This window comes from Gossypium hirsutum, chromosome D06 (genome assembly GCF_007990345.1).
Source record: "Gossypium hirsutum isolate 1008001.06 chromosome D06, Gossypium_hirsutum_v2.1, whole genome shotgun sequence".
NCBI classification, from domain to species: Eukaryota; Viridiplantae; Streptophyta; class Magnoliopsida; order Malvales; family Malvaceae; genus Gossypium; species Gossypium hirsutum.
The window spans coordinates 4,123,094-4,194,364 of record NC_053442.1 but is presented as its reverse complement, the minus strand read 5'-3'; the positions used below and the strand labels follow the sequence as shown (position 1 = coordinate 4,194,364).

Here is a 71,271-nt window from a genome sequence, read left to right as displayed (position 1 = left end):
TCGGAATAACATTTTTATGTTTGGATTTTAAATATTACTTTGAGCCCATAATGTAATAAGTAATTTTATATTTCGATAATTATGTTATCAGAGATAGTCTTATTTTCCCTTAACCAAATCACACCCTAAATTTAATATTTAGTAACTTTAAGGGATTTGTCATTTTCTTCTTAATGGAAATAGGATGGTGTGAGTCTATTTGGTCTATATACCCTAGGCAAGTACTTGTTGTTTTAAGTAATGGCATACATGGAAAAGAAAAGAAAAGAAAGAACTCCGGTGATGTTCTCTTGCCATTCAAATTTGTTAGGTTTAGAAAGATATGGTTCAATAATCTTACATTGTCAAAGGTAATGTAAGATTTCTTAATAATATTTTTACATTTAGATTTCAAAGATTACTTTGAGCCCATGATGTAATAAGTAATTTTACATTTCGATAATTCTGTTACCAAATCATACCCTAAAATTAAGATCTAGTAACTTTGAGAGATTTGTTGTTTTCTTTTTAATGAAAATACGGTGGTGTGAGTCTATTTAGTCTGTATGCCCTAGACAAGTGCTTGTTGTTTTAAGGAATGGCAAACATGGAAAAGAAAGAACTATGTCCATGTTTTCTTGCCGTTCAAATTTGTTAGGTTTATAAAAATCTAGTTCAATAATCTCACACTGTTAAAAGTAATGTAAAATTTCGGAATAACATTTACAGATTTAGATTCTAAAGGTTATTTTGAACTCATAATGTGTTGACTAATATCATATTATGATAATTACATTATCGAAGGTAATCTTATTTTCCTCGTATCAAACATCCGCAAATCATAAAATATAATAAATTTAAATCCATTTCCATCGCATTCCAAAGAATATCAGCACTTGTAAGTATAGACATGTCTATTAGTTGAAGGGAGATCTATGATTTTATGAGTGGGGATTGTTTAGCATTCATTTTAGCCATCCAAAACTCTTTTTGAAAACACATTCTGAACCAAACCAAAGCTGGTCTTTATGTGTTTTTTTTTAATGTTCAAAAGTGGTGATAAATAGTAACATGTAATTTCTTTCATTATATATTAGATGTCGTTATTTTTAGAGTTAATGTAATTTTTACCGTCTGAACTTATCAACTAAGTCTACTTTGTTGCTTATTTTTTTAATTTAATTTGATACTTAAATTTAACAACTAAATCTATTTTAATCCCTAAATTTAAAAAAAATATAAAAGTTTGACAATATAAATCGAAATAGATTTAATTTTAAAATACAGATACCAAAGTAAATCAAAAGAATGTAAATATCAAAGTAAATCTAGTTTTCAAGCTCTGAAATTCATGATATTTGTCTATATTACCTTACTAGAGGGTTTGTATCTTGGCTTTTCTTCATAGGGAAACAGCTTCAGCCAGCCATTGTTTGCATTTTGGCGATGCCAGCTTTAAAGACTGGTGCAAAAAATTGACAAGTCAGGGGAGATGGAGGGATATGGTCTGTTTTTTACATTAAAGTCAAAACAATGGGGTGTCCCAAAAAGAAAAAAAGGAAAGCAACTAGAACCAAGAGGGAATGCATCGGGTCTCCAATTTGGAACTTTGCCATTGGATTGGACACCCAGTTTTGTGCCGCTGCCTTCTGAATTTTCGAACATGGCCCTTTGGTTTTTTTAGGTACTTTGAAACCGCCAACACTATTTTTCTCTTTATAATATTATAATAGATAAAAAGTTTAATAAATATATCGGTCGAGTCTTAACTTAATTAGTATTGGAGTTATTGTTAATACAAGAGTACATGAGTCTGAGTGTACTGACAGAGGCAAATCCAGGGGGGCTGGTAGGGGCCCTAAAATAGAAAATTGTTGTTTTGGCCCTTTAAAAAAAATTTAAAATTTAAAATTAGTAAAGGTGAAATTACACTTTGACCCCTCAAAATTATGAAAATTTAATTTAATCCTTTAAAAATTATAAAGATATAGACTATTAAAAATTAAAATTTTATTTCGGCCCCTCTAAAAAAAATTTTAGCTTCATTATTCTCCTATTTAAAAGTTCGAGAGGGGTTATGAGTAATTTTAGACATTGTATCAAAAAGAACTTATATAATAAGAATAAGTCATGTGCATGGCTAAATATTATGAATTGAGCTAGTGTATTACTAACCCATATACTAAAACATATGAAAACAAATTCGTATATTTAGAATTTGAATATTTTTACTTTTATTTTTAAGAATTTAATCCCTGTCTTTTGTTAGATATAAAATGGCAAGTCTAATTGTTAACAACATTAAAATATTTCTTTTAAATTGATGTTAATTACAACTTTTTTTTTGGTTATATAACTATCAAACAAATTTAACAGAAGAATATTAACAGAGTTGATAATTAGACCTGATTTATTTAATTCGAAAAGTAGAAACACTAAATTTTGCGAAATAAAAGTTGAGTGACTAAATTTTAAAGGCATGAAAAATACATGAACTTGGGACACATATTTGAACTTATATTTTTTTAATCTAAATCTGTTAGGTATCTCATAATCACATTAAGCTTCGATTAAATCTAAAGTTGAGTCAGATTAGACCCCTAAATAGGAGAAAAAAACTCTCACAAAAATCAAACTCGAAACCTTATGCGTAACATTCCGCCCAATAATCAGTTTTAATTATGATAATTGAAAAAACAACAACAACAATAGAAGAATAGACCTTAAATATTCCTAAATTACAAAACTTTTAAGGCTATTTTATCCCTTTATGCAGTGTTTTTTTTACTGCCCCGTGAAGTACCATTGAAGAGATGGAGCTTGATCAACTGAGAAGAAACCACAAGATTCCTCTGCACTAAACATGCTTCGTTCTTCCAATTCCACCAACTCTGGCTCATCATACGTATACCCCATATCCATTCTCGACTCAAATGGTTTAAACCACTTATGATTATTTGATGAATCCGACGATGAAGACGAACCATTCATCACATTGCTTTCTTCTTTAACGATCCCATTACAATCATCATCATCATCATTCTCACAGCAACCTTGCTCTTTGTTCCTCACTGAAAAGCTTGGACACTCTTCTTTCAACTTTGATTTCAAGTCCCTCAGCTGCAAAACAATCATATATCAACCCTTAGATTTAATTAATTCAAAAAATGTAACAGTATCATTGAAGCCCCTGTACTAGGAGTTAAATTATAATTTACTTCCTCTACTTAAAAAATAGGTAAATTAGTACATGCCTGTTAAATCAAAGAGCAAATCAATCATTCTGTTAAAATTTTCATACAATTTTACTGTTAAAAATTGATCCCTATCACCCTATACGTTAATATGAAATACAAGTATTTCGTTAACCACTTCAGTTTTAACACTATAAATGAATGAAAATTTTAATATACAAGAACTAATTTGACTAAATTTTAAGTAGGTAGAACAAAATGTAATCCGACTTCTAGTACAAACATTTATATTACTTTTACCTTAAAAAAACTAAAAAATGGGGTTTGAAATATAAACACTAACCTTTGCAATTAGACCCAGTTTTTCTTTTTCAAGATTGTCATGATCAAGCTTAAGAGCATCATAATTAGCTTTAAGCATTGCATAATCTTTCTCCAACACCTTGGTCTTCCAACGAGCACGTCGGTTTTGGAACCAAATAGCCACTTGCCTTGGCTGTAACCCCAATTCTTCAGCTAACTTCACTTTTCTCTCTGGTTCTAACTTGTTTCCCACATCGAAATTCTTCTCCAAAGCCTTAACTTGATGCATAGATAAACGCCTTTTCTTCTCTGTTGCTTGACCACCTTCTTCTAAGCTGTCTTCTTCATCTAAACCATCTAACATAGCCTGGAATTCCTTGCTGTAAATTTGGTGCTTCTTTGAACTCTTCTCCTCTGCACAATCAACTGAATTAAACACATCGAATTTGGGTTAAAGAAACATGAAATAAAGGTGGGAATTTTCATGTGTGTACCTTTAGGCTGAGAGATGGACATGAAAGCATCCAAGGAAGGTGAAGGACTGAGCCTCTTCATGATTTGCAAACCAAAACCAAAGACTCTGAGATGATATATTTTAAGTTGTTGTTTGTGATGGAGAGAGGGGGGTGGGGGGTTTCAAACTTTCAAGCAGGTTTGCTGTTTTGATCTGTTTGGTTTTTTGGGGAGGGCTTAATTGCAAAGAATGCTATATATTGTGACACTCAAAGCTGACTGACAAAAGATTGGTGATTGCAGATCTCATAAAAAAAATAGTGATGTAATCTCTTTTGATTTCATTCTATCGATTCGATTCAAATCAAATAAAATTTTTGAAATAAATATATAAAACGAGATAAAGTGAATTTTTTTAACAACGGATATGAAATAGTTATGGTTATTAATTGTCTTAATTTTATATATAATTATTAAAAAAATAAAAATATTATGATACAATTTGGTCTTTGTATTATATCTATTTTTCTATTTAGGTGCCTAATTTTTTTATTCTGTTTTAGTATTTAAATTATTTAATGGTATTAGAAAAATAGGTGAGACGCGTGGCCAGTGAAATTGCACAATGTGATATTTCTTTACACACATATAATTAAAAATCAAATATATATAAATTAAAATTTTAAAAGCTTTTTTATAATATATAAATTATATAAAATAATAATTTATAAAAACCTTATATAAATATTTCCAAAAAGGAAAATTTTTAAAGATTTAAAATATATAAATCTGAACAAATTTTAAAAAAATTAAAAATTCTAAAATATATGTATAAAATTATAATAAATTAAAGTTTTAAAATATATATTGTTTTTTTAATAAATTAGTTAAAACTCTTAAATTTTCAAAAAATATTATATAAAATTTAGAAGAAATTCTAAAAATTTGAAATATTTATGTTTAAAAAAATTAAATATAATACTTTCTAAAAACTTTAAAAAAACCAAAGCAAATGATTGGTCAATACTTATCAACATTGATCAACACCCGATTAATGATGGGTTAATACATCACCAATGATATGAAAACAAAATAGACACATAGTGCAATCTCATTGGTTGGACTAAAAAATAGGCCATTAACTTTTGGACTAAAATACGTATGGATAGTTTAGGTATGAACATAGAATAAAAAAAAGTTGGGACACCAAAATCCTAACATAAGCTTCGAAAAATTCTATGTTCTTATACTTTTTTCCCTTAATCGTATATTGAATTTTTTTTGAAGGATTATGTTTATATATATTGCTTACCTTTAAAAATACTAAAAATATTAAAAATAACTAACAAAAATTAAATTGAAAATGATCGTATCCGATATTCATAGAAGTTATAGTAGTTTTCATGACTGCACATTTATAGTGAAGCAAGGCGGGTGGTGAGTCAGAGCATGACAACTATGGAGCAGTAATGAATTTAGCAACCTCCGCCTTTACTCAACTTATTGCCATCTCCCCCTAATCAAAAAAGAAAAGAAAAAATTCAATTTAAAAAAGAATTAACAAAATGAATGATCCTTACACTTTAGGTTTAGTTCTAATGGGCCTAAATAGGATTAGTCTCAGGCCGTAAAACAAATAATGACACCTATAGTTTAAAAAAAACCAATTTAATACCTGAAGTTTCATTCTATCAATCAATGCTATACTTGACCCTAACGACTTTAATTTTATTATAATATATCAAATTTACCAACGAAAGGGTAACATGTGTTACCTTAAATTTATTTTCCTTAAATATTGGTAAAAGTGCCATGCATCACAATTCCATTGGTCAAACAATCATGTCATTAAAAAAAATTAAACATTGTTAGAGTTCAGGTATCAAATTATAAACAAAATGACATTTCATGGACTAAATTGGACATTTTAAAAGTAAAGGTATCACGTTAAAACTAAACTAAAATATAGGGGTCATTCGTGTCATTAGTTCATTTAAGGATAATTATTTGATACATTAATGGTGAAGGCTTTTTTAATTCGATGAGTAGATTTAAAAATCATCGCCTATTCTTGATTGGTATTTTAAAATATAAAACCTAAATAAATGAGACATATAATGATTTATTAATCCAATTGTGGAATAAAAAAGTAATTTAATTTATTAAATTAATTTTTTAATAAATTGACCGGCTTATACTTATATTTTAGGTTAAAAAGTAAATTAGTCATATGTGTAATTATTTTGTTAGTATAAATAAAGGAATTTTAAATAATTGAAATTCACGTGATAAAAAATAATTATAAAATAAAAATATTGAAATAAATACGTATTTGTATGTAAAATATGTAATATGAGTATCATTAGAATTATAAAAATATATCAATGTCATTTTAATAATATTAAATATAATAAAATGATATTTCATGATTTAAATTTATTTATTTATGTTTGGTAGCATTATTTTTTCATATATTTTAATACATGAATTAGCAATAAATTAATTACAATTAGTAATTTTTAACCACTCATATGATTTGTTTATGGTAAAAAGAAAGAACTTTTTTACTTATTTTGGAGAGTTTTTTTTTACAAGAGTTTTACCAACCTTCTAATTTCAAGTTTAAATTTATATTAATTATTCCTTATTTTATGTCTAATTATTTTTACACATATACATTATTTTTTTCTTCTTCTTGTTATTAAACTAATAACAAAATTAGGAGTGAGCAAAACTCGATTCAATTAGAAAAAATCAAATTTCGAGTCAACTCGAATAAGTAATTCGAATTCTGAGTTCGAGTCGGGTTGAATTTTATAATTCGAATAACTCGAATAATTCAAATAATTTGAATAACATATTTGTGTAAATACCCCTTAGGTTCCTGACAATTTTGAAAATGAGCAAATTGGTCACTCTCTCAACAAAAATTACAAAAATAAAATTCAAATAATTTTAAAAAATTCAAAAATAATTTTAAAAATTAAAATATTTATAAAATTCCAAAATGTATATATTTTTAAGAATATATAAAGAAATTTAAAATTTTAAAGAATTTATAAAATAATAATTTTGAGACCCAAGTTAATTAATGATTCAAGTTTATCATACTAAAGTATGTTTCCTTTTCTTATTTTGCTTTGAAAAAGTTTTCAAATATATATAGTTTCAAATTTACTTGTCTAACATGGAATTAGGTATACTAGAACAAGATTTTAATTTGACATGTTTAAAATTTTAATTTAACTTAAACAATTTCACTCGACTCAATTCGAAAAAATTTCAGATGGAGTTAGGATGATAAAATAGGACTCATCAACTAGATTAACTAAAAAATTCTTTACTCGATTCAATCGAACGCCCACCCCTAATAATTTTAATAATTTTATTATTAAACTAATCTAGCATTTGACCAAAAAATTTTGACCCACCTTAAATTGTGTAATGAAAGTGTGTTGGTAGGGTAAGATATCCAAAGAGATTTGCATAATTGTGGTTTTGAAGTTACAAGTAAACTTATTAAAGTCCACATATGTATAAACAAAATAAATCAAAATCAATAATTAAAATAAAACTTAATCTAAAATCAATTCTAGACTAAAAATGTAGGCATGATTTTTAAGAAGATCAAATTTTTCTCAAAATATTGAAGAATAAGACCTGTGTTTAATGCCATTTAATGCATGTGATGTGATATTACAATCATAATAACATCAAATTTCAACAGATGGACAACATATACACGTCTACAAGAAGGAGGGTAAAAGTACTATAGAGGTCCTTTTATTTAAAGTTAAATTGTATTTTATTCTTTCTATTCAAAAAATAGATAAATTAGTCTCTATATGTTAGATCAAAAAGTAAATTGCTCTTTTTTGTTAAAAATTTCATCCCTTTCTATTGTTAAAAATTGGCATGACTGACTGAATAATCAGATATTGATGCTAATGTATAGAGATCAATTTTTAATGGTAGAATTAGATGAAAATTTTAACAGAAAAGACCACTTTGCTCTTTGATCTAATGCACAGAGACTGATTTATCAATTTTTTGAGTAGAGGGGTCAAAAGGCAATCCAACTTTTACTATAGGCAGGTATGATGCCAGAAAATTTTTTTAGGGAGGCTGAAATTAAATTTTAATTTTCAATAACCTATATCTTTATAATTTTTAAAAGATTAAATCAAATTTTTATCATTTTTAGGGGAGCCAAAATGCAATTTTATTTTTACTAATTTAAAATTTTTAAATAGCCTAAATGTACAATTTTCTATTTTAAGGGAGGTCGGAGCCCTGCCAATTCCCTTAGATACACAATTTACTATAGGGGTCTCTATGATACTTTTACCAGAGAAGAAAGAGAAATCCCCCTTTTTGCGTTAGTTTGTTTTCAATTTTGTCCTATGTTGCTTCAAATTTTTTTTCAAAAATATTTACATTAGACATATATATTTTTATATGAAAATAAAAATGCAATTTATTTGTTTATTTATTTGATTAGAGTTATCTATCGTCCCTCCTTGACCCATGAATAGACATATCTATAGATATATAATACACTTCAGCACACTCGAACCCACATCCTTTTATATTGACAACAATATCCATACTGATCGAGTTAGACCTCGATAGACATGAAAACAAATACTCATATTTAACATTTGCATGATTTTCTTTCCTTAAATGGGCTCCTACCATTAGTGGTTGTTTCAAAGAATGCGGCTTCATTAAATGCCAATGTTGAATTTTGTTTTGCACATTTCCTACACTGTTTTTCAAAACATGTTTTCAATCAGATTTTCACCATTGCTGTCTTCTTCCCTTTGTTAAAGAAAAAAAAAAGTTTCTTCTTTTTCAAAAATGGGTTTACTTTAATTGGGAGGTCTTGGTTTTGTCATTTTTATTTAGCTTGCAAGAAACAAACTTTCCATTGTTGAGCATTCGTGTCCTACTACAACTCATTCCTATTTAGTAATTTGTTATCCTCTTCTTTACCACCTTACAAACAATTTTCAACTTTATAATTAATTTCTATAATTCAAAGGGTAAATTGTATCAAAGGTTATTGAACTATTACTAAGTTTAAATTTTAATCACTCGATTTCAAAATTTTACAAAATAATAACTAAACTATTACAAAACTGTAAATTGGGTAGCTAAGTAGGTTAAAGTGGAGATGAGTTTGGAGGGTTGGATTCACCACCCACCATCTTCCTTGGTGTTTATCTTGGACAAGGATGGCCTGTCAGTTTCGCCTATCGCCTAATTTCGAGCTCGGCCTGACACTGGTAGAGTTGATTTTATGTCTGCTCTTTTAATTTTGTTAGGCTCTTATTTTCCTATATTGTTCACAGATGTTTTCCTTTGTTGCTGATATTGTGGTGCTTTGTTTAATCAATCAATACTTGGAAGTATTTTTCTAATCCAAAAAAAAAAACTATTCAAAAGCTTTCATTTTAGAATTTTTAATGAGCGACTGATGTAGCTACAGAATTTTCACATGATTTTAAGAAAACATTTTGAATTTCTTTTTTTTAATCTTTAATAAGTTAACTTAACCTAAATTATTATATTTTAAGTTTTTCTACTAGTGTCCTTGAGTTCAATTTAGTACTTTTAGATAAAATGGATTAGGTTTAATTCGTTAAAGGAAAAAAGAAAAACACCCAAAATGCTTTTTTTAAAACGTGACTATTATATTAAAGATTTAATATGTCAGTGATTTAAATTAAAATTTTCAAACACTTATAATTTTTCATAATCGAGTGATCAAAATATAAATTTATTAATAGTTTAATAATTTTAAGTATAATTTACCCTACTTTAAAATACGTTCATTTATATAATCGATTATTTTGTATTCGAGTTTAAAGTTTTGATTTTTGAAATGGGCCGTTATTGGTCTAAATTATTTTGAATTTTAATTACTTCAAGTTGATATAATTTTAAATTAATCATTGGCTTTAATAATTATTTACGAAATAGCTTCCTTATAGCACCAAAAGAAACCAAAAAACTAATAAGCAGGTGTTAAATTGAAACAATTCAAAGATGGAAGGAAAGAAACTGATGTTGGCAATATACTTTTAGCACCGACTTCATTGTAGCAGTAAATGACAACTATTTAGAAATTGACATCTGTCAACTATAAAGCAAGTCGGTCCAAAATGACACAGAGTTCAATAATTTTAAGGGATATGATTAAAATTTAATTTTTTTTCTCATAAAATATAATATACTTTATGATTAATCATTTATTTTTTTAAAAATATTTATAATAAATTAATTAACCATTGTTATCAACAATGAATAAATTTATTAATTTAATATATTTACTTTTTGTCCATCATATATTATATCATATGAAAACAGCTAATCAAAATTTTAAGTTAATAAATTTTAATGAAAAATACTTCGATTTTAATTACTGAAATTTTTAAATCAATAAAATAGAAAGACTTAATTTTTTAACTTAAAAATACAGGGAAAACTCCAATCCTAAGTACATGGACTAATATTATATTTTTAACCATTTTAAAATTAGTTTAGGGTAAAGTTTCATTATATTAGTAATTATAAGTCATTAAAGTTAGTATTTTTTTATTTACATTGTGATATGTTGTGTAAAAAAAATTATAATAAATATTATCTAATTACATAATTTCTTAATATCTATATAATATATTTTATAAAAGAACAATTTTCAAGGTTTTTTTGTTATTAAAAATATTATCTAAAGATAGTATTTATTACATATATTGTAATCTATTGTGGAAAGTAAATTAGAATATACTACCCGATTACACAATTTCTTATTGGCTACATAATATATTATAATAGCAAAAGTCCTAATAAGATTTTACAATGATTACAAAAACATTATCATATTACAATATTTATTACATATCGTGTAATTGTGCACATGAATTACAATAGGTACCATTCGATTACACAGTTTCTTACAATCTAGATAATATATTGTATGTGTTGACAATGATATTGTAGAGGGAGTTCCATTATATGGGGTAGTATATATAGATAATCATATAGAAATTAGAGAAAATTGGAGAATTAATTGGTTTTCATGTGGGAGATAAAGTGCTTTTTGTTCTTTGTTAGAGTCTTGGGAATTGATCTAATTACCATATCAATCTTTTGTTGTTGTTATACTGAGGAAGTTGAATCAAAAGATTCATACGACTTTAAATCTCAATCAAATTTGAAATCATATATGAACGGTAGGACGACAAATGTAGTTGAATTTATTGAGGTTTTGTGCCCTTAGTGTAGTTACTTCATCATTTTGTGCCCAAGGAGCCCAATAGCAATAGGGGGGTGCCACACTGGGTATCCCAACACATAAGAGTTCTAGGGGAACTTTGGTTTTCTGTTAAACTAATATTTTCTCTTTCTTTTTGTTCTAGTAGAACTCTTGTGATTTTTTTCTATTAATAGGGACTACAATATAGCCAAATTGACATATCAGTCATGCATGGATACTCTGTTGAAATTTAGGAAAATTTATTTAGCTATAAAATAAATTCTATTTTTTGTGAGTACTCGTGATAGTAATTTCGATTTTGGTTACCATAGAGAAAGTGAAATTTTCTTATTAGAGAGTTGCAATTTTCATTCTATGTTTGGTTTGTGATAAAAGCCCCACTTTTTTAGCAATCGAGGGTTCGAGGATAGTGGAGAAGACCGTTCGGTTAAAAGCTAGAAATCTTGTTATGGATAACACAACAAAGGTTCAAGTTTTATTAAAATTATTAAAAATTTGTTGTGCAACAAAGTCGTTTTCATAAATAATTTTTCCAACAGAATTGTCTAGAGAAGCTAATGAAGAAGAATGTGGCTTTCATTTGGTGCATGATAACCAAGATAAAAGAGAAAGATGTAGATGTTTTTAATAGTTAGCTTGAAACAAATTGTGAAGTTAATGGTGCGCCTAGAGACAACATTATAAGTGATGTGGCAACCACACAAAGTTTGATGCAGGGCTACTAGGGTACCTTTAATGAAATTTTGGTTATTGAAAATGAAGCTGGTAACATGATGGATGATAGAAAAGAGGGAAGGAGATTAGTGGTATTAAATAAAAAGGGTTGAACATTGGTGATGATCAATGATTTACAAAACTTAAAGACTTTGCTAAAAGGAAAGGGAAAAACTCAGAAAGAAGAAGATGTTGAAAAGAAATGCGAAGGCAAAGGGTTTATTAGGGAACAAAGTGTTCAAGGTTGTTGATAAATCTATTTCAACAGGGAATGTTATAAATACAAGAAAAAGTGAGGAGGTTGACACTATTACATATTGGAAGAGAGACATTGTCAAAGAGGCTGAAGAAGCTTGACTTTTGAGCAAACAATTAACTCTTGATGTAGTTGGAATGGGAGAATAGGTAGTTATGGAAATAACAAATATTGAATTGCGAAGAAAAGCTACAAATATTTGTACTAGCATTTTTCAAAGGTGAGTAAATGATGATATGGGAAACTGTTCAATGAATAATTTTGAGATTAATCTTACATTTGTAAGCTTATGTCTCAAGAAGATTTTTGTAACAGTCTGTTTTCAGTGAAATCGAAACAGTGGTTTCGGGACCACAAATTCGAGTCTGAAAGAAAATTTATTTTAATATTATTTTATGATCTGTATTATGATAAGAATATTGTATGAAAATTTCGTCAAGAAAATTTTATTGATATCATGATTAATTGAGAAAAGGACCAAATTGCATAAAATGCAAAAGTTGAATTCTAGTAGCTAAAAGGATCAAATAGCTATGAAATTCAAAATTTGAGCATATTGTTATATGATCGGTTGTGATCCTACATGTATTGCGGACACAAACGTAGCTCTTTGTGAACGTCCTGATATGACTCGCTTGAACTTCTCGATATATGGCTATCCGGAGCTCCTGATTAAAGGCTCTTCGTGAGCTTCCTAATTAAAAGTTCTTTGTGAACCTCCTAATTATGGCTCTTATGAGTTTCCTGTTATATAGCTCGGATAAGCTTCCTGATAGGCTCTTTGTGCGCTTATTGATTAATGGCTCTTTGTGAGCTTCCTGTTATATAGCTTGAGAGAGGATTTTCCGATTATGTGCTTTAAAGAGCACTCTTGCATATGAATTGAAGGATTATAATTTTATACACTTTGAGTGTACTACATGTGTATCCATCGATATTTTAAATAAATTCAACAGGTAAAGTTTTGACATGGTTAAACTAAACTTAACATGATTTGTCATGGAAATGCACATGTTAAATGGAAATATGTAATGAAAAGCATTTGTATATGAAATTTTTTACATGATGAGCTCATCCTTAATTCTTAATGTTTACATGTAATACATGACTAACAAGTTTCTTGAGATTATATGTGTTTGGGCAAATTACCAAATTTCTTTGGATGAATTTTGTAAGCTTATCTTAAATGTAAAGGAGTGGTAAGTAAATTTTTTGTTATTCGAACTTACTAAGCATAATATACTTACCATGTGTTACTTCCTCTGTTTTATAGTGCTCAGAAGCTCGTGAAGGTTAGAACTTGGTCGGAGACACACCACACTATCCCTTAGACTTCTCGGTATATAAAGCAAGCTAACTTTTGGTATAATGGAATGTATAAGCTATGTTAAGCATAATGAGGAGATATTTTGGTTATAACTAGCCATTGGAATGACTAGTGTTAAGCATATTTTGATGGTGTTATATGAGGCCTTATCATGCTTGATGTGTGTATTGAAATGGTTGAATGATTGAAGTTACATAAATATATTAATGGTTGCATGAATGGGTAAAATATACTCATGTTTATATGGCCAATTAGGTAATATCAAATACTTGGATAAATGGGATGTTATGACATGTATTGAATTTGAAATTGGCTTGAATTGAATGTTCTATTGTGACTTGTAATGGTACAAAAAAATTGGTTGGATATGTTGATGCTAGGATCAGTGAGAAATAAGGCTTGGAAATGGCTTTATTTTTTTTCCACATGGGCAGAGACACGGGTGTGTGGTTTGGCCGTGTGTCCCCTTCATATTAAAATTTGATAAATAGAATGCTTAGAATTGCTCACACGGACAGAGACACGGGCGTGTGTCTCAGCCGTGTGTGTTACATGGCCTAGCACATGGGCGTATGACTTGGCCGTGTGACCCCTGTACCTAATTTTTGAAAATTAAATTTTCCAAACGACTTGGCACACGAACGTATGGCTGGCCGTGTAACCCAAGTTAGAGAGTTACATGGCCTGAGACACGACCGTGTGCCTTACATCGAATGCCTACACGGCCTCAGACACACACGAACGTATGGCTAGCTGTGTAACCCAAGTTAGAGAGTTACACGGGCTGAGACACGACCGTGTGCCTTACATCGAATGCCCACACGGCCTCAGACACGGACGTGTGTCCCCTACACCTAAGAAAAATTTTGAGATTTTGCGAAAAATTCTCTGAGTTCCCGATTTAGTCCCGACTTGTTTATAAAGCATAAATTGGGTCTCGATGGCCCATTCAAGGGACATTATGATTAAATATGATTGGTTTCTAATATGAATAGTAATCGACATGAATTAATTGAAATTGTTCTGTAAACTTCAATAATGCTCCTTAATCTTGTTCCGGCGACAAATATGGGTTAGGGGTGTTACATTTATTGGTATTAAAGCTATGGTTTAGCCGATTCTCAGACTAACGTAGCAAGTACGAGCTTAGCTATCTATGCGATTATATAATTTGTGATAGTGTGATATCCCCAGACAATTTTAAACATGTTTTTCATATAGTAATGTCATCCGACCGAGCTGAATTTGAGGAAGCTGAGAACAATGCTCAAGCTTTAGTTTAAAGAGCTATTTCCAGTAGTATAAGGCTCGTATCTGAGGGCCGAGGTGAGGAGGCTAAAAAAGCCTTCTTTCAAATGATGAATGAATGGTTCACTGAATACTTGAGAACAAATCCTGCTGTACAACAACCTCCCCCTCATGTTTCTTTACTAGTTCCTGATATACCACAAGGTACTGAACTTGTTAGAACTGGTAAGCCTCCGCTAGATAAAGTTTAGAAATATGGGGTGGAAGAATTTAGGGTCATTGTTGAAGATGATCTAGAAAGGGCTTAATTTTGGCTAGAAAACACCATTAGGGTTTTGAATGAATTATCTTGTACACCTGCTGAATGTTTGAAATGTGTAGTGTCTTTGTTAAAAGATTTGGCTTTTCAGTGGTGGAATACTCTAGTTTCTATTGTACCGAAGGAAAATGTTACATGAGAATTTTTCCAAACAAAATTCAAAAAGAAGTATATTAGTCAGAGATTTTTGGATTAGAAAAGAAAAGAATTTCTAGAGCTTAAACAGGGAAATATGACAGTATCTGAGTACAAACAAGAATTTGTCAAATTAAGCAAGTATGCCACAAAGTGTGTTCTGACTGAAGTTGCCATGTGTAAATGTTTTGAAGAAGGATTAAATGAAAACATTAAGTTATTGGTTGGAATTCTGTAATTAAAAGAATCTGTGGTGTCAGTTGACTGGGCACATAAAGCTGAGGAGCTAAGCAAAGAAAAAAGGCTAGCAAAGATAGAAGCCCGAACTCCGAGTAAAAGATTTATGGGAAAGTCACAATCGTCGGCTTCAAAGAAATCAAAGAAATATCATGATTGCTCTACCACATTTTTGGGGTATTCTGAGAGAGACTGAGGCTCTCAATGCTTTAATTCAAGATCTCCAGCTCCATTCGCAACAAGTGTAGGAAGTGTTGGTCTTTTTTGTTAAAAATTTCATCCCTTTCTATTGTTAAAAACTGGCATGACTGACAGAATAATCAGATATTGATGCTAATGTATAGAGATCAATTTTTAGACCGTTCGACTTGACTAATGCACCTGCGGTATTCATGGATTTAATGAATAGAATTTTTAAACCGTATCTGGATAGATTTGTTGTAGTGTTTATTGATGATATTCTGGTATACTCCCAAGATGAAAGTGAACATGCTGATCATTTGAGAATTGTGTTGCAAACTCTGCGTGAGAAAAAAACTGTATGCCAAATTTAGTAAATGTGAAGATTGGCTTTAGGAAGTTGGTTTCCTTGGACATATAGTATCTACTGAAGGCATCAGAGTGGACTCGAATAAAATTTTAGCAATTATTAACTGGAAAGCTCCGAAAAATGTGTCTGAAGTCAGAAGTTTTCTGGGATTAGCTGGTTACTGTCAAAGATTTGTAAAAGGGTTCTTGATGATAGCTTCTCCGATGACATGATTTTTACAGAAAGATATGAAGTTTGAATGGACTAATAAATGTCAGCAGAGTTTTGAAAGATTGAAAACCTTGTTGACTGAAGCACCAGTGTTAGTTCAGCTTGAATCGGGTAAGGAATTTGTGATTTATAGTGATGCATCGTTGAATGGTTTGAGTTTTTTTTATGCAATAAGGTAAAGTAATAGCCTATGCTTCTAGAAAGTTAAAACCACATGAAAAAATTATCCAATACATGATTTAGAATTGGCAGCCATTGTTTTTGCACTGAAAATTTGGCGGCACTATCTGTTTGGTGAAAAATGCCATATATTCACTGATAATAAAAGTTTAAAGTATCTGATGTCGCAAAAAGACTTGAACTTAAGACAGCGCAAATGGTTTGAATTATTGAAAGAGTATGATCTGGTTAGTGATTATCATCCGGGAAAAGCCAATGTGGTTGCAGATGCTCTGAGTAGAAATCTTTGTTTGCTTTGCGATCAATAAATACCCGGTTGTTGTTATCTGATGATGGTTCAATCATAGCTGAGTTAAAAGCTAAACCGACATTTCTACAGCAGATTTGTGAAGCTAAGAAAAATAATGATGAATTACGAGCTAAATGGATACAATGTGAGTCAAATTTCGATTCAAAATTTCAGATTGGGTCTGATGGTTGTCTGTTATTCAGAGGTAGAATATGTGTATCGAAGAATTCAAAACTTATACAGAAGATTTTGCACGAAGCTCATAATGGTACTATGTCTATTCATTATGGGAGTAACAAAATGTACAACGATTTGAAAATATATACTAGTGGCCGGGAATGAAACATTATATTTTTTAATTTGTATCTAAATGTTTGATATGTCTGCAAGTTAAAGCTGAACATCAGGTGCCTTCGGGATTATTGCATCCAGTTATAATACCGGAGTAGAAATGAGAAAGAGTTACTATGGATTTTGTATCAGGATTATCCCTATCTCTAAAAAAGAAAGATGCCAATTGGGTATTCGTTGATCGTTTAACGAAATCCGCACACTTTATTCCGGTACGTATGAATTTCTCCCTGGATAGATTTGTAGACTTATATGTTTTTGAGATTGTCCGACTACATGAAATGCCGGTCTTCATTATTTCAGACAAGGATCCTCGGTTTACATTTCGATTCTGGAATAAGTTGCAAGAAGCTCTAGGTACACAGTTACATTTCAGCACCATTTTTCATACTTAGACTGATGGACAATCCGAACGTGTGATATAGATTTTAGAAGATATACTCTGAAATGGTGTTTTGGAATTCGAAGGTAATTGGGAAAAGTATCTGTCTTTAGTTGAATTTGCATACAATAATAGTTATTAGTCCCGTATTAAAATGGCACAATATGAGGCTTTGTTTGGTCACAAATGTAGAACTCCGTTGTATTGGACTGAGCTTAGTGAGAAAAAAGATACACGGAGTTGATTTAATCCGAGAAACTGAAGAAATGGTAAAGGTAATTTGGGATAGTTTGAAAGCAACCTCTGACCGTCAAAAGTCTTATGCTGATATTAAACGAAAAGAGATAGAATTTCAAGTTGGTGATAAGGTATTTTTGAAGGTATCGCCTTGGAAGAAAGTTCTTCGGTTTGGCCTTAAAGGCAAATTGAGTCCTCAATTTATTGGGTTGTATGAGGTTATTGAAAGAATTGAACCCGTTGCATACTGATTGGCACTACCGCCAGAACTTGACAAGATTCATAATATTTTTTACGTGTCAGATCTTTTACATGTTATCTCACCGACAAAGGTCAAGATCTAGCCTAACATGACTTATAGTGAGGAACTGATCAAAATTCTGGCACGTGAGATGAAAGGATTGAGAAAAAAAGGTAGCTTTAATAAAAGTCCTTTGGCAACGACACGAAATAGAAGAAGCTACTTGGGAACCGGAGGAAACTATGAGAAAGCAATATCCAAACCTCTTTCTAGTAAGATTTTCGAGGATGAAAATTCTTAAAGGGGGAGAGTTATAACAGTCTGTTTTTAGTGAAATCAGAACAGTGGTTTTGGACCGCAAATTTGAGTACGAGTGCATGTCTCAGCCGTGTGTGACACATTGTCATGCGCACGGGCGTGTGGTTTGGCCGTGTGTCCCCTGCATCTTAAAATTTGAGAAATAAAATACTTAGAATTGCTCACACAGGCAAAGAAACGGGCGTGTGTCTCAACTGTGTGTGTCACATGACCTATCATATGGGCTTATGGCTTGGTCGTGTGACCCCTGCACCTAATTTTCAAAAATTAAATTTTCCACACGGCCTGACACATAACCGTGTAGTTGGTTGTGTAACCCAAGTCAGAGAGTTACACAGGCATGGACACGGGCTGGGACACGGCCGTGTGCCTCACATCGAATGCCCACACGGCCTGGGACACGGGCGTGTGTCCCCTGCACTTAAGAAATATTTTGAGATTTTGTGAAAAATTCTCTAAGTTCTTGATTTAGTCCCGACTGTTTTCTAAAGCATCAATTGGGTCTCGAGGGCTCATTCAATAGACATTATGATTAAATATGGTTGGTTCCTGATATGAATAGTAATTGACATGAATTAATTGAAATTATTCTATTAACTCCGGTAATGCTCCTTAATCCTGTTCCGGCGACGGATTTGGGTTAGGGGTGTTACAATTTTTTTATATCTGTTAAATGGTAGCATTTGACTTATATGACAGTGTTTGGAGTTTGTCGTGAAGATTCATAGCTCCTAATGTTTTGTGATGCTAAAGACTGTCCTTGATTTCAAATTTTTGTTTTTACTTTCTTACTAAGCTTGGTTGCGTTTGTAGAGTATTCTTGTTATAATGTTTTGTCACTTTCAAGGGTTTTTAGGTTTTTTGTATTGAGATGTGATCTTGCATTTTTCTTTCTTGTTTAGGGGAGTGTTCTTTGGATTGAGGTGTATAGATGATTTTTTGATAAAGAGAGGAAGTGTTGCAAACAAATGAACATGATGTACCAATAGAAGGCAGAGAGGAAGGTTGGAGTAGATCCGGTAACACTAAACAGTGTTAGAAAAAATAGGTTTGAGAAACAATTTTAGTTGCAGAACAGAATTTTAAAATTTTTCATGACTTTGGTTGTGATATATATGGTAATAAATTTCACCAAATTTATTATATGTGCTTTCAAGCTAGAAAGATTTGTTGAATCTTAACTCTAGTGTTTAAATCCATTTAGCTTTCAACCAAGTGATCTTATCCACTATTCTTGAACTCTAATATACTCGGAGAGTGGGCTCTATTTAAGAACCAATCATAGGATGAAAATCAAGACTTTCTAGCGAAAATCTAAAACTAAAAAATTCAAACTCACAAATTTGAATTAAAATTGCCAATGTGTATGAAATTATAATCTTACAAAGTTATACTACAAATACTCACGAAAGATGGAATTTATTTGAGTTCAAATAAAGAATCCAAAGAAAATTTTCTCTAAAATTCGGTAGAGTATAATAGTGTATTTCCTTATGATTTTCAGCAACCCCTTGTTCTTATATATAGGAAAAAAATCACAAGAGTTCTACTAGAATAGGAAGATTAGAAAATAATATTTTAATAGAAAATTGGACTTCTAGTAGAACTCCAATAGAGGTAGGAGGCAAGCATAGGGAGACCCGCCTTTAGAGTGTCACCTACTTGTCCATTAACTGAGCTCCTTGAGCCTTTCGTGTATTGAGTAAAATGATGTATAGTCTAGTTTTAAATTAATAAATTAAAACAAACCCATATAATTATCCTACTTAATAGCTAGTATCTATTCCCAAAATATAAATTTAATTAATTAATCTAATTAAATTATTTGGTTAACTCAATTCTAATTTTGTCAAAGTCACCAAAATTTTACTGTATTAGAATCTATGAGTAAATAATTATAATTGTCCTATTTAGTAAAACTGTGATGACTAATTAATTTAATAAAATTAAGAAAAAATAGATAAACTAAATACCAAAATCTCGAAGGGTTTACAGATTGAGTGCATATCCAATAACTAACTTAATAGGTTTCAGGTCACCAGCACAAAGTCCTAATTTTTTGCAAAGCTTGATCAAATGGCTATAGTCTTTTCATTTTTATCTTTTAACCATATCCATTGATTTAAAAACAGAATCACACTATAATAAGATTTCAACTTAGATGTTACCCTAATGCACATAAAAATGGATTAAGAGGGATAAGTAGATTAATTAAATAGTAATAAAAATGATAAATAAGGTTAAAGATAAGAGAAAGAGAGAGAGAGATAAGGGTTTGAGCATCCTAGTACTTCATGCTTTATATGTTATTTTCTTAGAAAAGGTAAGGTGAGGGAAAAGGAAGTGGAACTAATCTTACTTGACTTTGGACTCACTGATCTAATCACATGATATAATAGAAGATATGTTTTGGGGATTGGGACATAGATTTGCTCAAATGTTTCAAAATGATGTGCATAAATGTATTTCCTTAAGATATTTTTTTTCTCCTTTCTAGTGCTAGCTTATCAACAATCAACATTTCATTTCAAGACAAAAAGGATAATGAGGTTCACCCTCAACATATTTTTTTGCCGTCACTATTCCTACACAAATAAGTTCATTTTTGGCAAAGCAAACTATTCAATTTAGGACAAATGAGGTTCATAAAAGTGTATTTCTTTTGGGATTTAGATTGAAAATTCAAAGTAAACTTTATATAGCTTCACATGAACCGATTGTTGCTTTAATTCCAAATCAAGAAAGCCATTAAAATGACCACAATTTCCAACTCTAATTCGTACGGCCTATATTGGAAAAAGAATATATATTAAAGAATGTGAGTTGAGAAACTCACTCACGCCACTCATCTTAGAGTTCGTAAGTCTAAAGTAGTTTTGTAGGCAAGGAAGCACCCATATGAAGTAATGAACCTAAAAAAGAAGCACAAAAGCAAATTGAGTTTCAACTCGATTAGTATAAGCATTGTTGTTAATATAGAAGGTTATGGATTCGAGTGTGTTTAAACGCATTATCCTTTTATTTATGAGTTGGGGAGGGACTATGGATAGTTCCAATGGCGGAGCCAGAAAATTATTTTTGGGGGGCCGAAATTAAACTGTATATTTTTACGACAGTAAAAATACAATTTCATCATTTTAATAGTATATATCCTTATAATTTTTAAAAGGTTAAATCAAATTTTGATCATTTTTAGAGGGCTAAAGTTTAATCTTACCATTACTAATTTAAAATTTTATAAATTATAAAGGGTTTAAATTGAAAATCTACCATTTTGGGGCGCCATGACCCCCCTGGGTCTCTTAGTGGCTCTGCCATTGGATAGTTTTAAGCATTGTGTCAAAAAGAGCAGATATGATTAGAACCTATAATAAAATTGTAAAAAAAAAGAAAAGAAAAAAGATAATAAAAAAGGAAGATATGAGATTAAAACCACAACAACAACTTAAGCCAAGCTTTCTAGATTTACTTTGGTCATTAAGTAATAAACCCCATTATTGACCTATTCGTTAGGGTGCTCAGTATACAACCCACGTCATGGATTTGAATCGCAAAGATTGTCTACTTGTGTTGTGTATGCGTATAGTGACAATGATTTACTTTTACGAGTAGTGTGTGAATTATATAAAATTATCATGGTCTTAATTTGTATTCTTCAATAACCTAAGGCATAACTTATAAATTCATAATTTCGTTTTTTTAAAATCAAATTTAATTAAAAATTTTAAGGCTAATTTCACAAAATGCCTTTTAAGCTAGCACTCACATTTTAAATTGATCCATAAACTTTAAAACGTTGTTAATTGGGCACCCACTCAGTTAGAAAATTGCGAGAATACCCTTTTGTAATTAAAATAAATAATATTCTTTGAAAGTATTTTAATCTTTTCACTTTAAAATAAACCAATAAAAATATACAAATGGTGCGATTCAAGCTCATGTCGGTTGCATCAGTAAAACTTTTGATTTACCATTCACTAAAGCTTTAATTTGATATTTTGACATATTTTAATTCCTTTATTAGTTATGATAAACAATTTAATCTAATTTTTTTTTTATTTTAATATGTACATATTTCATGTGTTATTATTAATTAGTTTCAAAGCATAAGTTTCATTATTTTTTGTATGTTATTTTTAAGCATATATTTGTGTTCTAAATTTGTGGTTTCCACACACATACACATGTGATATGATTTCTAGTCTCATTTATTTATTTTTTAAAAAATCTATATTATTAATAAAACCTTTGACTAAGTTGGTGTCATGAGTTAACCGAGTACCAAACCGTGTTTGATGAATTTATAAACAATTTTTTTACCACTACACCAATAATAATTCTTGAGTAAATTTTTAAAAAATAACTTTTAATATAAGATATTTTCTCACATATGGATAATATCAACGATCGCGTTGGTGCCACGAGCCCACTCGATATTTAATTTTTTAAAAATAAAATTTTAATGTTGAATTTTCTTTTCACTAACTTGACAACTATTTTATGTGCTATAGAAAAATAATACCATGAAAAACAATTGGAGTGTATTTAATATTCTTAACATGATATATTTACCTATTTAAATTTTCTTTTACTCACAAGTTAAGCAATTTTTTTTATTTTAATTTCGTACATATTGCAAATGTGTTGTCATTATTATTAGTTTCACACCATACGTTTCATTATTTATTATATTTTTTAAAACAAGCATCTGTATGTATGTGAAAATCACGTAAAATTTGATGAGATAAAATATTTTATGTTAAAATTTACTTAAGAATTATTATTCTGTGTCGTGGTGAATGATTTTTATATAAATTCATTAAACATAAGTTCAATCCCTAAACTTGTTAAATTTAGTTATTTTATTTTAAAACTATATAAAAATACGAAAAGACAAAAAAGATTATCAAAATAATAATAGTCATGATTTAATAAAATGATATATTATTTATTTTTTTAACTGAATTGGTACCCGATCAATCAGGGAGGAAGATAAAAAATTCTAAAACCAGTGTATATTTTAATATTTTAAATAATATTTAGTGAATCGTGCTGTCTGCTTGGGGCTCTCATGAGCCGAGCCGATTACCCGATATCCGTGGACCATGTCTGGGCCGAAATAAAAAGCCTAGACCAGTGTACTTTTTTTTCCTTTTATTAAAAAAAATCACAGTGGACTGGGCAAAATCCAAATTCATGCAAAGGGCAATACCAGACCCGCCCATCCATGTCATGAAACAAGCATGCACGTAGTAGTGCCAATTCTAACGTTTCGCCTTCCTTAATTTTTCAGTTCTTTAGATTTGAATCTTTCTTTATAGCGATTTACAAAAAAATTTAGAAAAAAATCAAAACCGTAGCTCGATCCGCCATCGCCACTGCGATCAAAGCTCCCTCTTATTCTCTCTCTTCCAGGTATCCGATCTCACGTAATGCTCATTTCATGGATCGAAATTGGATTTTTCCAAATGATTTATGTACGCCACCTTATTTATGATTGATTGATTGATTGAATGATTTACAGAGGGGGAGGAGATTGAATGATCTACAAAAATGCAGCACATTCCGACGACGGTCGAGGAACAGTTGTTTTTTAAAGCAGTTAAGGAAGAATGCCCGTGGGAGAATTTGCCCAAACGGCTTCAAGCCATTTTTAATTCTAAAGAAGAATGGCACAGAAGGTTAGTTTTGGACTTTGCTGCTTACTCTTTATGCTTTTTACCTTTTAAACTGCTGTTGTAAGGATCATTTAGTTTGTATCTTTGAAGAACTTCATTGTTCTGTTTTAGAGAATAATATAGGATAAAATTCATCAAATGAGGAAATACTTATTTCATGCTTCTAATATCATTGATAGAAACTAACTTTTTGGTGACGAAGTTCTTGAAACTAATTAGAAATTTGAATTGGCATTGCTTTTTTATAGCCATTGCAGCGCAGATTAGAATTTTAGATGCTCCTATTAATAATTGAGGTTTGTCTTTCCCAAATAAGATCTTCTGCTTGGTTTGGGGTTAGTACAGAATCGGTATTGCAGTAGCTTTTGTTTAGGACGTTGACATTTTTGGAAGCTGTTTCATGATGATAGCTCTACAGATTATTGAATATAGTGTTGTTTTATCAGTTTTCATTTACTATTACAACGTACATTTCGTTTTTCTCTGTTAAGCAAGAACATAATGGTTTTTAGATTGTATGTTCTTATTTCCTGTTTAGAACTAAGTAGTCATGTTTTAATGTGCTCTTGGGATCAGTTCTCTTTCCTACTTCTTGGATCTTACCCTCTCTTTTTTGGCTTCTTTCTCTTTCTTTTGATAACTTCATTTAGGATTATTGAACATTGTATCAAGAAAAGGCTCCAATGGGACACTTGTTTCGCTCGCAAAATATGCAAAGAAAATGAATATTATGAAGAGCTGATGCGTGTCTTGCGAAAGAGTCTAGCGGTACGTGTTAAAGAAAGTTCTTTAACCTTTTTAAAAAAAAAATAATTTCCTATAGTATGATTTGAGCCATGATATGTTCTTAGAAATACTTTTATTCTCATAGGATCAATATTCTTGGGTTACAATAAAGGTATATTAATTTTTCACTGGCAACATAAGTATAGATTTTTTTTGTATAATAAATAAGCAGAACTAACATTCAGAAATTTCATTTAAGTGGAATTCCAGAACAAGTTTTTGTACAAGATGTTAAACGACTCTGCCCTTCAATTTTCCCCCTTATAAATTTCTAGCAGTTCTTTGCAATTAATTTTTTATTATCTTGATTGTAGTTATTCCCTTACTACCTTGCGGAATATATTTGCCGTGTGATGAGGGTGTCTCCTTTCCGATATTACTGTGATATGATATTCGATCTTATGAGAAATGGTAATTGCTACCACCTAGTTGGTTTTCTCCTGCAACTTCCTTTTTACGTATTTGTATGACTGCTGATTGAGACATTATGTTGACTGAAGAAAAATCTTGCTAATGGAAACAGTAGCAACTGAAATCTAGAGATCAATCCATTGCTAGACAAAAACCGGACACATCATGAAATGATTGTTGGAAGAATTTCGCAGCTAAGGATGATTAGGATATGTTTGAATCCATCATCATTTTTTTCCTTGGTAGATAGGGTAGAGCTAAAAAACCAGGAAAATCAAAAACCGATTCAAATTGTAGCGTTCAGTTTGGTTTTTATTTAATTCAGTTTGGGTAATAATTAAATTTATTTGGTTTGGTCTTGGCTCATAAGTTAACATACAGTTATTATTAAATTAGCTAAACGACTTAAAAATTCTATGGAAAAGATGTTTCCTTCGATGCATCTACCACTGTATGCTAATTGCTTTATAAATATTAATATATGACAATTTGCAGCGTAGATGTATGCAAGCTATCTAAAAGGTTTCCTTCTTTTTTTGAAATTATATTAGATGCTACAAAATCGATATCCAGCATCTCATTCTTGATTTCTCAGTGTTCAGATTTACAATCAATTTGACTTGTTCTTGTTGAGGTTTTGATTGGACTGGTTGATCAATCCTATAGTATTGAATATTTACATGTTGCTTTATAGACAAATATGTTTGCAATTATGCGGATTTAGTGCAGCAGTAACCTTTTGCAAATGTTACTGCTTTATGAATCTGTATTACTTTCTTATTTAGATAGGTACTCTGACCATTCCTAGGCATTTCTTGTTGACAGAGCAACCTTATGACAGTATCCCAAATTTCAGCGCTGCTGATGCCTTGAGACTCACAGGAATTGGGAGAAATGAATTTATCGATATCATGAATAAATGCAAGTCTAAGGTACTTGATCAGATTTTTGCTTACAAATTCATGTATGCATATTTGTGTAAGGGGGCATGTTTTTGGTTGCTTCTTCTTGCCCTTGCTATAACTTGAATCATTCTTTTGTCTTCTTTTTGTTGCCTAACAGGCAGATTTGCAATATATATATATTTGGGCAGCATTGTCTAATTGCCTTGATATTTGTAGAGCAATACTTGACATTAATAACATTAGTTTAAGCAACAGACTTTCTGCCTGATCTACTACAGGGTAGGGTTGTTTTACAAACCAGCTAAGCTCTAACAATTACCCCTCGAGTCAGCTGGTATAGATATGTTTGATGAACTTTCATTATTTAGTTCATGTATTGTGAATCCCTTCTAATAGACAGATTTGCAATATCTGTGTATTTATTTGGGCAGCATTGTCTAATTGCCTTGATGTTTGTAGAGCAATACTTGACAATAATAACATTAGTTTAAGCAATAGACTTCCTGTCTGATCTAGTACAGGGTAGGGTTGTTTTAGAAGCTGACTAAGTTCTAACAATTCCCCCTCGAGTCAGCTGGTATAGATATGTTTGACGAACTTCCATTATTTCGTTCATGTCCGGTGAAGCCATTCTAACAGGCAAAAATAATTTACCCTGTAAACTTTTGATGGCACTATTTTTCCTGCCTCATGCAAACTAGATTTTATTTATAAATCCAATATAGTACCTTTTTTATCATCTTACCTGTTGGTTACTTATCTGGAGCTATCCAGAAGATCATGTGGAAGCTGAGCAAGTCGATTGCAAAAGAGTTGTTACCTACCCAACCTGTGGACTTTCCAATTGAACCTTGGTGGGGAGTTTCTCTTGTTAACTTTACCGTAGAAGAGTTTAAGGTGATTTCTGGCTGTCCTTTGTCTTATTATCTAAAGACTGTCATCAGATTAGCTTGATATTATGCCTGTTTAGGTTCATCTAGTTGTCTTTGTTAGTCTAATCTGCATCTTCACAGTTCTGTGTTTCTTTTATAGAAACTTTCAGAGGATGAAACGGCAATGATAGATAAAATCTGCAAGGAAGAAGCTAATGCATATGTCCTTTTTGATCCTGATATTATAAAAGGTCTGTATCGACGGGGATTGGTCTATTTTGATGTTCCTGTATATCCAGATGACCGTATTAAAGGTTAGCCGTTTGCTTTCAGACTCTCTGCCAATGTAGGATCTCTACGTTTATTCATCTGAAGCTCTTCATTAAAATAATTCATGGTTGCAAGGAAACAAGGATATTCTCTTCTTTAAAACTGCACTCGTTTTAGGAAGATGCACTTAATGCCGTTACTACTTGTCTCTATACCTGGGATTGCTTTGACTACTACATTTTTCTTTTTCTTTTTTTTTTCCCTTAAATTTATCTTTGGAAAAAAGATCCTTTCATTTTTGGTTTTCATAGTGGTATCTCTGTGTGTATCACTGGTGGTAATTTGAAAACTGAAGTATACCTTTTCTGGGCCAGAAAACTGAAGTATATTCAGAGCTCTGACCTTTTTGATTGATTAACCTTATTGAAGTATACCTCATAGTTAACTTTCATAGTAAGAAAATTTTCAGGTTTTTTCTCTGTTTTATTTGCATGCGTTGACCAGTGACCTTGTCCATGGAGTAACTAATTGCACTAACAGTTTAACCAGTTGTGAGAGAAATAGAGAATCAGCAGATGCCTATCTTGGGGTGATTAATCTATCCCGAATGCATTTGAGCAGTCTGAGCATTGCTTGTCTCCCCTTCCTCCTTAATTCATACTATGGCAAGTATTTTGGAGATAAAAATAATAATTCTAATGGAATAGATAGAAGGAAGAAGAAAAAACATGGTGTTAAGAGACTCTTGGTCAACCATAAACACTCGAAAATCCTTTCCCAAATCTGCTTCCGTTTAGAATCAAGAGATGATAAAAAGTTACATCCCATTCCATTTGATCAGACATGTTTCGTAGTGATGAGGGTCAAAGACCAAGAAGTGAATTATTTATCATCCAAGCAATCTTCTTGGGGTCTGGGTATTTTTTTTCCTTAAAAAATATATTTAAAATAGACATTGCCCTTTTTATTATCTCTCTTTTTTCTTTAGGATGCTTTCTGCATAGCTGTTTACTTTATTTCAAGTTCTCTACTGTTTACTTCTGTGGATCTACCTGCTGCTGCTTAAATGTGTTTTGAATTTGCTAATGGAATGGCATGGCACTTGACCACCTCTGTTTGAGTCCTTTATGGTATGTGAATCGAGTCATTAATGCTGTTGTAGTTCAGTTTGTAGGCTTGAAGGGTTTATTTCAAACAAGGAGCAGTCTTATGAGGATCCTATTGAGGAGTAAGTTACTCTTTGATGTTTTGGTCATTCAATGTCATTTAGTAGCAGTGTAACTTGGATTTTTAATGCTAGTTACTGCGTTATTCAGGTTGCTATATGCAGTTTTTGTTGTTTCAAGTGAGCATGCTACTGTTGCTGAGCTGGCATCAACCTTACAAGCGGATCTTACTATACTGCAGGCTGCTGCATCTTTCGTTTGCCGCTTGGGATGGGCAGAAAAAGTAATTGACCCGGCATCTATTCTTCAAGAAAACACAACGTTATCTCATGGTGTTGTCCTTACGGATGAAGAAGAGTCCTCTCACCGCAGTTCAACCTCTGCAAATGTGTCCACTGATGGTGACTCTGCTCATCAAGGAGATTTTTGGGGGACAGAAAACCACCGTTCTCATGATGCTCGGGTTGCTTTTGTCGTTGATGCTAATATAACATCTTATCTTATGATGGGCTCCGTTTCACCGGGTTGGTTACCTTTTCTTTGTTCCCTTTTGAATGTCTTGTTTTTATGTCCCAGTTCCAGTCATAACCATTAATGCAAAATAAGAATGCATCAAATAAGCTCATTATTAACTTATATTGAATTTTTTTGTTCTTTCTAAAACGGCTCAACTTGAGCTTTCTAGAGTAGAGGGGGTGCTCCAAGATAGGACAAGAGGAACTATTTGTTATCCCATGGTGCTTGTATTATGGCTTATGGGGAGGAATAGACATATTCCGGTCATTCTAGTTTGAATGAAATGATTAGACAGGCTCCAGTATTGAGTGTTATAATTTCTCGTGGTTTGTTATCCTCAACATCTGCATCCATGTGCACTTACTTTTCCTCTTCTCTGACAATATTTGTATTTCCTCTTACTGAAATTTTTGCAGGATTGAAATCTCATGCTGTGACGTTATATGAAGCAGGGAAACTAGGCCATACTAGCATTGCAAATCTTTGCAAAGACCTGAGCACGTTGGAGGGAACAAAATTTGAGGGAGTGTTGCAGGAATTTGCAAACCATGCATACAGTCTCCGCTGTGTCTTGGAGTGTCTACTATCTGGTGGTGTTACCGCTGATACTAGAGCCGTGGAAGTTGCTGACAGAGCGAGAGTGTCAACTTCAGGCTGTGATGAGTCTAGTATGATAGCTGACACATCATTGACCAATGTATCAGACCAATCTGCTGCTAAAGAAACTGAAGAAAACATTAATGATGCTAAAAATTTAGCAACGTCCCAGGAAGATTCCTTTTTGGACAACTCTGTACCTGAAACGACTGGTAATAACGGATCTGCTACCCTAGCAGAAGATGGTAAGCTCTCGAGTGAGTTTTCCAAGTCAGGTCTGATTGTCCAGAATGTTGAGAAAATGATACATATGCAAGGACCTGACCAAGGAAAAGGAACTCCAAGGAAGAGAAAGAGATATCGAGTGGATATCCTCCGCTGTGAAAGCTTGGCTTCTCTGCCAAAGGCAACCTTAGATCGGTTATTTCTTCGTGACTATGATATAATTGTGTCTATGATTCCTCTTCCACATTCATCTGTTCTTCCTGGGCCTACAGGTCCTATTCATTTTGGTCCTCCCTCTCACTCATCAATGACACCATGGATGAAATTGGTGCTATATTCAACGGTGGCCAGTGGGCCTTTATCGATCGTACTGATGAAAGGACTATGTCTGCGCATGTTACCTGCACCTTTAGCTGGTTGTGAGAAAGCCCTTATATGGTCTTGGGATGATTCAACGACCGGAAGCTTGGGTGGAAAGTTTGAAGGAAATTTAGTCAAGGGAAGTATACTTTTACACTGTTTGAATTCGATGCTCAAACACTCTGCTGTTATAGTGCAGCCCTTTAGCATATATGATCTTGATGGCTCTGGAAAAGTTGTTACAGTTGACATACCCTTGCCCCTTAAGAACTCTGATGGCTCAGTTGCTCCCGTAGGGGACAAGCTAGGACTATGTGCAGGGGAATGTTTGAAATTGAATGATCTATTAACTGTTTTGGCTCACAAGATAGAGTTATGGACAATTGGTTACATTCGCTTACTAAAACTTTTTAAAGAAAGGGAATCGGATAATTTTGGCCCCAATGGGAAGTATGAATGGGTTCCACTGACCATTGAATTTGGGATGCCACTTTTCAACCCAAAATTATGCAATAACATATGTGAAAGGATTGTCTCCTCAGAGTTGCTTCAAGTAGATTCACTTACTGAGCATCATAATTCAATGCAAAACATGCAAAGAAAGTTGCGTGATTTTTGTGCAGAGTATCAAGCAACAGGTCCTGCAGCAAAACTTCTTTACCTAAAGGAGCTGCAAAAGGATGGTTCGAAGGATTCAGAGCATGACATCAACTATCCTAGTAGTGGAAAGTGGAATCCACTGGTAGACCCTTCTTCTCCCATTTCTGGAGCATCTAATGAGCATCAAAGATTCAAACTTGCCTGTCGACAGCGTAGTCGGACCGAAGTTTTGAGCTTCGATGCCAGCATTCTTAGGTCTTTGAAATCATTATACCTATTTTCTTTTTCCTCCACTTAAGACTTGCTTCTCATGGTAGTATTCAGTTATGTTTATTTACTAGTAGCGATGAAATAAATTTGCAGATCATTTGCCGTAACTCCAGTATATGAAGCTGGCACAAGATCTGTTGAAGATTCCCCTGCAGCAACTGCACCCAGAGTTGATCTTGATGAAACTGACAGCGGTGAAGTTATCCTTCCCGGTCTTAACCTCATTTTTGACGGTGCAGAGTTGAATCCCTTTGATATTGCTGCTTGCCTGCAGGCTCGCCAGCCAATTTCATTAATAGCAGAGGCAGCTTCGGCCTCTACATCTTTTGCAATTAATTAAACAGGTCTTATGAATGTGAGAAGTGTGGATTGGATATTTGTCTCCATACACTGACAAATGGAAGTTATTGTAGCCTTCATACTGCGTTATTCTTGGTTATCTGGTTCATTTTTGAAGTCATCTTATGGATGTGAACTAGCAGTTGCATCAAAGGTAAATTATCGACACCTTTTTTTTCTCTTATAATATCATATTTGTTGCCTTTTTATATATATGGGGCTTCATTGCAATATTTTATAAATTCAGGGCTTTCTTGGTATTTTAATTTAGGATCAATTTAACTAAATGTGTCCCAAGCTACCACCTAGACTCCAAGCTATCAATATTATATCAATTAGGTGTTTCAGTCTACTTAGTTGTTAATTTAGACATTAGATACTAGTTCGGATCTAATATGAAATATATTTAAAACATGTTAATCTAATTATAAACACATGTAAGTATTGCATTAATAGCTTGGATCTAACATGTTTTAAAAAATAGTGTTATTAAAATTTAGGTAAACTATTTTTTTAACATATCAGATCTAAAATATTCACATAACGGATACACATGTTTACAGTTTGTCTCATGTATTTTAAATACACTCCCAAGCCATATTTGAGCTGTTATGTAACACCTAAGCTAATGGCTAGACTAATGGAAGTACCTAACTGATACAATATTAATACTTTGAGAACTCAATTAGAATGTTTTGACTAGATCATAATTGAGTACCTAGAATTTTACCGGTGTTTAAGATCCTCCTACTTTAATGTTTTGAGTCCATATCAATCTATTCTCTAGATGTGAACTGTGATGTCTCTAAGGATCTTTTTCTACATACAAGCATTCTTCCTGTTTTTTCTCAAGAATTTAACATTACACTTTTACCTAAATGCAGATACTCTTTTACCTGTTGCTTGAAGGTTTTTTTCCAGATTGTTGCGGGTTAGTATATGCCAATTGAAAGTTTTTCTTTCTTTTTCTGATTAGTCAGTTTATTACTGAAATATTACCCTTTTCTTCTCGTTGCTTGGCGGCTTCAAGCAGAGGTAGAAACTTTTGACATACTACATACATATGCAAGAAAACAAAGATAGCTTTATTTATTTTTATTCTTTATTTTTGAAAAAAAAATGTAGGAACAGTTTTAGCATTTGGACTTGGTAAGTTACATAAGAAAATTTTTCTCATGATTTTATGCTAATTCTTTGTATATAGTATAGAAACCCTTTTTGCAATTTGATTTTGTTAAATTTCATTAATCCATTCGGTTTTGGTGTCATTTAATTTAATTTGTATTATAAATTTAGAAAATAGATAAAAAGAGATTAGACCTCCTTATATACACTTAAAGAGTACAATACCATCCTTACCCCCTCTAGCATTAACCTATTTTGTCATCTCTATCCCTTCCTATAATATTGTATTGATATAACAAGAAAAAACAAACTTTTTTTTATCATTGACTTTGCCTAATACAACCATAACCTTAATAAGATTATTTATATTTTTTTCTATTATTTTATCAATAATTATTAGTTTTTTAAGAAAAATATTCATATATTTTTTTAGTTAATGAATTTTTTTTAATTTTTTAATATAATACTTAAAATTACTTGTAATCTTTTCTCAATTTTTAAATAGGAAGATAATAAATATGGTTAGTTTATAAAAAAAAATTGAGATTTTTCCTCCAAAACGCTTCAATTAACAAATTTAAAGAAATAAAAGATAAGGAGCAATTAACATTCAAATTCTTCTTTTTTTCTCTTTAATATCTCGAAATACTAATAATCTGTACTTTTTATAACAGAACTGTGATACCAAAATAATAATTAGAAAAAAAATATTATTAATAAATTAAATTATAAAAAAGACAAAAAAATGAAAATGAAAGAATAACAAAATCTTATATATCTGTTTTAGATGTGTTTGAAAGAAAACTATCACCCATATACTATTTTTGGATTATTATCAAATATTTTTTTAGTATTATTACGATATCATTCATATTTATTTTATAGTTTAAATTTGTTAGTATTTAGCAAAATCAACCTACTGCCAAGATTATGTCAGAAAATTCAATGCAATTCCAACTCAGTTCGTACACTCACCTCGCATGAAACAAGAGAAAACAAACTAACACGATGGATTAACGTCCTTTGCAATATCCTTGCCTAAACAAAGTAACCAATCGAGTGTTTAACAGAACGTCAAGTAAACAAGCAAAATCTCGCTTTGACATAAAAGTGCTAACACAACAGAATCGCAAATGAAAGAAAATCACAACAGAACTTACTCAATATCAACCTTACAGGCAACAAGACTTCCCAATTCACATAAAATCGATTGCAGAAAAGAAGAAAAATAAAAGAAGGAAGAACAGGAAAAAAAAACAAGAACTAAGATTTTCAAAAAATAAAAGAACGATAACGTTTTCTTAGAATGTTTTAAAATAACCACCACCCCTTCCGACATCTGCGAAAAATATATTTCCTTATACGTACGATGGGGTTTGAACTCGGAACTAGACAGAATATAGACAAATGCTTAACAAGTGAACCAACAAGCTCATTCTTATCATTGATTTCCTCAGAATCGCACTTAACCACCTAACACATGAATAAGGGTTGTTTAAAAAATAACAAAACTTTTAGTAACACAACTTGAACTCTAGACCTTAAACACAAAAGCAGAGCACAGAACAGAGATACAAAATTCTAATTACTGTAGATTCTCACAATTAAACTCTTAAAAGTTTTGGGTGTTACAAAGAAACTCTAAAGAATTTATGAAAATAGTGAAAAAATTGACACTTATTTAGAGTGTAAACGTGAGCCGTGAAAGCTATTGGGGATCGACCCGATTAAGCAACAAACATGTAAAAAAATAGCGGAAGAAATTAAAAAATTGAACACACAAATTTAACGTGAAAAAACCCCTCCAAAGAGAATAAAAACTACGGGCAAAATAATTTTACTATAATGACAAAAGAACAAAGTGTACAAAAGATCGAGATAAAAACTAAACTCCAAAACTCGAAAACAAAGAACTCTCAAAACGTAAACACAAAATTTTCTAAAAATATTATAAGTTCTAATCTTTAAAAAAGCGTATTTATAGGCTAAATTTGTACGTCAAATAATAATAAAATAATCTAGACTAATCAGAGTTCGACTGAAACAAATAAACAGAGTTTAATTAGGAGATTATCTCTCAAATTTGACTAAAATATGAGTTATACTCATCAAGAACGATTTCTAGTTGACGGAGGATTAAAATCAACTTTTAAATTTATTAAAATGTATTTATTTTACTAATTTATTTGTAAAATAAAAAAATTTATTGAGGATAAATGGCATAATAAATTTTTTATTTAAGAAAATAGATAATGGGGCAAAAATAATTCCTTTTTTTTTCATCAATAATTATTCTTTATTTAAACTAATAAAAAATTTTAAAAACATAAGAATAATGCAGGTACAAAATATTAGGCTGTCCACGTCAATTGGTACCTGAGATCTTATAATTTAATACAAATGTAAATCCTAATTTAGTGATGGTAATCCTAACTCTAATAATTATTTTATATTAACAAATTGTTATCAAAATGTAAAACCTATGTATTGCTTTTACATTCAAAAAGCTCATAGAAACATAATTAATGAAAATAATTATTTTTATTTTTATTTTATTTTATTCACTTATTAATTTTAAAAAATATGAAAAACATAGCTAACCGTAAAATATTATTTCATAATTTTATCGATTTTCTTTATTTTAAACAAATAAATTTCAGTCGTCGAGAAAATTTTGAATTATTATTAATAATCTTTTTTTAAAATACATTTTTAACTAAAAACAATGAAATTTAGGCTTCTGGACTAAATTGAAATTAAGCATAAACTATTGGACCTTGACAAAGAAAAAACCCTTCTCTAAGCTCAAGGCCCAACCTTTCCCTATATATAGCCCTTCACCGTTCTCCCTGTACCCTACTGACGCTTCTTTAACCCTTATTCCTCTCGGTTCAAAGTCCCGTTGAATTCTATTTTACAATGGCCAAATCTTTTGCTTGCTTCCTTCTCTTTGCCCTCATTGCCGGTTGTGCTCTCGGCCAAGCTCCCAGCTCCGCTCCAACCATGTCACCGCCGTCTTCTTCTCCGAAACCAGCTCCCAAGATCTCTCCGACCACCGCTCCCACCGTTTCTCCAACAGCTTCTCCGCCTTCAACCGCCACTCCTCCATCTTCAGCCCCTGAATCTTCTCCAACTTCCTCTCCTCCTGCTCCTCCCACCTCTCCCACTGGTTCTCCCGGCGCTACTTCTCCTACAACCTCCATAAGTCAGCCTCCGGCTTCGTCTCCAACTGCGCCAAGTGCGGCGGCCCTGAAAACAGTCACTCTCGCCGGGTCTGCATTTGCAGTCGTTTTAGCAGCCGCCGCTTTGTTGATCTAGATCTGAATTTGAGGAGAATTTTAGATTTGATGATTTTTAAATTTTTAGGCCCTTTTTTAAATTCTTATTTTTAGTATAGTAGTAGTATTTTATTTCTTCTTTATTTGATGTTTAGTTAATTTTATTTATTTATTGTTAATTTTTATTTACAAGTGTCCGGCGGTATAACTCATCACTCTTAGTTATGGCTTTTTTTATTATTTAAATTTTATCGTATTTTATTTTGCACTTAAATTCCCCTAAAATTTTGCAATCATACTCAAATAAAATTTCAATCGCTAACATATTCATACTTGGAATGAAAATATAAAATATAATTAAATCACATTATTTAATTTAGATTCAATTCAAAAAGAAATTAAGAACTAAAACAATTATTCTGTAGTAATAATACAATGAATTACCAAAGAATCAATTTTTTTATAACTATCTTTATTAAATATGGTTATTTAATGGCCAAAAATGTATACAAATAATTATATACAAACATATGTGTATATATATAAGCGGTGATTAAACATGGCATGAAATAAGGATGTCATGATGCGTCATTTTGTATTTTTTTTCAGTTATTTAATAATATATTCTTAAATTTAATATTTTTTTTAATTTGGATTTGTTTAAATTTTAGAGTTTTAAATTTGATTTAATTAAAAGAATATCAAAATTATCTATAAATAACATGAATAGATTTAGTTAAAAAATTCTAGTTTTTCTAATTTTTAATGCCATAATATAAATATATAAATATAACATATTTAATACAATAATGGTAGATTCAATCTAATATTCAAGCTAATGTTAATAGAATCTAATAATTCAATTTTAATTATATATATATATATTTATTATTTATTTATATATTTAATATCTTTTTTTATATCTTAGTTATATTTCTTTTATATTAATATAGTAATATAATATTACTAATATTACTGACTCCATTTTTATTTTCTAGTTTATTTTATATTTTAGTATATTTTATATCTAAATTATATAGAAATTTTTTTTATATAGATTTCATTTAATCGATCGATTTAATAGATTTAATATAGACTAAATTTATTTCTATTTAGTTTCGAGTTCTAAATAGAGATAGTTAGAGTCAAAATTTTCAGTGAGTATAACTTGTTTCGGAATATTTACAACATTCCTTTTATATAAACCTTTTTATTCATCTTTACAAAATTTAAACTTTCTAAATTCATTTGTGAAAAGGGGTCCTAAAAGAATTTTATTGGATAAAATGATATATTTTATATATGATTGGTCATCTAATCATGGTTACATAGATATGTTTTATTCAATATCCTTAACAAAAGGTATAAGAGGGTTGGCAGCACTAACTCATTTTTTTGATAGGCGAGTAATCGATGGAATTACAAACGGAGTAGGGATTACAAGTTTTTTTGTGTGAGAAAGTGTAAAATATCTAAGGAGAAGTCACATCTCGTTTTATCTATTATTGTATTTATTTTATGTATTAATTTTTTTAGTAATTTACTACTTTATTTTATTTTAATTTTATGCAATTTATATATTAATATTATATTTATAGATTTTCATTTTTTTAGAATATTAAAAAATTATTATTATATAATTTGAATAAAGTTGGTAAGGATTAAAATATCCCTTCCCTTTTCTATTTATTTCTAGGATCGATTTTTTTTTCTAAAAATAACTAAATATAAAAAGAGTATAAATATTTAATAAGATAATGTTATCTTCTACTTTCCTTATATAAAAAGGAATTCTAATATATATTTATTTAATTAATAAATATATTTTTTATTTTCTTTATTTTACTCCAATTTTAAAAAAAATATTTCCTTATTTTACTCCAAGTGTTAATATTCAAATATCTTTAATAATAGGTTATTATCATTAAATTCTTGATAGCCTTAATTTCAAATAATTGTTTTATTGTTATTGTTATGAATAAATATATTAAATTTTAAATTTGATTATTTAGAATCTTGTATCGAGGCCAAAAATAACTTCAAAATTTTAAGTATTTATGGAAATACATATATTATCAATTTTACTTAGTAAATATAATATTTTGAATATGATAATAGAAGATAATAATTTTTTAGTTAAAAATGGCAAGAAATAATTAGTGAAACCTAAAATTCAGTGATCTATCAGTATATCATAATTATTTAAATTTATAATTAAAATTTATTCAATAATTTTATTGTCATTAATTGGAAAGTTTTTTTACACCCGTTAATTAATTCCTTTTGTTTTGCTTTAACCTGTTACTATTTTTAAGAGGATTTTTAACTGTAGTTTCTGAAATTATAATAAGAAGAGTTCATGAAAAATAAATTATATTTATTTTAAACTAAATTGTGATAAACAATATCATTTAATTTATCCCAATTTTACAAAAAAAAAATAGTTTTCTATTTAATTTTGCGTATTTTTAGCCCTTAAATTTTAAAAAGTTTCAAAAAATATTTTTAAGATTAAAAATTATTAAAAATTATTAAAAATTATTTTTTAAAAGGTAAAGATATTTCTTTTTATTTTTTAAATCTAAGAGAATCTTAGTAAAATTCCTTTTTCTAGAAAAAGGTAAAAATATTTTTTAAACCTAAGAGAATCTTAAAAAATATTTAATAAGATAATGCTATCTTCTACTTTCCTTATATAGAAAAGAATTTTAATATATATTTACTTAATTAAGAAAAATATTTTTGATTTTCCTTATTTTACTCCAATTTATATATACAAGTGTTAATATTCAAATATATTGTAATAATATGTTATTATCCTTTAATTCTTGATATCCTTATTTTCAAATAGCTGTTTTATTATTATTATTATTGTTATAAATAAATATAGTAAATTTTAAATTCGATTATCTAAAATTTTGTATCATACCAAAAATAACACCAGATATTTTCATATTTACGCGAATACATATATTATCAATTTTACTTAGTAAATATAATATTATTTTGTTGTAAATAATATAATTTTATGGATATAATTTTTTAGTTAAAATAGAAAGAAAAGATCAGTGAAACTGAAATTTCAGTAATCTATCATAATTATTTAAAATTAAAATTTATTAAAAAGCATTGTAAACCATGGCAAAGCTTTGGCACAACCACCATGCATGGAACTAGTCCAAGACAGGCCAATCCCCACCCTTGAGCTTGCCATTTTCTTGTGGAAGAGACTAGGTGGAGAAACACTTTGAAAACAGAGAGAGGAGAATTTTGTAATAAAAATTTCTGGAATGGAGTTTCCTTTTATAATGCCATGGAAGGGATATGTTTGGTACACTTAATTCCCATGCAAAATCAATGTTTTGTGAAAGGGAAAATTCATTCCAAAAGGATGACACCCTTATCTAACACTAAAGATTTTTCGGATCGAGTTTAAGTGTAAGAAGATGAGGTTGGAATTTTTTTAGAGGAATTGAATTTTAATTTAAAAAAATGTAGCGATAAAAATTTAATTTCGTCATTTTATTAACATAATTATTAAATTTTATGTTGTTATCATTAAATTCTTGATAGCCTTAATTTCAAATAACTGTTTTAATATTATTATTAAGGATAAATATAGTAAATTTTAAATTTTACTTAGTAAAATTAATATTATTTTATTGTAAATAATATAATATTATGAATATGATAATAGAAGATAATATTTTTTTTAGTTAAAAATAGCAAGGAAAAATCAGTGAAACCCAAAGAAGTTCAGTGACCTAACAATATATATTTAAAATTAATTGGAAAGCTTTTTATAACCATTAATTAATTCCTTCTGTTTTGTTTTAATATGTTTCTATTTTTAAGAGAATTTTGAACCCTACTTTCTAGAATTATAATAAGAGTCCATGAAATTTTAAATTATATTTATTTTAAATTAAATTGCGATAAACACTATCACCTAATTTATGAATATATGAATCTTAATTTAATGTAATTATATTTATAATATTTTTTATTTTTAATATAATAAGTTATTTGGCCCACTAATTTTATATAATAAAAAAAGTAATTTTAACTCTCTATTTAATCTTACACTTTTTTTAGCTTTTAAAATTTTAAAAAATTAAAATAAATATAAAAACTATTTCTAAAGATTAAAAATCATTAAATTTATTTTAAAATTTTTTAATTTTATAAAACAAACATTTTTAAAATTTTATAAAAAAAATAATTAAATGCGAACGTGTCATCTACGCGATAATACATGTGTATGTCGTCACGTCAGCAAAGTTAACAAACATTACATTTTCCATCCATTTTGGGGTCATTTGACAAAAAAACAAGTTTAAGGACTAAAAGTGGTGAAAATTTAAATAGAGGGTTAAAATAATTTTTTTACAAATTTGGAGAGCCAAAAAAGCCATCGTGCCTTTTTTTTTGTTTTTTTCCAGTAAATCATGATATTATTATTTGGTGAATTAAAAGAGAATGACAAAACCCTAATAGCAACGTGACTTGCACGACTTGAACTTAGATCATACTTGGAGCGGTGAACACCCTAACCATCAAGTCAACATACAAGGTTCATTTATAAAAAAAAACATTAATATCAATGTCACATATTTATTATTTATAAGCACATAAATTTAAATAAAAATCACAGTTTTACGTATAAAATTACACCAAATCAAAATTTATGTGTTAAATCATAGGCCGTTGAAAATTTATGAAAATTTTAATTAGTCCCTCCCAAAATTTTATAAAATCTCATAAAGCATCTCTTTTTTTTTTGAAAATTTAAACAAGGACTTTCAATTTTTTTAGAAATTCTTATTAAGCCCATCAACATTTTAATCCTTATAATTAAACCCCAAATTGTTTTGGGAAATTCTCATTAAGCCCTCTAAAATTTTTAGAAATTTCAATTAAACCCTTAAATTATTTTGACAAAATTAATTAGGCCCTCCTAAAACTTAACACTAAGATCCACCACTATTTTAAATCACACATCGAAAAAAAATCCATATGTACTTTTGAAATTTATTCCTTTATTTAAATATAAGATTTTTTTGGATAAAAAATTTGAAAAATAAGATAAGCAAAGTCATAACAAAATTAGTTATGGAAAAGGCCCCAATGGTGTGTGGTTGATGAATGGATTAATATCGGCCGGAGATTAAGCGGTAACATTAGCGATGAACTTCATGCCTTGGGCACAATAACCAGGTGTACCGCAGATGAAGTAATTAGGGCCGGCGTTGAGGAGAGAAATGACGGTGGAGCCGCTGTTGTCGGAGCTGATCGGATGATCGATATTGCATGTGTTGTAGTCATTTTCAAAGACTTCATCTATTGCATAGGCACTTGAATAATCGAACACTGTTAGGCAACCAAATTTTCAGCTTCTAAGCTCATGGATATATTAGTAATTTTCCAATTAAATTAGTGCCAAGTTAATTCGTGACATCAACTTGGCCGAAAGTTTAATATTAGTATAAATAGATACGTCAAATCGATTCTAAGGTCGATAAAAAAATTGTTAAAATTTTGAACTCCAATAATCTAAAATATAAAAATTACACGAAATGGAGGACTAACCAAGTAAATCACCAAGTTTAAAGTTCTTGGATTTAGCCCAGGCATCATAATCAACACCAACAACCCATCCACTGCTCTCACCAACGGTGAAAACTGTAGCTTCCAGCCTCTGCACCACCATACACCACCACATCACCACCACAACACCCGCCATTGTCGTCCTTGCCGCTGACCTTGCCATTTTCTTATAAAACCAGAGAACAATATTATTACAAAATGGAAATTTGGCCCTTCTTTTTTGGTATTTCTGAAAATTGGGTGGACAACTTTGTATATAAACATTAGTACATGTAATATAATTGGAAAGCCAGGTCACATGTCCTTAAATGTACATGAAAAAGGCTAAAATATAAATCTTCATTTATTACTTTTGATTAAAAGGGCAGATATTATACTATTTGTTGTTTATAATGTCCAAAAATGAAGATATGTCAAATATGGAAGTGGAAATGGTGCACTAGAAAATATGTAATTTTGAGTGATAGCTCAATTGATATAGATATTGTGGTCAATACAAAAAAATATTGATTCGAGTATGTTGAAATGTATTATCCTCTTATTTATGAGTCGGGAGAGAGTTATGGGTAGTTCAATGCGCGAGTCCTTACCTCACTTTGTGTCATGTGTGGATCTTCAATAGATTATTATATGAAAAAAAATTCTTTACTCTAAATTTGACATGCATAACCTATATGAATAGAACATGAAATATAACAGTTAAATTATTAAAATATTAATTACAGAAAAAATTATAAGAAAAAGTAAAACCATATTAGTTTATATCATAATAACCATATTAGTTTATATCATAATAAGTGGATCCCTCCTCCCAACACACATAGTATAAAATTTAAGTGGTTTTTCATCATTCTGTAATTTTTTATATAATGAATATTTTAACAATCAAACCGTTGAATTTATAAATATAGTTGTACTTGTTGTAACACCCCTTACCCGTATCCGTCGCCGGAATAGGGTGCGAGGCATTACCAAAACACATACACTTGTAAACGTATTTAACCGTATTATAAAATTTCATCTAAATTAAAACTTTCAAATTTTTAACATGCTTTTATAATTCTTCACAATATATCCTCTAAATATTATATTCATAATAAATATGGCCTACGAGACCCGGTTTATATTCATGCAATTCACAAGTCTTAACAATTCAATGCTTCATTTCCATTTACTTCTCATACAATTCAATATCATTAAGTTCAATACTAATACGTATTTACCATTTAACTCAACGTTTATCGATTATGATCAAATATATGACCGATTTATACACAAGTCATTCATATATTTTCTAATTTTCCTCCTCCTCCTCTCCATTCCACATCCGTAATGTATATAACACGCTTAAATAACATCAACTATATTTTCACTATTTACTTATAAGTAAATTCAAATCTGTCTATCCGAGTCAGAGTCATCAAATTATTTATATCTTGAGTTACGAAACTTCAAATTAAGATCCGTAAATTTTATCTGAATATAGACTCACATATCTTCTTACCATAAAATTTTCAGAATTTTTGGTTTAGCCAATAAGTACAGTTTATTCTTTAAAGTTTCCCCTGTTTCACTGTTCAATAGTTCCAACCCTTCTTCACTAAAAATTAATTATCTCATGGTACAGAATTCGGATGATGTTTCCGTTTGTTTATTATGAAAATAGACTTAATAAGGATTCTAAGCATATAAATTATAATTCATAATTATTTTTTTACAAATTTTAATGATTTTACAAAGTCAGAACAGGGAAACCTCAATTCATTCTGATCTTGTCTCACAAAACCTATTATATCTCATGATTTACAATTTTATTGCTTACACCGTTTCTTCTATGAGAAACTAGACTCAATAAGTTTTAATTTCATATTTTATTCATCCTCTAATTCAATTTCTACAATTTATGATGATTTTTCAAAGTTAACCTATGGCAGCTGTCCAAACTGTTTTTGTGCATAATGTTAATTACCATTTTTCCCTAAGCTTTCAATAAATGATAATTTCATCCCTGCTCAATTAGCCTCTCAATTGAGCTGATTTTTCTCAATTAACACATTATTCCATCACTCTAAACTACTTTATAACCTTTGGAAATCAGAATTTTAGCACTAGACTTTAATTCCAAACTTTTTCACAATTAGGTCCTACAAATCAATTTCTATCGAAATTACCTAATAAAATCATCTCATAAACAAATTAAAGCTTCAATTTCATGCTATTTCATCATAAACTTACAACACATATTCATAGCAACTTTCAATTTCATTCATAAAATCAAAAACTAATGAATTCAACAAGTGGATCTAGTTGTAAAAGTCACAAAAACACAAAAAAATTTAAGAAATAATCAAGAATTGAACTTACATGATTCAAATATATGAAAAACCAGCTTGGAGGGACCATTCAATGGCGTTTTTTGTCTGAGAAATATGAAGAATTGACTAGAAACTCTTTTAGTTAAGATTTTTATTTGTTAACTTTTGCCAAATTTCCAATTTTGCCCTTATTACATCACTTTTCCAGATTTTTCTTCTCTTATGCCGTCTCAACTATTCCATATTGGCATATTTATTCCTTAAGTCCCTCCTTATTTACCACTTAAGCTATTTAATCACTTTTAACAAATTTTACATTATTTTCATTTTAGTCCTTTTAATTAATTAACCACCAAAACGTTAGAATTTTCTAACGAAACTTTAATACCAACTCAATGACACTCTATAAATATTTATAAAATATTTATGGCTCGATTTATGAGTTTGAAGTTTCAATACCTCATTTTCGATTCTAATTATTTTAATATTTATTCCTAATACACTATTCACTATTTCAAAAATTTTCCTAACTTCACATTTAATTTAACTTATACTCACTAAATTAATAATATTTTCTACTCATTTGTCAGATTTAGTGATCTCGAATCACCATTCCGACACCACTGAAAATTCAGGCAATTACAATTTCATTTTTCCTCGTTGGATTTGTGGTCCTGAAACCACTGTTCCGACTAGACCCAAAATTGAGCTGTTATACTTGTCATGTATGTACAATTTTGAATCAATCTGATATCTTTGTTCTATCAATCTAAAATATTGTCTATATTAATATATATTTAATGATTAATTTTTTTTTACATAAACTGAATGGTTTGGAATTTTTAATTAATATGAAACTTGACATACATGATCTACATGGATGAAGCATTAAATATGATGGTAGAATTGTTAAAATATTAATCGTATAAAAAGTTATGAAAGAGTGTAAAACCACTTAAATTTTACATTGGTGCAAGTGGATCCCTTCCATATATATAGAGAGAGGAGGGTGGATCTAGAGGTGATCATGGGACAGGGTGGGCTAGGTTTGGGCTGGGCTTGAACAACTTTTTAGGTCCGAGAGAAAATTGCTAAGCCTGAGCCCGGCCCGACCCATATTAAATATATATTTAATATAAAAATCGGGCCTGGTCGAGCTCGTGCAATAAGTTTTACCTGAGGCCTGGTCCGTTTTCTAAACGGGCCTAATTTTTTTCCAAACCCATATTTCGGGCCTATATTTTTACCCGAACCCTCTCATTTTTCGGGTGGGCCGTCGGGCCGGGCCAAGTAGCACAACCCATGATCACCTCTAGGTGGATCGATATAAAACTAAAATTGTTTTACACCTTTTCGTATCTTTTTGTACAATTAATATTTCAATGATCCAATGTTAAGCTTTAAATTTATCATTATGTTTTTGTTTAACAATAGTTTAAATGGAAGTAATATCGTATGCATAATAAAATTAATATGTACAAAATATATCAAAATGAAATTTTAATTAAGTGATAAAACAAATGATACGAGTTCAATCTTATTATTATTTTTTAAAACGTAAATAAATTAAAATACTCTAAAATAATTTAACTTATTTTATCCATTAGGAATTTAAATAATACAGAAATTATGTAATTAAAAAAATCTAAATCTTTTGTCATTAATCCTAAAAAATATTTTTCCCTAATTTGCTAATGTTGTCAAAGGGTTATGGGATAATTGAAAATTTTAACCAATATTCACAGGAAACATGAAACATGAAACAACAACCCACAATTATTTCCATTATATGAGTGAAAATATATATTATATAAAATTTATTTCCAATGATTTTTAAGTTAGATTGGTTGTCGAACCGGTTAGGCCACTGATTTATCAGTCCGACTAAAAAATTATTAAAAATTCAAAAGATTTTTTAAAAATTAATTAAACTATTTCAATTGAATCAATTTGTATCAATTCTCAACCCCATCAATTCAAAGTTACTTTCTAAATTGATAGCCCATCGATTTCGATATGATTCACATAACACCTCCCCATATATATAATGTACTTAATACCATAGAAAACAGAACAAGTAAGGTTCTCATTCATAAAATAAAAGCAATAATCCTCAATACAAACAAAGCACTGCCTCTATCCTGGCCAAGCCAACCACCATTTTAGCCACCAAAAGCTTATGAAACAACCATCATCACGCACAATGCGACCCAAGTTGTAACAAAAGCCAGAACCGGTGAAAGACTCCATGAAGAAGATGAATCCGGGATCTTAGTCGTCGTAGTAGTAGATGGTGAAGTGGTTGATGGTTTATCAGTGGAAGATGAAGAAGAAGAAGACTCCACTTTGACCGCAAGCTTCATGCCGTTCTCACAATGACCAGCCACACCACAAATGAAGTAGTGAGTACCGCCGGTCTTCAGATTGATGGTGGTGGCTCCGGTGCTATCCGTCGAGATTGCTTTCCCCACCGTACATGCACTGTAATCGCTAGAACTTACCTCCTCCACCGTATGGCTTGTTGGGTAATTGAAAACTAAAGGGAACCAAACCACAATTGAAAAACGTTAAAAACCATTATGAATGAATGAAAAAGGTTAAATTCTTCTACCAGTCCCTATACTTTACAAAATGCTCAATTTTAGTCTCTATACTTTTGAATTTTAAAACTTTAGTCCTGACCTAAATAGAAGGAGTTAAATACTTTCAGTTAAATTCAATTACTGGTCTTTCATTATGCGTAGTTATATATTTAGTTCATATTCTCTAATTTGATCATTCTAAGTCCTTTTACTTTTCGAATTTCAAAACTTTAATCTTGACCCAAATAATATTTGGTAATCCATTAACCGGATTTTTAGTAGGTAATATATAAAAATAACAAGCTATCCCGACATTAAATATATGATAATACCTTTGTTGCATTAAATTTTGAAAATAGAAGAACTTAATGAATTTAATAGTTATTGTTTGGTGAGGATTGAAATTTTAAAATTTGAAAAGTACTACAATGACTAAAAATGACCAAATTAAAGTATAAATTTTAAATCCATAACTTTCGTAAAATAAAGAGATTAATAGCCAATTTTAACCATAAAAAATTTGGGAGGAGTTAGTGATGGCCAAGAGATTGAGGTTTAAGAAGATCAGTAGTACCGAGGGAATCTCCAACTTTGAAGGTCTTGTCGCTAGCCCAACTACTAAAATCGACACCGGTTGCCCAGCCAGAGGCGTCACCAACATTGTAAACCGTGGCCAAGCTTGGCACAACCACCATGCATAAAACTAGCCCAAGACAGGCCATTCCCACACTTGAGCTTGCCATTTTCTTGTGGAAGAGACTAGGTGGAGAAACACTTTGAAATGAGAGTGAGGAGAATTTTGTGATAAAAATTTCTGAAATGGAGTTTCCTTTTATAATGCCATGGAAGGAATATGTTTGGTACACTTAATTCCCATGCAAAATCAATATTTTGTGAAAAGGAAACTTCATTCCAAAAGGATGTATCCCTCACCTAACACTAAAGACTTTTCAGATCGAGTTTAAGGGGCAAAGTTAGAATTTTTTTAAAGGGATTGAATTTGAATTAAAAAAATTTTAGAGATAAAAATTTAATTTCGCCATTGTATTAACATAAAATTTAACAATTTTTCAAGGGATTAAACTATAATTGAATTTTAAATTTTAGGAGAGATAGAAATACAATTTTATAATTAAATTAATTTAAAATTTTATAATTTCTAAAGGGACTAAAGAGGCAATTTTCATTTTGGGGCCACTAGCTTTGCTTATACATGCGAAGATAAACACATGTGACCTCACACCACATCTCATAGTTGTCTTTTTTTTTTTTGTGGTTCGCTCAAATGATAGATGAGGTTTTTTTTAACAATCTCTAGGTTATGATTATATTTTCTCTTTTTGATATAATACTTAGAACTACTCATAGTTTTTTCTTAAATCATAAATAGGAGGATAATGCGCTTCAACGCACTTGAATCCACATGTTCCTGCATTGATAACAATATGCATAACAATCGAGCTAGGACAAAATCTACAATAATAGATTAGTTAAATAATGGATAAGTAGGGTAACCCTAATGGGTGGCTATGTACTTTTTGCTACCAAGCCAGATCATAAGGAATTAATTATGCATTCCATATCAATTAAAGGAACTCCATAATCTCCATTGATATACTTTTAGACATTATAAGGGTGGATTGTTAGTGAAGAAAAAGCATGGGAATTCCTTTTATCTTGTTTTCTTCTTGATTATATAAACAAGTCAGTAGTTGCCATCATGAAGATTTGCCACCATTAATATTCTGTTAGAGGTTACTTTCAAAAACAGATAAAAAAGGTCGTATATATATATATATTCACCCATCTATCTAAAAACAGAGATGTTTGGTAATGCAAAACAGAGTGGAACAGTCAATATAACATGCTTGAAGATTACTCAAACAAGATGTGATATTTTTTATTAAGGAAACTCTCTCTTATACACAAAAGCTGGCATCCAACAAACAACCCTTAGAAGGGCTTTTTTTTTGTCATTGACTACATGTTCACTTAGACTTTGAAAGAAGGGGAAAAACCTTAAAATAGGAAGAAAAGTTTTGAAGTTTAGGTTTCAATTAGGCAATTTAGGTTTGGGGAAAACAATGAGGACTTTAAAAGCCATTTTATTGCCTTGCAAAAGGAATCAAATGGGGGAGATGATTAGCTAATGATTGATATTGATAATCTTTTCTGATCATGGTTGGTTCAGTTGTTTGAGTATTCGTTAGAATTTCAAAAAATGTTGGGTTTCAAGTTTTTTTAACAATTTTATTTGATGGGTGATTTATAAATATCACTTTCGATCCTCTATAAGACTAATGATATACCTCGGTCTTATATCTTTTTTTATGGAAAAAGAATTGTTAATACCCTTTGATTTTTTGTTTTGAAAAGGTTAAAATATGTTGTTAGTCACTTTATTTGTATAGAATTTGAGATTTAATCTTTGTACTTTAAAAGTTAAAAATTCAATCCTTCTATTTTTTTTAATTTAAAAACCCTAGTCCAATTATTATTGTTGTTGGTAGTTTATGTCAAAATTTGTAAACTTATATTTATTTCCTAGTAATTATATGTCACATTGTATGAGGACAACCTAACCAAAATTTTAAATTGACAAAATTTGATAGAAAATACTTACAGATTTGAAATTTTAACTTTTTAAGTAAACTTTATCGAAGGAAAAGGACTAATAGCATATTTTAACATCTTGAAAAAACTGAAACACTGAACAAAATGGGAAAGGACTTGGCTTACAAGTGTTGTCTTTGAAGTTGTCCAAAAATGGATTTGGTGAATCAGATTTTGATACAAACCTCCCACCTAACATGAGACCAAAAGTCTCCATGGCCATGATTTAAGTAACTCTCAAGTGATGTAAAAACCAAAAGGGTCTCTCTTGATTCCCCTATTTACCCCAAGTAAAGAAGCCACTAAAATCATACAAAAGGCATAAAAATCATATGCTCTTTCTAAGGAAGATGGGTTTGGTTTGGTTGGTTGGTTGAGTTGTTGGGGTCAATTGGTTTAGGCAAACTAACCTTCGGCAATGCCACTCTAGCTTGCCTAGGCCTGGTCAGTTGTTCAAGTACTGATTTGGTCACATATGAATTAAACAGATACTTAAAGTGAATATACATCCCAAATTAGGGGCCAAGTTTTAAATTAATGGGTAAACTTAAAATGTTTGGCTAAATCCTTATTTGTCAGTCAAGTTAATTTTAGTATTAGAATTTTATCTTTTGGTTAAGTGATATTGAATTTGTGAGTTGAATCACAAAATAACCTCTTTTTTTTATAGTTTGGGAGTCAGTAAACGGCATTCCTCCATTTGTGGTTGAATCAATGGAAGCAAACCGGAGGCGCACGGGGCCGACAAATTAGGGTCTCGTCGGGGTTGGAATGTGGGAAGGTAGTCTCTGCAAGGGAATTTCAAGACAAACGGAGACAGTTTTAAACAAGAAGAGATGATAGTTTTAAATGTTTGGAGAGGGTTTGTGACTTATGTGTAAGTTGAATTTAGGTTACTTTATTTATTATTTTTTCAGATCGATTTTTGTTGCAACTATTCAGTACCCAATGTCGGCTCAAATGGGGTGTTTATTACTAATTTTGCATAAAGTCCCTTGAATATTTGGATGGTTTCACCGATCACACCCTTTTGTGGACCCCCTATCCCAACCTTTTTCTCATAAAGCTTAAGATTCCTTTTGCTCTTCACTTGGGTGCAATCTTCTTGCCTTCACCCTTTTAGGCTAATGGGACCTCAGACTCACCAAGGCGGCCAACCATCGCCACAAAAGAAGAAAGCCCATATAATATTTTTCCAGAAAAAAAAAATTTGTTTTACGCATGCTACATGTAATAATGAGGTAATGAAAAAAAATATCATTCTAATCCTTTAAAATATCAAGATAATGATAAAATTAAGTTCTTAATAATTTCTTGGACAGCTCACTTTTTCTTGAGAAATTCATCCGTTTTTCTTTTTTGAATTATAATATCAGGATAAAGTCTGAACAGAAATTTATGTGTCTATTGAAATAATTATTCATAGATACCAGAATTTTAATACAATTTGCATACATTTTGTTTTAAATAAGATAAATTGTTAAAATGTCATTTTATTAGATTAAAAAATAAAAATTTAAATTATTTCTATCTAAATTAAAAATATTTGTAAAAAGAGTTTTCTATTTCCTCGAGAAATCTTTTTTTTTTTTAAGTCTAGATAAACTTATTTAAATTCTTTTTTAACCTAATAAAATATCATTTCAACAATTTATACATAAAAAGGAAAATTATACACATAGATAACAAGATTAATGAAATGTGAAATGTGAAAATTGAAAATTGAACCTAAAAATTTAATTTATACAAATGCACCAAATTAAAATCGATTTATAATATTGCAAATTGTATCAAGCTCATGTATAGTTTTGATATTTATCCCGATTAAAAACATTTGATAAAATTTTAGGGCAATTTTGCACCTTTTCAAACAGCGAACTACAGTGTGTAACAGCAAGCAGAAAATGTACAAATGATAACAACTAGAATAGTGGATATAGTTTAACTCTTCTTCTTGTTGGCATCTCAAAAGCTTAGCACACAACAAATGTGAGAATAGTGGTCCATTGTTAAATCCCAGAATTTTTACAAGGCCCAAAATGCAGTCAGTGTGAACCCACAAAAACAACAGTTTTTACTGTGAAATGAAAGGATTAGAATTGAGCCTATAAAACAAAGCTAAAAATCTCCGAAAAATTAGAGTAGTTAAGTAATGTGCTAAATTCACACGCATTAATCAGAGACTGCCAAAACAATATGCATCTAACAATCAATTTTAGAATTGCTAAAATTTCTCTCTACAGCACTACTTGAGCTATTATCCATTCTATGATATCAGATTAGTCAGGACTAAAGAAAAGCAGAAGATGAAAGAGTTACTTACACCTTTAATAAAAAAAAGGGGGAGGAGGGATTTCCTTCCGGTGCTTGGGAGCTATCTCTCACAACTACAAACATCTCAGCTTCAGAAAAGCTATATGTAAATCTACTTCTACATCATCATTGTTGCAAAGAGATTAGATCCTATCATGCACGAGATTTTAAGTATTCACTTGTGCATTCTTAAGTCAGGGGAGTTATGCCGCAAGGGTGAGAGAGGCTTCCTTGCTGAATCTGGATCAGTGAAATCAATCTTCTTCTCAATTGGACTGCATATCTTGGGACTTGATTTTCGCTTGTTTGTCTGCGAGAGAGTCAGGCAAATAATAGCACTAAATCAATGAATTTGTGATTATGGACTAAACACATGCAGGAAATGCACTTAGTCTTTACATGTGAGAACAAGCACTCGTGCAAGACAAAACAGATACAGAGAACCCAACATATTCCCTCCTCACCTTCGTAGATGCGCTACCAGAATGCTTCCCATCAGAACCATGGAGGTTTTTTTCTTTGTGGTATTGCCTCAATAATCTTTTGTTCGCTTCATCCAATATGTTGTTTTCTTCAAACAGAACTTTGACCTATAGGGATAAAAATATCTTTTTTATGACAAGGAATATGCAAATTTCAACGAGCATGCAGTGTTCGAAGTTCTTGGTTATTACCTCATCTTCAGCTTTACAAAGGTTCATTCTGAGATGTTCTTTGTCTTTCTCAAGGGTCTTTACTTCCACAGCCAGTGACAAAATTTTTCGAGTTGAAGGCCTCAACCTACAAAGCAAAACAAGCCAAAAAATTGATTCAGAAATATGTGAGTAGTCTATCAGGGAAGAAAGCACATATATCTCCATTAACCAACAAAGTTGCAGATGAAAGAAATAAAAGAAGAAAAAGTCACCTATTCCACAGTTTAAGCATCTTTTGACATGGTTCAAGTGAATTATTTGCCTCCAAGAATGCTCGTCCACACATAACTTCATCTTTAGAAATCAACGTTGATAGAACCGACTCAAGCAAATTCTCTTCCAAAGCAGTGCCCTCAGAAGATGAATCAATCTTCAAGGAATATATATATGCTTATCAGTCACTTCAGAGGTATCATAGTACTAAACAGAACTATATATGATGGCGGGTTTTCTAATCAAATCATATAACATTAAAAACTGAAAACAATCTACTTAAAGCAGTTCCATTGTGTTCAAGTTATGTCATCTAATGGTTTTCTCATGCATGCTCAACTAAGTTCAAATGTTAACTAAGGATCCTCAAGTCAGCAATATCAACAATTGAAAACAAAGTAAAAGTTAATTAATTAAAGGAAAATTTTTAATTTACCCCTTGGTTCTCATAATGGTGCTTGTAGAACCTTAATTCTTCAGTTAATTTCCTCAATTCTTCTTCCAATTCATGAGCCCTAATCTCAGCTTTCTTTGCCCTCTCATCAGCTTCATTCCCAAAATCCATCAACGCTTCCCTATCACGATCATAGAGCGAACACTCTCTTTCCCATTTGTTACACTGAGTCAACAGATTCGCACACTCCGCCGCAAGCTTCTGATTCTCCTCCACGAATCTCTTCAACGCCGCCGCATTCATATTCGCTTCCGCCTTAAAAAAATTCAATATAAAATGTCAATAATTCCACATTTAAATAAAACAAAAATAATACTCAAAACTGAGTTAACGAACCTTTGAGCGCTCGATGATTTGATCTTTCTCCTTCAATTTTGAGAGAAGGAATAAGCACTGGTCACGGAGTCGACGCTGGGCTTCTTCGGTGGAGCGGAGCTTTAGTTGCAAAGATTGAGTGGAGATTTCAAGACCTAAGGAATCTTCAATTGTTTCTTTAATGTAATTATCAACTTCTTGAGGAATATCCATGTCTTCCACAATTACTCCAAAAAAAATAGATTCTTGAATAATCCTAGACCTTAAAAGACCTTAAAAAAAATTAAAAAAAAGTTTTCTTTTGGAGGAAAAAAATGTAGAATGAAAATGAAAGGAAAAAACAGGTGGGAAATTAGGGATTTCTAGGAAATGAATTAGGGTTTTCTTTTTCTGCAAGGGAAGACAAGAGAGGGAGGAATTTTCTCTCTTTTTCTTGGACTTTTTTTTCCTTTTGCTGGGGTTTTTTTTTTTTTTGTGAGGAAGTTTCAAATGGAAAGAAAAATAGCCGTTAGAGTGCGATTTCGAGGATCAGATCTAAAAATTTATAATTTGGTCCCACACTTATACCTGGCAATATATTTTTTCCCTTTTTAATATTTTTGGATAAACTACATCCAAGATCTAAATTATTAGTAATTTTAAGTTTTAGTCAATTAATTTTAAAAAGTTACAAAATTGTCACTAAACTATTCAAAAGTTTTCATTCAAGTCATTGGGCTGTTAAAATTGATTATGTATGGCCTTCTATATTTGCATCGCCTGCACCAATCTCTAACAATATTTTTCTACCAAACCTATTCCAAAATACAAAATCTTTTAAAATTTTAATATGAATTATAATAAATTAATTTTTTTTAAATATTAATCTCATGTTCTTATCATATCTGTTCTTTTTTATACAATGGCTAGAACTACCCGTAACCTCTCTGTAACCCTTAAATAGAAGTATAATGTGTTTCAGCGCACAACAATGTCAATCGAGTTAATACACTCAATCCGCATCAAAAATTTAATTTTAATGGATGAATTTAGGCTTTTTGAAGCAAAATGAATTTAGCTTTAAAATAGTCATTAACATGAATTATACAAAATTGATACTACTACAAAACTCTTAAGTGTGTTAATTGTATCAAACATTTCCAAAGTATGATCCCAATCCTAAAAAGATTCTTAAATTCTAAATCATTCTAATTACATCTTTAAACTATCAAGATTATATCAATTAGGTCCTTTCATTATTAAAATCGTTGATTTAGCTATTAAATGTCACATTAAATCTTATGTGACATGGTTTTAAACTGTTATGATATTCTTTTTTCTTTTTTCTTTTTCTTTTTTGTAGATTGATACTTGATTCTTGGTTGACTCATTTCTTTTTTTTATAGAGATCTTTAGTTTGATTCTTGATTTGCTTTTCCATTTTATTGTGTGAAAATTTTGTATCGTATTAGCCTTTGAAATTGTTTTCAGTGTATGTGTGTGCGCACGGTTGCATGCGCACACTAAGCAGTCATTTTTGCCCACCTTGAGGGCAGCAATGACTGAAATAGACTAGGGTTCCAAAAACCCTAGTTTGCAAAATAAAAATGACATGGGCTTGGGCCATGAAAATCGGACTAGAAGACATTTGGACACTAAAAATCAAGTGGGCTACAAATTTAAAATCAGGCTCAAATTTGAAAAAGGAATTGGGCCAAAAGTGGATTTGGACCCAATTAAGCTACTACTCAAAACTGATTCGAGGCTTACAATCTAATATGGATTTTTTAAAAAGATTTGGGCTTAATAAAAACTGATTTGAGCTGTTAGCTCTTGAATAATTTGGTTTGAAACCAATTTTGTTTAATTTTTATTTTAAACAGAAATTTGATTTTTTTTCTTAAATTTTCCAAAAGCAAACATGAATGGAAATCCAAATATCCACCCATTTCAAAATTTTAAAAAATTAATAAGAAAATTTTAAAATTAGTTTTAACTTAATTAAAACCAAAAGTGAATTAGAAACAATTCAGAATTTATTTTAATTGAATTAAACCAATATCCAGTTTAATTTAATTTATTTTTTAAAAATTTAAACAAGAAAAAAAAATCAATTTAATTGATTTCATTTTAAATTAAAATCGCTAAAATTTTATTAATAAATTCAAGTTCATTGCAATATTGTTAAAGTACTTTTTTTTGTTATTCTAAAATATTAAACCATTGATTTAAATTAAATTAAATTAAATTAAATTAAAGGTGTAAACACTTAGACCTGAGCTTTTAAATCCACAAATTAAAAGGATTAAATTCTTAAAAATAAAAATAATGAAATTAAACTTCAAATACACGAAGAATATAGGTACTTAGAGCAGAAATTGACCTTGTCTTAAATATATTTATTTCTTAAAGTTTTAGTCACATGTATAAAAGGGAATGATATTTAAGTTAAAATGGAAATGAAAAGGAAAGAAATTCAACATACGCAATCACGATATTCATGATAAAGACTCAAAAACATACATTTGACTTCCAATAATGTTCTAAAAATTCTAAATGAACGATATTTTTCCCCTAATCCTTATCCTAAACCTAAATTTGCTTAATGAAAGAGTTTTCGATTAATCCGAGTTTTTCATATAATTTTTGTTAAAGTTGTTGATAAGATTCGATTAAATAATCGGTCTTTATTATTTAATTTTAACGTTGTTTTTATTAGGGTTTGTAATTGATTCTTTCTGATTCTTGCTTAAAAAAAAGCTAAATGTGCTTAAGGTCCAATTATTTTATTAGAATTTTCGAATTTAAAATATTTTCAAATATATAGGATAAAATACTAGTCTATGAAAAAATTCAACAAAGGAATATTTCATAGGATGGATTTTCTTCGAAAATAAATAAAAGTTTATTAGAAAAAAAACATTTTTGTTGGCCAAATTCTAGTAAAAAAAATAATTTATTAGTTTAAATATTGAGATTTTGATCATTTTGATGGCTTGTGTAGGAATATCACTTACGTAAATAATGCGGATGTATAGGTCTTATCCAAATTTATTTTTATACGAATATGATTATTTAAACATGTATTGTTTTATATTTGCAATTGAAATAGTATTTATAATCATACTAAATAAATAAAATGTCATTTTATTTTGCTCGTTTATTTTTCTAGGCCCGAGCCCAATCTGACCCGAAAAATAATTTTAAAATTTTGCCCAAGTTTAATCTAGATAAAAAAATGTTAAATCTGAGCTTGGTCCGCCCGTATTAATTTTTTTATAAAAAAATATAATATATCAAATAGACCAAAAATATTAAAATAAATGTTTCCTAACAGATTAAAAATACATATATAAAAAAAGTCTTTATACTTAAATAACACTAACATAGTTGCAACTTAACAAGCAAATCCCTCTAAAATAGTAGTAAAATTAAGAATAAAACAAGAATTGTACAATATCCAAACAATAACAACAAAATAATAGCAATATAATAGTGAAATGATATCAAAACAACAGCAAAAGGCAATAGAATTTTGTTTGTCAAATTCAGGCCGAACCAAAAAGTCTTGCTCAATGCTCGGTCTGTTTTCTAAACGGGCCTTATTTTTTTGTCCAAACCCTCTTATTTTTCGGGTGAGTCTTCAGGCCTGGGTGGGTGGCCCGACCCATGATCAAGTCTAGAGTCGATTGAGCACCATCTCAACAATGAAATTACTAAAGTACCATCTCACATACAAATTAAGTTGTATTTTTATAAGGGTAATTTTGTCTTTTCATATAGTATATCAATGAAGATTTGAACCCAAAACATCATACATGATAATCAATTAACTTTATCATTATAACCAAAACATCAATTTAATTTTTATGTAAATTTTTAATAAATATATTTGTTACGAATTTTTTTTCACGCACATTATAAATGGTCATAAATCTAGTATTTTTTTCTACGTTTTCTAAACTTCCCACAACCCCTCCTGATTTATTAACTAATCAAATTAGAAGAAGATTACGCATCTTAAACCCGTACACTCCAAAAAATTACAATAAGAACAATACCGATAAAATTAAAATTCAGCCAACAACCTTTTGATCTAATGACAAAAACATTAAATTGTAGATGCAAGTGCTTGAGTCCAATCCCGAACAATCTCAACTTGAAATCTTACGTCTTTAATCGTATACTTGGTCCTAATTGATATGCTAATTACTAGAACAACTCGTTTTAATGGAAAATTCCTCTAATTAATTATATTAAATGGAATGTCATTTTCTAACACGGCCGTCCCTATAACTAGTCAAATTTCCCAAAATAATTCCCGTAGCAGAAAACGTGGGAAGTTGACGAAATAAACTCCCTACTTTTGTAATTTAATTAATTAATTACTTAACTATTAATTATTAAAACAGTCACTTTTATTTTTCTTAGATTACATTTTAGTCATTTATGTTTGAAGTGTTATGTTTTATTCACTTATATTAACGTGTTGTAACATTTTAGTCACTGAACCATTAATTATTGTTAACAGTGTAACGGTAAGCTGGCGTGACACGTTAAATCATAATTTCAAACAAAAAATTTAGGTTAAATTATACAATTGGTCCCCATTTTTTTTCGTTTTGAGCAATTTATGTTTTTTCTTTTATGCTCTTTTAACTTTCCTTTCTTTCTTTTTTTTTCATTCTCTTCTGTTTCTCCCTCTATTTTCTTCCCTTCTCCATCTCTTTTAACGTAAAAGAAAAAAAAATTGAATTGCTCAAAACGAAAAAAATTATAGGGACCAATTGTATAATTTAACCTAAAATTTTATTTTGAAACGATTATTTAACGTGCCATGTCAGCTTACCTTTACATTGTTAATGACAATTAATTCTCAGTGACTAAAATGTTACAACACGATAATGTAAGTGGCTAAAACGTAGCATTTCAAACCTAAGTGACTAAAATGTAACCCGAAGAAAACAAAAGTGACTATTTTAGTAGTTTACCCTTATTTTAATTAATCATATATTTTACCGGTTAAATTAAAATATGTTGTTATTCCTTATACTTAAAAAAGTTAAAAAAAAAAAGAGTCTTTCTATTATTTTAATTTAAAAAACTCAATCCTATTATTAAAATCGTAAATATTTTCTATCAAAATTTGTCGATTTAAAAATTTGATTAAGCTGTCCTCATATGACCTCATATGACATGGTATATGATTAATAGAAAATAAAGATGTTAAATTGATAGATTTAATTTTTGAATTGAAAAAAAAAAGATTGAATTTTTAATTTTTAAAGTACATGGACCAAATTGAAAATTATAACAAGTACAGGGACTAGCAACAGATTTTCACTCTTTTTCTTTTGCCGTGTCTTTTTAAGTATTTATAGCTTGTCGTAAGAAATCGACATGAACTGTCTTCTTTTCCTTTCTTCTTCCTTCAACTCTCTATATTTGTAAGTGTTGTTTCAATGGGGTATCACAAAAGGCTTAGAATCGTCTCCGGAATTTTAAAAGACAAGGGTTCATTAATCAAAACAACTTTATCAACGAAGCGCCACAAAGCTTCCGCTCGTCGCGTCATTCTACGCGCCACCACCCACGGCTCCTCTGTCCCCCCATCAGATCACCGAATTGCCGCCGTTATAGGCCTCGGTCATGGCTCACGTTTCACAGCATGCACTTGTATACAAGCCATCATGGACCGTCTACACCGCACCAAAGATTCATCGGTCGCTCTCAAATGTCTCTATACAATCCATAACATAATAAACAAAGGTTCCTTCATCTTGAAAGATCAGCTTGCGATTTACCCTTCTTCCGGTGGCCGGAATTTTCTCAACTTGTCGACGTTCCGAGACGGTTCCGATTCAGAGACATGCGAAATGTCGGCATGGGTCCGATGGTACGCCGGAATCTTGGAACAAAATTTGATGGTCTCGAGGGTCTTGGGTTATCACCTTAACTCACCACGATCCAAGAACGAAGTCATAGGGTTTTTGAACTCGGATTTACTAAAGGAACTTGATGTTCTTGTTAATTTTGCCGATTATTTGGGTAATGTACCGGCCGATTCACTTTATCTTCAACGGAAGAGCTTGGTACACGAGATTGTGAGATTGGTTAGCGAAGATTATAGATCAGTACAACGTGAAACCTTCGTCCGAGTTACGGAACTCGGTGCGAGGATGGTGAGTTTGAGTTGGAGTGAGTGTACTGAGTTCCTGAGTTGTATAGACAGGTTCGAGGGTTGCAAGGAGAGGATAGCTGTGTTGTTGGTGAACAGGAACAGGAACGATGATTTGTGGGGTTTAATAAACGAGACGAAGGCGAACCTTGTGGCGGCGATTGAAAAGAAGGAGAATGAAGGGAAAATGGTGGTGGTTGCAACGGCGGACAATGAGTCGGACAAATTGACTCGGTTTAGCCAGTTGTTTCGGTTGGCGCCTAGTGGGCGGTGGGTTGAGTTTTGACCGAGTCACTTCCTAAACTGTTTTTAGCCGTTGTTTGTAACTTTCCCTTTGAATGGTGTACATAATCATTTGAGGTTCTTTTAATTATTGTAAAGTTTTTTTAAATATCCACGTGGCCTTCCAAATTTATGAATATTCTTTTTCTTACAATTAATATATTTTTGAAAATTAATATTTTCTAATAATATAATTTTTAGGGTTTCAACTCGAGTGATTGCAATGTTGATAAAAATATTTACTATCAAGGACGGAATCAAAAAATTTTAGATAGTGGGATCAATTTTTAAAAAAAATTAAAACGTTTATAACTGTCATAGAAATTAATGCTTAATATTTTTTTTCTTATTGTTCTTCTCCTGCGTAAACTTTCTTTTAAAATAGTTTTATGTTCTTACTCACGAAGCTAACATACAATTAGTAATTTTTGTTCACAAAAATAAAAATAATTTAAGTGATTTTTAATGACATGATAATACAATATATCAATTTTCACAATAATCACGCAATAAATAACAAATTCTAAATGAAAATGTTAATTTTTAATTAATATTCAATAAGTTAAAGATTATAAATACAATCGATCCCGATTTATTTAAGGGCTTGTATTAATCAACCTTTAAAAATTATTATTCAATTACAATATGAATATTATACAAAATCAATATCTCAAAATTATTTAATAAATAAAAAACTAAATCTTGCATAAATTTTTTAATCTATCACAAGAAAAGTTATGACAGTTGAATTGATTTTTTTTCTATTTTTTTATTAATTTATTTATCAACCCAGACCTATCGTTTAGATAAATAACCAATAGCTTGACTAGTTTAACCATCAATTTGATAAAAAAAACATTGGTTAAATTCGATATTACATCAAACATACAACTTCAATTTTATGAAGTTTATGTTTTGAGACATGCTTAAATTAACAAAAGTAAAAAAAAAAAAAGTAACGGAAGGTGAAATTATTAACATGTATTGAGTTGAATGGTAAGAATTTCGATTCCGCTAAGTAATATGGATTTGAGAATTAGAAGTTTTATAGTATAAATTGTAAAAATGAAATGCATATTTTACGAATAAATTAGTTGATATTCAATATAATATTAATATATATTAGAAAAGTACAAAACAATAGATTTTTCAAATCCAAAAATATTTCAAGAATTTCAAATTCATTACTAAATAGACATATAGAAATACTTAGATTAGAGAAATTATCATGAACATATCCCTATCCATAATTATCTAGGAGAAGGCAATATCCTAGATGCTATGAGGAATTTTTCGCGCAAAAAAGTTTTTAATTGAAGAATTCTTCATTTTTGTCTTAGAAATAAGATCGATATTGAGTCCTAGGTTGATACCAGTACTAAGAGTAGCAAAAATATTAAAACTGTGGTTAGTAATTATCAAATAATTAATAAAATGAACCTTTTTTTATTTCACAGTTTATCAAGATAAAAAAATAACCCATCCAATAAAAAAAGAAAGCATTTTGATTGAATGAGACTGAATGAAGAAATACTAAATCGTCCTATACCGAATCTAGAACTTTGGTTTTTCTCAGAATTTGTGCTACTATATAATGCATATAAGGTGAAACTATGGATCATATCAATAAAATTACGATTCTAAATAATTTATTTCAATTTATTCTAATTTTGAAATTCAAATCCAAATTTTTAAATGAGTAAAATTTTAAATTTAAATTTTATAAATTAAAAAAAAATATTGATGGAATTTAATTTACCACTTATTTAAAAATTTAACTTGAATTAATTTCAAATTTAATAGAAAATCATGCAATTATGGGACGCTAAATAAGTGGAGATATTATGAAGGCTTGATGTTGTGAAGTGCTGGCTCATCAAATTGCGGTGATAACGGTCGATATGTCCGTAGATGTCCAACTATGATTCCCTAAAATCCCTCAAAAGGTGTGATTGGTGGTCCTTACTGCTAAGATCCTTTCCAGTTTTGAGCTCATCTTATTCTTCGGCATTAGCCTGCATGATCCTTGATGTTTGGCCTCATATTTATTTTATTCTCTTTTTATGGGTAATTTGTTTATGATTAAAATATGCCATAGTTCTAAACTCTTCACAAATTCAGAATTTAATCTTTGTATTTTTATTTTCAGAATTTTAATTTACTTTTTAAATTTCAAAATTCAGGTCCAATTATTAATGTAAAGGTATGTCTCGCATTTTTCGGGCCAAACAGTGTGTCACGACGAGAAGAAAGCCTTCGTCCTGACGACATGATGCCCCCTCATCACGACGTGGCGACATGTTCCTCAAGTTTTTCAACTTTCTTCTCTCAATTAAACTTTGTTTTAGTTTTCCACTTAAACTCTAATTAACTTAGGGATATTCTAGTCATACATGCTACGAATTTTAGCCTATAAATAAGCCTTAGTTACTCTAGATTAGAGGTGCTCATAGGCCGGGCCGGATTGGGTTCGGGTCCAAAAAATTTGGCCCGAGCCCGACCCAGCCTGAAATATGGGCCTAAAATTTTATCCAGGCCTGGCCCGGGAAAAAAATCCTAAGCCCGACCTGTCCCGACCCATTTTTTAATAAACACCAAAAATTTATTTTAAAAATAAAAAATATTTTAAAATTTTAAAAATAAAATATATATTTATTATATATTCGGGCCGAGCTGGGGCCAAAAAAGTGGTGCCCGAGGCCCGGCCTTTTTTTAAAACGGGCCTCATTTTTTTTGCCCAAACCCATATTTCGGGCCTATATTTTTACCCGAATACTCTCATATTTCGGGCAGGCCGTCGGGCCGAGCCGCCTGGCCCATGAGCACCTCTACTCTAGATTTAACATAACAGAAATATTGAGATTGAGAGAATTTTGTTTTTTGTTTTAAACGGTTTTTATTTCGGGGGTTCGGGTTTTTCCTTTTGATTCTTTTCATCTTTTGTACTCTCTTTTATTATAGTAAAATATTCCTTTGTCCGTGGTTTTTTATCCTCATTTGACGAGTTTTTCTACATAAGATTTGCATGTTCAATCTTGTCGTTTTTATTTTATTTACTCATTCATTGCATACATAGGTTATTTCCCTACAGTTAATAATGGTATTTTTTTTGTTAGATTTGTTAGTGTGACATTTTGAAATAAAAAAAATACTCACATTGTAGCAACATAACTAAAAATTAACATTATAATAAACTTGAATTTAATGAAATAATTTTAACAAGATTAACAGTTAAACCTAAATTTTAAAATATGAAAAATGGAAAAACTTATTTCCTAAAAGTAACACATAAACTAAATTCTAAATTTATGAAACCTACACCTTTTGTTTATTTTAATCTTACTCCAAAAAAACCATACTTACATTGTATTGTATACAGCTAGATTGGTTAGCAATTAATTGTTTGAGTTCATTTGTCCTTTTTCTCTACCTTGTTTTCATCTCTTTAATTTATGCTCATGTGTCTCTATCCCTAAGAACCTTTATCGTTTTTAATTGGGTAAATTGCAATAGAGGTAACCTAATTAGTAATTACTAGTACATTTTCTATTTTATGGTTAAATTCTACTATTACCTCTTGTACTTTGCAAAAGTTATAAATTTAGTCCACATACTTTAATTTGACCAAGTTTAGTCTTTGTACCTTTTGAATTGGACAATTCTAGTTCCCATAGTTTTCAAATTTTAAAATTTTAGTCCTAACCCAAATGGTAACAGCTAAGTACGTTTGGTTTAATTCAATCACCAATTCTATATTATGCGTATAGTGGTAGATTTAATCTATATTCTCTGATTGGATATTTTAATTTTCAACATTATGTCTAAAATGGATATTTTAACTTTCAACCACAATTTTTTCTCGACAATGCTGGATACTTGAAATTAACAAACCATTCTTTTTTATAGCTCTTTCCAAAAGCACTTCTTCTAAACCGAGTTTTTCAAAAGCAATTCTTAATCACAACAACAATATCAAATTGGAAGTCTTAAACCAAACTTTTAAAAAGCATTTCTTTATAACAATTTTCAAAAGCAATAAAAAAACTAGCCCATATTGATATTTTGTTAATTTTAAAACTATAAAATCTCTAGAATCAACACTCTAATGGTTGGGTGCAGTGGTAAGTCACATTGCATTTTTAAGGGAAAACGCATGTTTGAACTTTGGAGGACGATATTTTTAGGAGGGACAACCTCTAACCTAGAATGTGGACCATAAAACAGAAATGAAGAATTAAAAAAGAGAAAAAAAAAGAAGGAAGCCAGCCCCATGCAAAGTAGAAGAGCCCAATTGTAATAATTTGGTCCAATAAATCCAAGAGAATTTTCAAACCCAATCAAAAACAAGTCCAATGGCAGATACGCCATAGTTGGCTGAATCAATGGTTGAAGTTGCTGGCATCAATGGCGAAAAATCAAAGTGTTTGGAGTTAGAAAACAGGTGAACACTACATTTTTGCTTATGATATTTAAACAGGGATGGAAAACATTGAACATTATTTTGAAACAATTAACAGGTTTTTATTGGGAGTGAAAGTTTAAGGTGTCCCAAAATGTGCAAAATTCATTGTCCAATTAGTAGATCCCTTGATTGTGGGTTGCCGTGGTTTGATCATTTCGCCCACCTTTTAACTCTCTGCTTAGCCTTTTCAGCCTGTAAACAAAGTGATAAATGAGACAATGTAGCTGTCTTTAAATGAACCAAAATCAATGTTTGAATGTATGATGCTTCTAACCTCCTTTTCCCAATCTCTTTGAATTGTGAATATAGCCAAAATCACTGTCTGAATAGCTGTTCCTCCAAAGATCATCCCACCCCAAATTCCCTGGTTTTACCATTACAAAATGTTGTCAATTCTGATCCAAACTCAAAAACATGAATCAAATAAACTCCAAATCTATACTCAACCTTGATACCAACTCATATCCACCTATCAGTTTTGATACCAACTCAAGACCCGAGTCTTATAAACTCTAAACTTCATAGTTGATCTAATCTAATTTAATCATAAAAAGTTAACAATTCACATCCATTTCACTCAAACTTGAATTAACAAGAACTTCAAATAATTCAAACTCGAAATGACTTGAACAAGTAATTTGTATCCAAAGTGACAAAAATCCTAAACGATCTAAACTCGTAATAGTTCAACATAAACCCAAAATGACTGAAACCAAAACAACCTTAATCCAAAATGATTCAATTCAAAATTGATATGAACTCAAAGTTAACCCGAATAAGCAATTTAAATTCAAAGTGTAATAACTTGAAATGGTCTAAACCCATAATGGCTTTACCAAAAAAAGCCAAAATTATAAATCAAAATAATCCAAACACGAAATGATCTAAAATGACTCAAATCCAATCTAGAGGGTGTTGTAAATGGTAAAATAAAGAGATTTTAAGTCGAATTGTCATTAGAACTCGGGAGGGTTAAGAGGGCCTTACCGAGACACCCAACTTGAAAACCCATCCCATCAAAATCCCAAGCGGGAGTCCAATAATATAATAGCAACCCAAGTTTATGTAAGCCACCGTTGCTTGCCACCCTGATCCAATTGCCACTCCTACAATTTACAACAACTTAGAAATTAAAAATTATTACCGGATTGAGTCTTAACTCAATTAGTGCGAGTATTATTATTAATGCAAGAGGACGTGAGTTCTAGTATACTGAAGCACATTATCCTTCTAATTATGGGTTGAGGAGGGGCTATAAGTAGTTTTAGGCATTGTGTCAAAGAGAGCAAATATGATTAATATACATTTCTACTGTTAAAAATTGATGTGGTTGACAAAGAGAGTTACACGTAGTACAAAGATTAGTTTTAACAATAAAAATGTATGAAATTTTCAACAAAAAGATAAGTTTACTCTTTTATCTAACATACAAACATTATTTTGTCTTTTTCTTAGTAGAAAGAATAAAATGCTGCAATCAACTCTTAGTATAAGGATCTTACGATACTTTTACCTTTATATGCCCTTACAGTATGAAACTTTTTTGCGCAAACAATAGTAAATGTCACCTAATTATTATTTTTTCTCTTTTCTGTCACATAATTATGAAAAGTTACAAAATAATCATCTAATTATTAGTAAATTTATTTTTTTGTTACCTAACTATTCAGTTTTGTCTTTTTAGTCACCGACTTGCTAATCGTAAAAATAAAAATACCAAAAAATCAAAGATAATTGAATGACCATTTTATAACTTTTCATAATTAAATGATCAATTATTAATAAATGGATAACTAATTTCTAATTTTTCATATTTATATCACTACTAACGTAAATTATCCCGTTTTCTTTTTACCTGATAAGACTGGCTGAACACTGTTGAGTAGAATGGTGACGCCTAACAGGTAAGACAACTTATCAACTTCTTCAAGGACATCATTGCTGGATGTGAATATCAATGCCACTTTATCACGAAGTACCAACACTATCACACAGAAGAATAGTCCAACAATTGTCGATTGCACGATTGACACCTTTGTAGCAAATTTCGCCGCTTCCGAATTGCCTGCTCCTAGCTCATTTGCCACCCTTACTCTGTCAACATCCGTCACCAATTTTTACTCTTTTTTTTTTTTAAAAATAGGTTAATTAATTTACATATATATCTATGGGTTGGGATATTTGTCCAAGTCCGAAAGATTGCTTGAATTTTAGAAGAGTTTATATAAAAATATTAAACCCAAAAAATAAACTTAAGGCAAAAAATTAGGCTTGTTTAAAATATGGGTCGAGCTCAAGTTTGAACATTCAAGACTCAAGTCTAGCTCGACCTGTTTTTAAGTTTATCATATTTTATATTATGTTATTTTTATATATATTATATAATTTAAAACACATTTTAAAAAATAAAACTATAATAAATATATAATATTACTCTAATATAAATATTAAAATAATGTTAAGATGACTATATAAAAACTTTCAATAAATAAAAAATATATAAAATTTTATTAAAAATTAAAATAATACAATATAAATATTTTTAAAAAAATTTAAAAATAATATGAGCAGGCCTAAAATGGATTTGGATTAGTCTTTTGCAAATATGTGTGGATTTGGACAAATTTTAGGCTCATATTTATGGCCGAGCAAGGCTTGGACAAACATAAAGTATGTTAATATCAAGCTTAGGCCCAACTCGAATCCGACCCGACCCATGAACACCTCTAATTAGATCAAAGAACAAATTGATCTTTTTTATTAAATTTTTTTTTCCAATTTTATTGTTAAAACTTTATCTCCGCACATTAACATGGGATAAACGTGGCACACCACATGTCACTATTTTATTATTCCGTCAGTTATGTCAGTTTTTAATAGTACAAGTTAATAAAAAGTTTAATAAAAAATCAATTTACTATTTAAACTAATATACATGGACTAATTTATTATTATTTTATTTCAACATATTTGTCAGTATATACCTTTTAATTTATCAACTTATATGTGGCACTTCAACTATAAAATGAGTACATTTTGAAAAATGAAAACCAAGTGATCCTTCGTCAATCTTCTATCTTAACCTTTCAAATAAATTGGACAAAACAATTTTGGCGTCTTTAGTCAATTCAATAATTAAGATCAGATTTTGAGTCCTTACCCAGTAGCAGCCAGGAAAGCCAGTGGAATCATAAGCTCCCATCCATTGATACTCATACTGCCAAAATTTACCGACCGGAAATAATGTCAAGACCCCAAATCCAATTCACAAAAAACCAAGAAAAATTATGAAACAATAGAGACATGATGAAATTAGTATATTGGTCCAATTTGATTACCTGTTTTCATTTTAGTCATCAAAATGTTAAAATCTTTAATGACGGTTAATTATACACGTCACGTCATGTTTGTACTTTCATTTTAGCTACTCGACTTTTAATTCTCTTTCATTTTAATCACTCAAAAAATATCATTTTTAAGTATTGTTTGAGGTAAAAAAAATTAAAGTGAAAAGGAGGTAAAAATAAAGTAATACACTAAAAGTTAGATGACCAACTAGGTAATTTATCCTAAAAAAAACTAATAATCCATAAAAGTTAGTAGAGTACTCATTAAAATTAACCAGCATTAAAGTTTTAAAATTCATTAACAGTTTTATTTAATGCGTGATTTATAAATACCACTTGCAATAATTTTTTTTACACATAAATAATATATAAATAAAATTTTATTATACTTTAAAAATTATTTACTAGAATAATATGTTTTGAATAGCCTCCTAAAAATTTAATAATAAATTGTCATTATTCATGACGATTTGAAATTCTAAAGTGATAGAAATCATCATGAATGACCATAATTTAATCGAAAAAATTTAAAAATTATTCAAAAACGTAAATTATTATTGAAAAGTAATACTTTGGTAGCATATTATACGATGGATGACTTCCTACCTAAAGTGTTATATATATTTATTTATTTATTTATTATATACTTATAAAAGTAGGGAGTAAAAATGACGTACCAAACGGATAAGGCATCCACAGCCAAAGTTGCATTTGACAAGTATCCAGTCATCAATATCAGAATCCGATAGTACCAATTTTCCAAGCTGCAATTCGATTGAAATTAAATACCAACAAATTATACACACATATTTACTTATGTATATGTTGTTTTGATGTACCATAGCATGACTCCAGAGGCAGCAGAGAGTTTAAGAAACTCCCATAAGCCATTAAATGCTTCCATCGAGTAACCGGTCCATGACAAAGGACACCCACCGAGGACAGTGTAGCTATAAAGCCCCAAAGCCCCAACCCACCACGAAATATCCAACGCCAACGAAGCACCAATCACACCCCAGTCCAACACGTTTACGAACACCCAACTCGTCAACACATTCACCCCTAAGGCAACAAACGAGACATAGGCTAACACCGCAGTCTTCGACTGGCTTTGCAAGAACCTTTGTAATGGGAACTGAAACGCAAAGCTAAAGTGCAAAGGTATCATCCAAATCGCCGCCACCCCCGACATCTCCGCCACATCGTCCGGCTGTCCTAATAGCTTTAAAACCGGGGTAGCAAATACGTAAAAGGGTAACAACAAGAAACAACAAAGGAGTAAAACGATCCATGATCTTTGCATGTAAATGCCCAACATGTGGTATTCTTTAGCACCAAAAGCTTGTCCACAAAGGGTTTCTAAAGCACTCGCCATCCCTAGCTATAGTAAAATGAAAAAAAAAAAAACTAATGTTAAGAGACAAATATGGTAGAAAAACTAATTAATGGAACAAAAAAGAAAGTTTGATCTAATGAAAATTTACTAGGAGGCCAAAGTTGAAGCCAACGATGACCGTATTGGCTATTGAAATAGCAGCAAGCTCAACATCACCAAGGTGACCAGCAAAAGCTTGGGTTATAATGTTCATGGAGTAACCAGCAACACGACTGATGATTGAAGGTCCTACGATGGCCCATAGCTTCTTTGTTTCGATCCATAGCCTTGTCCTCAAGTCCTTTCCTTCTACACCATCTTCATCTCTCAATATAGTTTCTTCATCATTTGAACTTGGTTCTGTTAGTAAAGGTTGATGGTATTCGTCACTGTTCCGATGGGCACCATCCATTAGGGAGACAAAAATAAAAAAATAGACTATGGGCTATCTTAGATTTGCTTGAGAGAATGGTAGATAGATATACTTAAGGTAATATATGCATGGTAGCAGTGTTGTACACATATACGGCACCTTGATTACATATTTATTAAATAAAAGGAAACACGAAAAACAAACAAGTAAAGTTTTTTTCTAAAAAAAATAATATTAAATAATAATTAATTATAAAAATAAGTGTAAAAATTAAAGAAATTTTTAAGTCAAAAGGGTGGTGCTGGTGGCACCATTTAAAACATATTCACTTGTGAAAAACAAAAATTTAAAAAGTACTCGCCGACACGACACTAATATTTTTTTTTTGTAAAAAATGATTAATGATTGTTCAAAAAGTTGATCAAGCAGAATGATTTGCATTTTAATAAATAATTTGTTTTCGTAAATAATTTTTACTTTTAACTCTTTTTTTGTAATTAATTATTTTTTTAATATTATTTTTGTAAAAATGCAGAAAACATAGAGAGTGATATATTAGTATTGTTTCAAGAAAAAAAAGGGGTAAATTTGTAATCTTTTTTTATTTATTCTTTTACCTTTTTATTTGTATATTTTATAGAAAATAGAAAAGGAAAATTGTTATTAAAAAATTAAAATCTAAAATATAAGTATATATGCCATTTTTTCCTTTTACTTTTTCACCCATGTGCCAAAATCACTATTTATGAAACTTTGGTCAATTCAGGCCAGTTTTAAGCCAACTCGTCCGGCAGTATGGAAAGTTGAGTGGGACTGAACTTTCAAAATGTGAATCCCGAAATCTTAGGGTATGAGTTTTATTTTGTTATTTTAATTTAATTTAAAAAAAAATTCAAGTTGAGTAAAGGTAAAATAAAATTTGAGTCGAATTAAATCGAGTGAAATTATTTAAGTTGAATTAAAAAATTAAATATGTCAAATTAAAATCTTGTTACAGTATATTGTATAACTAATTTTATGTTTGAGCACGTAAATTTAAAACCATATATATTTAAAAACTTTTTTAAAAAAGAAAAAAGAAAAAGATATTTTAGTATGATAAACTTGAGTAATTATTTTACTTATTTATCTCTCAAAATTATTATTTTAGAAAAATTTTAAAATTTCAACTTTCTTTATATATTCTTTAGATTTTTTAAAAATACAAATTTTTAAAATTGTTTTGATCTTTGTTTTTTTGTAATTTTTGTTTAGAGAGACCAATTTGTTCATTTTCGAAATTGACAGGGAACAAAGGTGTATTTACACTAACCTGTTATTTGAATTGTAAAATTCAACTCGATTCGAACTTGAAACTCGAATTACTTATGCGAGTTGACTCGAATAACTCGATTCGATAAACTCGAAATTTAATTTTTTTCGAATCGGATCGAGTTTTGCTCAACCCATGAGTTCTCATGAAACATGAGTTTGAAAAAAAAAATTAATGAATAAATTTTAAATCACATTGATAATGACTCAAAAAACAACTGGATACATTAAAACAGTACATTTGAAACATGCTTTTGAGTACTTTACAAGTCTTTGAAGATGTTTGATGAAATTTTAAACTATATTTTCTCCAAATGACTTAGGAAACATAGTATAAATATTTTAAACTATATTTTCACCAAAAGCTTGGAACATTACAGCTAACAATCTCCCTTTTTCGATATGACAAAAATTTCAGAGAAATTTGTATCATGAAAGACTTCCTCTGAAGCGTTTGAAGAAATATACTAATTTTAAAAAATAATAATTTATGCGAAAATCTAAGGATAATATAAATGCGTCCTGGTTGCATAAAAGTTCAACCAAGTTCATGCCCGAAGAAAAATACCAATAGTTAACAAGAAATGTGAACAAAGTATGGATTAAGAATCAAAGAATTACATGCTAAGGATAATTCAGTAAAGTCACAAGCAATTCTTATTTTTAGTACTCCCCTTTAAGTAAAGACAAACAAAATGATACCAAAAATTAATATATTGTTATATTAAATTGGAGCGGAACCATTGCGATGGGCGAAGTCAAGAAATATTTTGGAGGGATTGAAATTAAATTAAATTTTTTTATGAAAATTAAAATGTAATTTTTTCAGTATAATTAAATCACAATTTTATAATTTTAAAAAGGACAAAACATAATTTTATTATATATTAATTTATAATGTTTTAAATTTAAAAGAATTCAAATTAAATTTCACATTTTTGGGAAAGTACACTAACCTATGCCTCTAGTGTCACCACTAATGAATAGGTGTTTGACATCAAAAATTTTTGTTTAAATGCCTTAATTAATGCTTTAATTATCCATTTATAGTTCTCCTAATGAATTAAAAACTGAAAAAAAAATGAATGGTCAAAATAACGTTAATTTGGTGTGATAGATTATATCGGAAGGTTTAAGGTTATTTTGGATGGGTGGTGCGTTTAGTTTTTTTTTCATATTATAATATCTAATTTTATCGTTGTAGTAATTAATCTCACCGTTATTACTATTTTTACACTAATCATTGATAAACGT

General features: G+C 30.2%; 8 protein-coding genes across 10 annotated transcripts; 3 read left to right on the top strand and 5 right to left on the bottom strand.

Moving 5' to 3' along the window:
* Positions 1–2,605: 2,605 nt before the first annotated feature.
* On the bottom strand, positions 2,606–4,205 carry LOC121203583 (homeobox-leucine zipper protein ATHB-6). The gene is made up of 3 exons (XM_041095092.1): positions 3,971–4,205; positions 3,517–3,890; positions 2,606–3,099 (listed from the first exon to the last, which is right to left on the bottom strand). Exons 1-3 carry the CDS (start codon positions 4,029–4,031, stop codon positions 2,764–2,766), a joined length of 771 nt encoding a protein of 256 aa, XP_040951026.1. The 5' UTR covers positions 4,032–4,205; the 3' UTR covers positions 2,606–2,763.
* Positions 4,206–23,416: 19,211 nt separating this feature from the next.
* Positions 23,417–32,444, top strand: LOC107943837 (protein FAM91A1). Of its 3 annotated transcripts, none has more exons than XM_016877654.2 (12): positions 23,417–23,620; positions 23,730–23,886; positions 24,534–24,651; positions 24,984–25,080; positions 25,906–26,012; positions 26,763–26,882; positions 27,018–27,171; positions 28,295–28,355; positions 28,444–28,817; positions 29,226–30,846; positions 30,955–31,354; positions 32,085–32,444. In XM_016877654.2, the coding sequence occupies exons 2-11, from the start codon at positions 23,759–23,761 to the stop codon at positions 31,199–31,201; spliced, it is 3,027 nt and encodes a 1,008-aa protein (XP_016733143.1). In that variant the 5' UTR covers positions 23,417–23,620; positions 23,730–23,758; the 3' UTR covers positions 31,202–31,354; positions 32,085–32,444. The 3 variants fall into 3 exon arrangements, with proteins under 3 accessions (XP_016733143.1, XP_016733141.1, XP_016733146.1); XM_016877652.2 differs by having other exon boundaries at positions 23,418–23,620; positions 26,760–26,882; XM_016877657.2 differs by lacking the exons at positions 23,417–23,620; positions 23,730–23,886; positions 24,534–24,651 and having other exon boundaries at positions 25,065–25,080; positions 26,752–26,882.
* A 2,800-nt stretch (positions 32,445–35,244) lies between these two features.
* On the top strand, positions 35,245–35,643 carry LOC121218721 (classical arabinogalactan protein 5). Its single transcript, XM_041096412.1, has one exon. It carries the CDS (start codon positions 35,245–35,247, stop codon positions 35,641–35,643), a length of 399 nt encoding a protein of 132 aa, XP_040952346.1.
* Positions 35,644–40,625: 4,982 nt separating this feature from the next.
* On the bottom strand, positions 40,626–43,663 carry LOC121218227 (blue copper protein). Its single transcript, XM_041095091.1, has 3 exons — positions 43,575–43,663; positions 41,193–41,376; positions 40,626–40,973 (listed from the first exon to the last, which is right to left on the bottom strand). The coding sequence occupies exons 1-3, from the start codon at positions 43,611–43,613 to the stop codon at positions 40,771–40,773; spliced, it is 426 nt and encodes a 141-aa protein (XP_040951025.1). The 5' UTR covers positions 43,614–43,663; the 3' UTR covers positions 40,626–40,770.
* A 1,926-nt stretch (positions 43,664–45,589) lies between these two features.
* On the bottom strand, positions 45,590–46,941 carry LOC121218226 (blue copper protein). The gene is made up of 2 exons (XM_041095090.1): positions 46,682–46,941; positions 45,590–46,061 (listed from the first exon to the last, which is right to left on the bottom strand). Exons 1-2 carry the CDS (start codon positions 46,848–46,850, stop codon positions 45,703–45,705), a joined length of 528 nt encoding a protein of 175 aa, XP_040951024.1. The 5' UTR covers positions 46,851–46,941; the 3' UTR covers positions 45,590–45,702.
* Positions 46,942–50,870: 3,929 nt separating this feature from the next.
* On the bottom strand, positions 50,871–53,222 carry LOC121218225 (myocardial zonula adherens protein). Its single transcript, XM_041095089.1, has 6 exons — positions 52,732–53,222; positions 52,378–52,650; positions 51,941–52,098; positions 51,708–51,813; positions 51,498–51,623; positions 50,871–51,343 (listed from the first exon to the last, which is right to left on the bottom strand). Exons 1-6 carry the CDS (start codon positions 52,921–52,923, stop codon positions 51,209–51,211), a joined length of 990 nt encoding a protein of 329 aa, XP_040951023.1. The 5' UTR covers positions 52,924–53,222; the 3' UTR covers positions 50,871–51,208.
* A 4,869-nt stretch (positions 53,223–58,091) lies between these two features.
* On the top strand, positions 58,092–59,237 carry LOC121218224 (putative clathrin assembly protein At4g40080). The gene has a single exon (XM_041095088.1). The coding sequence runs from the start codon at positions 58,152–58,154 to the stop codon at positions 59,151–59,153; it is 1,002 nt and encodes a 333-aa protein (XP_040951022.1). The 5' UTR covers positions 58,092–58,151; the 3' UTR covers positions 59,154–59,237.
* Positions 59,238–63,420: 4,183 nt separating this feature from the next.
* Positions 63,421–68,849, bottom strand: LOC121218223 (protein DETOXIFICATION 27). Its single transcript, XM_041095087.1, has 8 exons — positions 68,443–68,849; positions 67,798–68,339; positions 67,636–67,722; positions 66,772–66,828; positions 65,467–65,705; positions 64,599–64,717; positions 63,886–63,975; positions 63,421–63,803 (listed from the first exon to the last, which is right to left on the bottom strand). The coding sequence occupies exons 1-8, from the start codon at positions 68,743–68,745 to the stop codon at positions 63,762–63,764; spliced, it is 1,479 nt and encodes a 492-aa protein (XP_040951021.1). The 5' UTR covers positions 68,746–68,849; the 3' UTR covers positions 63,421–63,761.
* Between the last annotated feature and the right edge of the window lie 2,422 nt (positions 68,850–71,271).

Bases quoted from the DNA above. Each gene is read 5' to 3' on its own strand.
- LOC107943837 (XM_016877652.2), top strand. From the start codon at position 23,759: ATGCAGCACATTCCGACGACGGTCGAGGAACAGTTGTTTTTTAAAGCA. The intron at 25,081-25,905 runs GTAATTGCTACC...TCTTGTTGACAG, and splicing joins ATTCGATCTTATGAGAAATG to AGCAACCTTATGACAGTATC. The intron at 26,013-26,759 runs GTACTTGATCAG...GGAGCTATCCAG, and splicing joins TGAATAAATGCAAGTCTAAG to AAGATCATGTGGAAGCTGAG.
- LOC121218226 (XM_041095090.1), bottom strand. From the start codon at position 46,850: ATGGCAAGCTCAAGTGTGGGAATGGCCTGTCTTGGGCTAGTTTTATGC. The intron at 46,062-46,681 runs GTACTACTGATC...GGTTCCCTTTAG, and splicing joins CAAAGTTGGAGATTCCCTCG to TTTTCAATTACCCAACAAGC.
- LOC121218225 (XM_041095089.1), bottom strand. From the start codon at position 52,923: ATGGATATTCCTCAAGAAGTTGATAATTACATTAAAGAAACAATTGAA. The intron at 52,651-52,731 runs GTTCGTTAACTC...AATTTTTTTAAG, and splicing joins AAATCATCGAGCGCTCAAAG to GCGGAAGCGAATATGAATGC. The intron at 51,624-51,707 runs GTAATAACCAAG...TTATCCCTATAG, and splicing joins TTTGTAAAGCTGAAGATGAG to GTCAAAGTTCTGTTTGAAGA.
- LOC121218224 (XM_041095088.1), top strand. From the start codon at position 58,152: ATGGGGTATCACAAAAGGCTTAGAATCGTCTCCGGAATTTTAAAAGAC.
- LOC121218223 (XM_041095087.1), bottom strand. From the start codon at position 68,745: ATGGATGGTGCCCATCGGAACAGTGACGAATACCATCAACCTTTACTA. The intron at 66,829-67,635 runs GTACGTCATTTT...AAATTTTGGCAG, and splicing joins GTGGATGCCTTATCCGTTTG to TATGAGTATCAATGGATGGG. The intron at 63,976-64,598 runs GTAAGGCCCTCT...TGGTAAAACCAG, and splicing joins TTTTCAAGTTGGGTGTCTCG to GGAATTTGGGGTGGGATGAT.
- LOC121203583 (XM_041095092.1), bottom strand. From the start codon at position 4,031: ATGAAGAGGCTCAGTCCTTCACCTTCCTTGGATGCTTTCATGTCCATC. The intron at 3,891-3,970 runs GTACACACATGA...TTGATTGTGCAG, and splicing joins GTCCATCTCTCAGCCTAAAG to AGGAGAAGAGTTCAAAGAAG. The intron at 3,100-3,516 runs GTTAGTGTTTAT...ATTGTTTTGCAG, and splicing joins AACTGGGTCTAATTGCAAAG to CTGAGGGACTTGAAATCAAA.
- LOC121218721 (XM_041096412.1), top strand. From the start codon at position 35,245: ATGGCCAAATCTTTTGCTTGCTTCCTTCTCTTTGCCCTCATTGCCGGT.
- LOC121218227 (XM_041095091.1), bottom strand. From the start codon at position 43,613: ATGGTCCCTCCAAGCTGGTTTTTCATATATTTGAATCAT. The intron at 41,377-43,574 runs GTAAGTTCAATT...TGGTTTTATAAG, and splicing joins TTTTCATATATTTGAATCAT to AAAATGGCAAGGTCAGCGGC. The intron at 40,974-41,192 runs GTTAGTCCTCCA...GTTGCCTAACAG, and splicing joins TAAACTTGGTGATTTACTTG to TGTTCGATTATTCAAGTGCC.